This window comes from Salvia hispanica, chromosome 3, assembly GCF_029641045.1.
Source record: "Salvia hispanica isolate PSC_SH4W2 chromosome 3, Shi_PSC_v1, whole genome shotgun sequence".
Lineage (NCBI taxonomy): Eukaryota > Viridiplantae > Streptophyta > Magnoliopsida > Lamiales > Lamiaceae > Salvia > Salvia hispanica.
The window spans coordinates 32,282,646-32,343,593 of record NC_142694.1 but is presented as its reverse complement, the minus strand read 5'-3'; the positions used below and the strand labels follow the sequence as shown (position 1 = coordinate 32,343,593).

The window sequence follows — 60,948 nt, the reverse complement described above, 5'->3', positions numbered from 1 at the left end:
ATAATTATTTTTTCTTTCTATCTTTATCTCTCTCTTACTTTATCAATTGTGTATTAATTCTCGTGTCGTCTCAAATATCCATATTTTTGTGGGATGCAAGGAGTATTATATTTTGACTATATAAAGTAGTAGTAGTAGTACTATTTTTTTCCTTTTAAACCCATGGTAATGGCTTGAAGGTTATACCACCAAACCTTACACGATATCATATTGTGTAGCTTTTATCTTTTTTATACTTCTTAAAAGATTTGGAATTATGTCGAGACCGACACTAAGCTAGCAACTAATTGACTACTTGTTCATGAATTTTCATCCCTTCACTCCTACTAAACATGGCCTAAATTTATTATTCATCAGGACAAATAGATGATGGGGATGGATAGGGTCGGCCAAACCCACTATCAATCCACAAGCACCAAAAAATTCTAGTGATTTCGATTTTTCGAGCCATCGGCCCATCACCTATCGAAGGTCGGATAAATAGATAGTGTTGAAATTATCCGAAACTTCCTTTATCAGCAATCCACTCTTTTTATGCTCAAAAGGAAAAAGAAAATGAAAAAATAAAAAGAAATCCATTTTTTGGTTGATTTTTTTTATTATTTGGAATTAATTGAAAGTAGATTATCATTATAAAAAAATCAGTCAAGCTTTTATGTAAAATCTTCGGTTGCCCATTTCTTGTGGGTATCCATAAGTTAAGTCAACGATAAATTATTAAATCGAAGGAAATTAGAATAATATTACCGTGATTATTCAAAACTAGAAAGGTGGTGAAATATTTGCATAGAGATTTTATTATTTTATTTCTAAATCCAGTCATATCCTAATTATTTATAGTTTTGCTGTGACAGATTTTGAGAAGGGGCACAAGGTCCAATTAAGTGGGCTTTAGTTGTGTGGATAAAATGACCCAATTGCTAGATTAATACTACTAATAATTAGAATAAATAAATAAATAACAAATTTCACCTGACCCCAAGTCCCTACCATCATCTTAGTTCGTCCACCTTTGACATGAATATATTTGAATTTTTATACTAATTAATTAATTTACAAAGATATTTTAGAGAAGAGCATTAACTTTAGATCAAAATAGTTATAATTATACCATTCTTGAAATACCTAATATGAGAAAATAAGGAAAATGCCCAACAACAATTTCCAAGATAAGGAAACCAGGAGGAAAATAATTTCGACAAGAAGATGAATATGGATCCCCTTATATATAAAACAATGAGAAAATATAGCTAATCAAGGATCCAAAAAGTTTGCAAATTATAGATCCATATTTTTTTGCTAATATCCTTCTTCATTGTCATCACAGGATAAACTAGTGTTTGAGCAGCATTTCAAACCGAAAGAAAAACCTAACTGTTTACCGGTTGAAAACGATGCTCGTTCTCATTAGGCGATTCAGGCCATGGCGGAAAATCAATCTCTCTATTCTATTATTGTGATCCCGGTAGAGCAAAAAAAAGTCACACTGCTCCTCTAGTGCTGAGCCTTAGCCTCAGCCTTCTTCTGACTCTTTGCTTTCATCTGTTGAAATGTAAACAAGAGTCAAAATTCAAACTTGATACATCACATCAACTATCTAACATGTGCATTTCAACCTTAGTACTAATACGCAGTATAATATGATTCGGACGAAACCGCATAATCTTTGGTGGTGTATGTAGCATCAACTAGGAATTGCAGGGAGTTTCAAACATGAACGAAATACATCTATCTTTAAGCACTATGATAAATACACACAAGAAAACAATTATTGCAAATGCAGGCTTGCGATGATATAACATCTTGTACCAAATCAAGCAAAGCACAGCACCAGGATATATTAACATTCACTCATGATACTAATGCTCGGCTAACTATTTCTTTCGGTAATTGGTGTAACAGAAGAGATAATAGGCACTGCAGGGAGTTTCAACTGTGAAAAAAAATAGCTCACTCTTTAGGCATAATGATATCACACACAAGAACTATCATTGTGAATGCAGACTTGAAATGCTATAACATTTGGTGCCAAAACAAGCAAAGCACAGCACCGAGATCTTAATATTCGCTCGTGATACTGAAGCTAGTCCAACTATTTGATGATTACAGAAGAGACAACAGGCATTAGCTATTCAGCATCCCTCAAAAACTTATGAAATGTAAGAGATCAAATATATATGCATTAACAACAACAAGAATCACAAACAAATTCTGCAACCAATTCTTTAACAAACCACATTTTGTAACCAAAGAATGAATCTTTCATGACAATTACACTGTAATCACTGCTTCTAGCATAATTATCTCAAACAACTATTAATCACCTAGCAGCTCCAGAAAAGCATTCCTCATTTGAAAGAGAAAACATAAATAATTAAATACAAAAACAAGTAAAAATTGAGCAAAAGCAAAGCAAATTAGATATCCTAACAATTAAATCCAATGAAAATACACATTCGGAGATCAACGGAGCAACCTAGAGCTCAACATATACATACATAAATCAACAAAATCAATGAACATTGATAAAAAGCAAAGCAAATTAGACATCCTGATAATCAAATCCACAGAAGAAAAAAGAAAAAAATACATTCAGAGATCACCCGAGAAACCTAGAGCTCAACATATACATACACAAATCAACAAAATCAATAAACATTGAGAGAAATCAAAGCAAATTGGATATCCTAAAAATTAAAATATTAAATCCACAGAAAAAACGAAAAAACACATTCGTAGATGGCCGGAGCAACATAGAGCTCAACACATACATACACACACAGATCAACAAAATCAATAAGCATTGAGAGAAAGCAAAGAAATTCAGTGAAAGAACAAGGGAAATACCTTGACAAACTTAAGCTTTACGCTGCCATACGCGAGTCCAACCGTGAAAGCGGAAACCCTAGCCACCTGCCATTCATGAAAATTCAGATAACATTCCTAAATCATCACGTCGAAAGCAATAGATCGAAGACAGAATCGGCCGCTAGCCTACCATAGCCAAGGCGCTCTTGCCGGAATAAAGCCCAGGAGGAGGAGGCGGCGCCATTCTAGACGGCGGAGAAAAAATAAACCCCAAATTTAGAAGCTGAATGATTTGAAGTGTACAATAGCTCAACTCAGTCTCTTGTAATATCACACGTGTGGTGAAAACGAGTGAGATTAACCAGCTGTGATACTGACTTAGCTGACCGACCAATGAAAAATATCCTGTGACGGTCATAAGCGTCACCCCTTCGTCATACTTATATTCATCCATCATTAAAATATCTAAAATCAGCAAAACCTAACAATAAAATTCGGATATTGATTCTCCATTTTCTCCTAAAACCCTTCCATGGCCGCCTCCACCGCCTCCACCGCCGTCGCCGCTTGCGCCAACTCCTCTACCTGCCTCAACGCTCGGATTCATCCCTCCACCACCTCGTTCACCCTCCCGATCAAAACCCCCCAAAAACCTCTCCACATTACTCAATCCAAAAACCCTATCTCGGAAATCATCGCCACCGGAAAATCCTCATCGGATTTGGATTCGGATTCAATCATCTCCTTCGACGGCGACGACAAGCCGCGAGAAGAATGCGGCGTCGTCGGAATCTACGGCGACGAAGAGGCGTCGCGCCTCTGCTACCTTGCTCTCCACGCGCTGCAGCACCGTGGCCAGGAGGGCGCCGGCATCGTATCCGTCCACGATAACGTCCTCCACTCCGTCACCGGCGTCGGCCTCGTCTCGGAGGTGTTCAGCGAGTCGAAGCTCGATAAATTGCCCGGGGACATGGCCATCGGCCACGTCCGCTACTCCACCGCCGGCGCCTCTATGCTGAAGAACGTCCAGCCGTTCGTCGCCGGCTACCGATTCGGCTCCGTCGGAGTCGCGCACAACGGGAATTTGGTGAATTACCAAGCGCTTCGTGAAGAGCTAGAGGAAAACGGCTCGATTTTCAACACCAGCTCCGATACGGAGGTCGTTCTTCACCTGATTGCGATATCGAAGGCGCGACCGTTCTTCCTGAGGATTGTCGAAGCTTGCGAGAAGCTGGAAGGAGCGTATTCGATGGTTTTCCTCACAGAGGACAAATTGGTTGCGGTTCGCGATCCGTTCGGTTTCCGCCCGCTGGTGATGGGGCAAAGGAGCAACGGCGCGGTGGTGTTCGCGTCGGAGACTTGCGCGTTGGATCTAATCGAAGCAACATACGAGAGAGAAGTGTATCCCGGCGAAGTCATCGTGGTTGATAAAGACGGCGTTCAATCCGTATGTTTAATGCCTCATTTCGAGCCAAAATCGTGCATTTTCGAGCATATCTACTTCGCATTGCCTAATTCCGTCGTATTCGGCCGATCCGTGTACGAGTCGAGGCGTAAATTCGGCGAAATCCTAGCCACAGAATCGCCGGTGGATTGCGACGTGGTGATCGCGGTGCCAGATTCCGGCGTGGTGGCGGCGTTAGGCTACGCCGCGAAAGCAGGGGTTGCGTTTCAGCAGGGGCTTATCCGGTCGCACTACGTAGGCAGAACATTCATCGAACCGTCGCAGAAAATTAGGGATTTCGGCGTGAAGCTGAAGCTGTCTCCGGTGAGGGCCGTGCTGGAGGGGAAGCGCGTGGTGGTGGTGGACGACTCGATCGTGAGGGGAACGACATCGTCCAAGATCGTGAGGCTGATCAAGGAGGCTGGGGCGAAGGAGGTGCACATGAGGATTTCGAGCCCTCCGATCATAGCTTCGTGCTACTATGGGGTCGACACGCCTAGCCCGGGCGAACTGATCTCGAATCGGATGAGTGTGGAGGAGATCAGGGAGTTCATTGGGTGTGATTCGCTGGCGTTCTTGCCCATTGATAGCTTGAAGGGGATGCTGGGGGGAGACTCGACAAGCTTCTGTTACGCGTGTTTCTCCGGGAAGTATCCGGTGTTGCCAACGGGGAAGGTGAAGAGGGTTGGGGATTTTCTTGATGATGGGTTGAGTGGGAGCATGGAGTCCATTGATGGAGGTTGGCTTAGTGAGAATAGAAACAAGGAGGAAGGGGTCAAGTCCTCTACCTAGGCTGATGAGGAAGTAGTATCGAGGGATCATTATTGATCATCTTTTTGTTGGTTGGCATCGAGGGATCATTATTGATCATCTATTTGGTTCTTTTTGGTTGTAGGTTTTTTTGTGTTGTTGGGAAATATGTCAAATGTGTGGAGGTTAGGCAAGATTTTGGGTTTGAGTGATGATGTTGTAGCTCTCTTTTATCTATCTATGAAGAGTACAAAATTTTGGTGACATTAAAACGCGTTGGAGATGCTATTTTGAGGGTATTGTATGTAGGGGCGGAAAATCGCAACCCATATTCAAAAGCGGGCTACACGAGCTAATCTGTTCGAGTTGGCGGGTTATGTGGGTTGCGGGTTAGTCCACGGGTTGAGCATTTAATATAAAAATATAATTAAAATTTTAGATTATATACTTATATGAAGTATATTTGGTAATATCAATATTAAATACAACATTGATATTAAGAATATATAGTAATTATGTCTTCTTTATCAAATTGAAATGCATGATTTCCATTTAATTGTAGTCAGATTCACGTGTGCTATTAATTAAATTATATGTTTATCTATTTTGTTTCAATTTTCAATTGTTATTATTTTCTTTCTCTTGATCACTTTGATAATACTTTACTATTTGCGACAATATGATTTTTAATAATTTAGAATATTGGATTTGATAGAAAGTAACATACTATAAGATTACTATCGACCCGAATAGCCCGTGGGTTAGCTCGAAACCCGAAGATTTAGGGGCCAAAAATTTATAACCCGAAAAATTCACAGCCCGATAATCCGTACCCAAATAACCCGACAATCCGAGTGGATTGGCCCGAACCCGAGCGGGTTAGTCCAATTGACATCCCTAATTGTAGGTTGACATACATGAAATACATTTTGCAATTTGAAGAAAACAAATTGAATTAGATCTAATAGACTAATTGTGTTTCGTTCTTCCATTTCTAGTCTCTGTAGAGTCTACATAGCCAAAAAAAATTGGTAGGAAATAATTGAAAATTGCCACAAATAAAATAATGATTATCGATTTCCTTTGGATACTTAGCACAAAATAATGGAGTTATGCACTATACAGAGGATATAGTGTGAATGTGAATGTGAAGGTGATTGTTACTAGACCAAAATAAGATAAAGAACAGTCAATTAAAGACAGGAAAATAAATTGAGTTAATAATGACAGAATATTTTTTGTTGATTTACTGAATCAAAATAGCTAAAAGTATTAATAACTATTGAAATTATAATTAGATAAATAGTGGAAAGAATGTCAGAAGTGGGATTTGAACCCACGCCCTCGTAAGAGGACCAGAACTTGAGTCTGGCGCCTTAGACCACTCGGCCATCCTGACTTGTTGTTACGTATTCTGTGTATTAATTAATACTAATATATTCATAACTTAATCAAGCTTTATTAATTAATAGTAATATAGTCAAGGATAAATATAGTAACACAAGAATATTTTCACTTGTTTAAAAAATTAACTTATTGTTCAAGACTGAATGGGCTCAAAATTACGTTGGATCAAAATTCATAAGTCAAGACTTATCATTAATAAGACTAATCCAACATATCATTGTCTTGGTATAGAGTTGAATGATTCTAACAAAAAATTAACAGATACAGTACTCGATAAATGCAGTTAAAATCCGTTTGTATTGAATTAGACCCTCAATTTTCTATTTCAATTTTTTATTTTTCGAAGTATTAATCCACACAAAATAGTCTCTAAAAGCAAATGAAAAAATAACCATTATTAAAGGCATCTCACGAAATATTGAGAGATCAATCCGACAAAAACACATGTTCAAAGGATCTATAAAGAAAACTCAAATAAATTACTCCAAACTATTACAAGAATAGAATGTCACAGCACAATGTCGACACATGTTTCTTATATACGAAGAAGGAATGTAACTCGAGATGGGGAGATATGAAGGTGGCTGGCAAGGAAAATTATCGCAGTCCAGGGCTCGTTTGCTAGGAGCGACAGTTTTCCTAGAGCACGTGATTCTTGAACATAAATTTAAACAGGCAGGAACGAAGATGTATTGTATGCGTAGGTGAAGATGAGGAGAGACGATATTACCTCATGAAAGGCTTCCTCTAAGGCGAGTATTGCTTTGTCTCGTCTTTAGTGGTGTTTTTGTTGTTGTTGCCATTCACTTGTTGTGATTGCTGTGGCTGTTGTTGTTGCAACTGATGCATGTTCGTTTGTGTGGCTTGTTGGTGCCGTAACTGAAACATCTGAGGGTACTGCTGAAACTTCAAGGGGTTGCCACTTAATTCAGTAGTTGCAAACTTCAGACGTTGAACCTCTGCCGTCAATGCCTCATTCAGTGCTGTCAGAAGATGAGAAGACGATTTCGTGTTAAGGTAAAGAGGGATATAGAAGATATAACTTATAGCCACGATCACGGAAAAAAAAGAAGTAACAGCTACAAACATGTATGTGCACAATTAAGTCTGACGTGTACGTTTCCTAAGAGCAAAACCACGAAAAAGAGACTACCAAATTTTACTGCGATTTAGAAATGCATTCAAAACTCGAGTAACATCCATCCGAGCAAGCATAATGATAGACAAATAACTAACTTAGCTTTAGGGTAGCATATAAACTCTTAATACTGCCACATCAAAATCAGTATATATTAGCAGAAAAAGTTGAGAAAAAAGAAGCAAACATCACCAATTTCTCAGATACAGTGACACACTTAAGTAAATCTACACAAAATGAAACATTATCAGTTCGTCAAAATGGAATTCACATCTATAATGTTGGACTATTATGAAACTCGAGCATTATTAATGTATAGCATACCTCAAATTTTGCACAAAATAACATACCCAATTTCAGAACCGATAAAATTTTCAATCACATCTCAGAAGAAAAGGAAATTGTGATTTCATAGGCCATATTTCTCATGAGACATGATAATTGTGATTACTTGATGGAGTACTACAATTTACTATAGTAAGTAACTAAGCACCGCAATATGGGACGAGGAAATGTAATTTGGAGGCCATTGTTGACAGCTTGGGAGAGCAGTATCTTTTGCGTTAGAATGAAACTTATTTTACTTTGTTGTGCAATGGAAAAGGGTGAAGAGTCAATGGAGAGCCATACCATCTCGCAGTTGAGCCTGTTGTTCCATGGACTGCAACCTAAACTTCAGCTCATTGTTTTGGCTACTAAGTCCAGTAGAGTCTCGCTGAATGCAAACAAAAACAAGTGGTAATGATGAAAGCAACCACTCTAAAACAACCAAACACGACAAAATCCAAAATTCAACAGGCGCTTACGTGAAGCATGGTAAGTTGGGCAGACAATGTAGTAGCTTCAGTCTGTAATGTTTGGACCTTGTGTTCCAACTCCACAATATATTTCATCTTCCGCTCTTTTGACCGAGCAGCAGATTGGCGATTAGCTAAGATCCTAGAATAACACAGACGTGCTTAAACAAGGATACAACATTTACAAGTTTATACAGAATACAACAAGCATACAGCTAAGGCAGTCGAGAAGAATTCAATATTACCTTTTTGCACGCTTGGGATCACTTGAGGCTATCTCAGCAAGTTTCTCGTTTGTCATTATCTTCTTAAGTTCAACACCACTAAATTCCCCATTCCCAAATTCCAAGCTGAAACCATTCGTATTGGCATCAAGTGAATTGGTGGGTGAGAGTTGGTTTGTTCCAGGAGACGGAGGCATTTTGGGCGACTCATCAAAACTCATATTTCCCATAAAACTATCCATAGAGATACTTCTATAATGTCGCGTGGTTGGAGCAATATCTTCCCCAGCATTCCTTTTAATCCCTTCCCTCCTCTCAGTCAATGTAGAAACTCTCGGTTTCTGAGCACTGCTCCCACTTTCATTAACGCTACTAGTCGCTTCATTATCACTGCTATCGCCTCCATTTGTCTTTGTCCCACTGGCTCTGCTGTCCAAATCGTCCCGGTTCTCATTCCCCAGCTTGTCATCTGTCTCAGATGAGTTGAAGGCATCAATATTGTCCAAATTCATATATGCAGAGAACAAATCATCTTCGTATTTTCTCTCCCCCGTCCCTTCTCCACTCCCCTCGACTTTCTCCCAACTAGACTCTCTCTTAACCAACTGCACTGGCTGGGTTCCTGACCTATCAAGAGCACCAGGACTCCTCAAAGGCATAAGCGGAGGCGAAGACTGTAAAATGCTCGAAAATCCAAACGGAATATCGCTACTGGACCTTCTATGAGCCTTACGAGGAGGGAGACTCTCTCCAGCTCTACACACACTTCCCCTCGCAAAAGGCGATGGCGGTAACATATGATGCGATCCACCCCCACCCTCCATCTCCTCCATAGCTACATCAGTCGAAATTCGGTCGGAAACAGAATTCGAAGGCGCCTCTCGATAAGGAGAAGGAACTAACGGCGGAAGCGAATCAACTGCAAAAAATGCCGGCTGTGACAAAGATCGCCCATGCGATGGCCCTGGACTAGTGCTAAAATTCTGCTGATTTCCAGCTCGATTGAACGGGATCTGCGAATAGGGCGAAATCGGAGGAATTTGCGGATGAGACGGCGGAATGCCCAACCTTTTCCCACCGTTTTCCCTTTCCCCGCACGAATTAGGCGACTGCTGCTGCCGAATCTGGCCGCGAAATTGAGGCATGTGGAGCTGAGGTATGTTTAATTGATTCAGCGGAAGAGTGTGGTGAAGCGAAGATGATGAAGTTCCGAATGAGGAGTGGAGTCTCTGCGTAGTCTCGCCATTATCTTCCTCGTTTTCGCCCGCCATTTCTTCAAGCTCTAAACTAAATAACTTCACTCAAGCATACGCACGCTTGCTTTGTGGATCGAAGCTCAGATCGCGAAACCTAATCGAATTCAAAATCAACAACGAATCCAGCTCGTCAGAGACGAATCAATTGAATAGAGATACGAATTTAATCGACGAAATCGCGATCAGTGTAGTTAACTTAGTACATTGAAGAACAGAAAAACGATTGCTAAAAAAAAAAGTGGAGGTGAATTACCGGAGATTTGCTCGACGGCGGTGGTTCAGCAAGAGTTTATCCGCTGCATTTTTTGGGTTGAAATTTAACAATGAGTTTTTTATATGTATAATCATTAAATCTTGAATATTGAGAACATACACGTAGCAGTATTTAATTATTAATTTGAAAACACAGGAGCGGCTGTGATCAAATGCTAACTCATTATTTAATTGCTAACTACAACTAATTTAAAGTCATAGGATTTTACAAAACGTGTGGTCTATAATTTACCACGTGTAATTTTCATTTTTATTAATTAAATTAAAAAAAAAAAAAAAAAAACTTCAAATTAGAGTTTTAGATGAAAATGTTAATATAGTGTTCTAAAAATATCAACACAATGCTTTGAGAATGTCAACACAATGCTTTAAGAATGTTAACTCATTGTTTATATTGACATTCTCTACACGTATTATATTGACATATTTTATATAATATGTTAACATTTCTGCTGTACGAAAAAATTAAAAATTTCTAAATTTTTTTTCAAATTTTGACGTCGGAACATATGCATGTATGATATCGTTGGAATCCTTATAAAATTATCTTTAATTTGATATATGTTATGTGAATTTAAAGCTTTGGGATTTCTTTTAAAAGTTAGTTATAACTAATTTTATAGTTAATTGACATTAATATCCCTATTAATATTTTTTGGAATTAATTCTATGGCCTTATTGACGTTTTTTGTTGATCGTATTGACATTTCAGGGTTAATGATCTAGGCCTTTAATTTAAATATCTAATGGCTATTATTTAGTTTTAGTTAACAATATAACACTCCCCGTAAGAGATAATAGTGAAAAAAGTATTAGTAATAAACAAAAATAGTGTTAGTAGAATATGGGTCCATATTGTTAGTTGTAGTACTACTACTTAATTGTGTAAAAGTTTTTATATTTTGAAATTAATAAAATGATAAAATTAGTCTAATTTTTTATAGACGTAGGTAGTGTTTTTTGGGTTTACACTGTTAATGAAGGATAGAGGGAGTAAAACATAACTTCAAATTTTGATAGTCCTCTATACTGATAGATTATCATTGGGATGTTAATGTAGTTTAAAATCATAGACTGACTCAATAATCCGTTATGTTTACAGTTAAGTATATAGATTTTTGGTCTGTAAAATTATAGTTCGATTTATGAAATCTGATGTAATAGCCCGGCAGATTACCTAAGTGCACTATTGTCTATTTTTTCGAGTTATTTAACATGTCATTTTACAGTTAATATTGTCCCTCAAAATAGAAACTATTAAAATAGAAATCTTCTATGTAAAGACGTGGATTTCGCAATCCATTAAAACTAGTCTTACTATTTTTTTCTCTTCATCTCTTTTATTTTAATCATTTTTCTTTCCCTCTCTCTTAATTTAAATTTATTTTTCTTACTCTAGCAATTATGCATTAAAATTCGTGTCGTTTCGAAATTTATATTTTTCAGTGACAGAGATAATATATACTAGGCTTTATTATAAGAGTGAACTACATAAACGGTACCTGATCTTTCACTTTCGTACATAAAATGGTACTTGATCTTTATTTTATATCGTTTTTGGTACCCCATGATAAAAATAACCCTAGGTACTAAATATGTGATTTTTTTGTTATGGAGGATATTTTGGAAATTTCAATCAAATAGAACCAAATATGTGAATTTTTTTTCCCTTTTTTTTCTCTTTAGTTTATTCTTCTTCTTTCTTTTTTCTTCATTTTCTTCTTTCATTATAGTATTTTATCTTCCTTCCTTTCTTCTTTCTTTTTTTCCTTAGTTTATGTTTCCTCTTTTTCTTTTCTCTTCTTTTTCTTCTTTTTTTTAGTGTTTATACATACATCTAATTGCATTCATAATATAAATCAATAACAAAACACCTAATTAAATTAATTATTTAAAGTAATTAAATTAATTGAATATTTTAATTAAATTATTTATGCTCAATTTAGGGTTGAAACACCTAACTAAAAATATTTCACTCTTTATCATTACGAATACAATTCACAATTTTAAATTTTGACTAAAACTATATTGATTAGTTATTAATTTAATATAAAATTATTATTATTATTTATTAATTATTACTAGTTTTTACTATTATAATAGTAATATAATATAATAATTAAATATAATTATGATTAAATATATTTAAATTATATTAAAAATAATTAATTATTAATTTATAAAATTAGAATAATAATATTTATATTGATTAATCATAATGTTACTATAATTAGTGAGGAGAATGAGAGAATGTATTATAATATCACTTTTGGTACTAGTTTTGTTAATGTTCAAAATACCCTTTATGACACAAATGGAAAAATGAATTTGTTTAGAGAGTATTTTGGGATGAAAATTACATCAGGTACCAAAAATGTGATTAATAGGTACCAAAAACGATATAAAATAAAAATTAGGTACCATTTATGTGCGAAAGTGAAAGATCAAGTACCGTTTACGTAATTCACTCTTATTATAATAACATACTACTATAGTAGATAAATGTATTGAAAAAGTCAACTTCAATTGAATAAGATATAATTTGAATTTTAAAATACTTCATGTTTTTAAATTAGAGTTCAATTTAATGGTTGAAACATACGCTCTTGACCCTCAATCCAAATAAGATTGATCTGAAACTTAACGAGTCGATTAATATCCCTAAATTTATCGTTATAAAGTCAACCGCTTGTTAATCGATAAATGGGCCAGTTTAAGAGTATACTGGGCCCGTTAGGAATTAGCCCAATTCCATTTAGTTTAACGAACTTCATCGTTCAAAATACGTCTCTCTCTACAATAAATCTATCACCGGAGCTCCGCCGTGCCTAAATTCCCGAGCCGCCGCTAGTTAAAGTCCTTTTTCACGAAGGACGGCGTCTGCGCCGCCCGAAGGTTCGTTAAATTCTTGTGATGACATTAACGTTCAGGATCCATTCGTTATATATGAGTAATCGATTTTTTTAATTAGGGATGCTGGAATTAGTTTTAGAGCTATGGTTGTGCGTCAATTATTCATGCGCTATTCGATTTATCTCGAATCTAGTTATGATATCCAGAATTCGATCGTTTTTTGTTATAATCGAGCCGTGTTGGAGTGTATGAGTTTTCTGTATGTTGCTTAGGTTTCGTATTGGATTCAATGACGCTGAAGCATTTTGTTGTGAAATGAATTTTAATTAATTACAAACACGCGACAGCTTTTGAATTAAAACCGAGATGAGGCTGTTTCCAATCTAATTTATCCATTTTGGCAATTCTGTTCATCTTCAGCGCCTAATTTTACACTGATAATTAAATGCAGAATGAAAACCTAATTCAGCCTCTCTCCTTTTTGTTCTCTCTTGTTCTCTTATCTCTGCTTATTCTCCATAAATCAGGTACATGTCTTCGAAAATAGAAGGATTTAATTGCAAATTTCATAAACTGAAAAGACAAATTTGCGTATTCTTTGTAATTACCAATGTTTGAAGTATATAATTTTTGGTCCAGAGTGGAGATGGAGCCTGAAGTGGTGGAAGCAGAAATGGTGTTGCCAACTCACATGTGGTTTAAGAAGATTCAGACTTACGATAAGTATCCGAAAGGGCAAGCCAGAGTCAGGTGGAAACAGCTCAAGCAGATTATTCCCGCTGAGAATTACCAGAATTATCCTCCCGAGGAACCTAATTGTGAGATTCTGCATTCCTATGCTAGTTTTGTGTTTGAATCATCTTTATAATTTCTGAATTTTAGTTAAATAAGCCATTAACAGGGCTTCCAGATAATAGATGAAGATTGAAATGAATCCGAGCTTTGCTTGTATATACTATCTTGAAATAGGTTGAGAAGGATGCCGAAATCTGGAAAAGTCTTATTAGTTCTATATTATTGATTCAGTGTTCTCTTGTAGCTTGGCATAAACTGGCTATGTATTTTGGAGAAAGTGTTTTTCACGCTGACGTTGTTTCAGGAACCATTTTAGGGCATACTCTCAGTAGTGTCTGAATTTTGGTTAAATAAGTTGTTAACAAGCGATTCCAGACTATAGATGAAGATTGAAATGAATCCGAACTTTGCATGTATATGCTTTGAAATAGTTCGAGAAGTATGTAGTGTTGTCTTGTAGCTCGGCATAAACCGAACATCTGGATATGCTATTTGGAGAAAGTATGTTCCATGCTGGCATACTCTTCAGTCTTAGTTTGATATATACCTTGCTAGAAACTTGAAACTTTGTTTCAGGAACAATTTTAGCTACAGTATTGTGCTGCATATACATTAGGCAAAGAATTGCAAGAATCACGGCCATACATAGTGCTTTTCTTACTATCTATGGTTAATTATTTTGAGAGGGAATGGAATGGGTAAATGTATACTTGTTTCTGTTATTTGCAGATGTTAACATTGAAACACCACCATCTATGCATCCATGTAGAAGAATCTGTGATATAACTGGATATGAGGTAATATTTATGTTCATATCGACATTTCATGTTAATCTTCGGCTCTAGTTACATTAGTGCACACACACACATGTAATTCTTGATGTACCCTGTTTTGCTTAATAGTACATGATTATTCTAAATATGCTAGGTTTGTGTTATGATGTCTGCTGTTTGATGCATTATGAAGTACTGAGTTCTAGAATGAAACTGCAGGCACCTTACGTTGATCCAAGAACCAAGCTTCGGTATGCCAATGCTCAAGTTTTCAAGGTGATTAGGTCTCTCCCAAACGACTACGTCCAACGCTACTTGGCTCTCAGAAATGCTGCAGTTGTCCTGAGGTAGCGGTGGAGATCTCAAGGAACTTGTGCTTGTATGTATTCAATCATGCTGTGTTTGCATAGATACAATCAGACATGTCTTATATTTCTCAGACTTTGTTAGAATTGAGGAATACTTGTTTGAAAAAAATGATCCTTCATTGGGGAGTCCTTAATGTTACCCTTTTCGTGTATCATTATATATGTTGGAGTCATTCGGTTCTCACTATTGCTCATGACTAGAGGTTATGTTTATTCTTATCCTTTATTCCGTTGCCCTTACTCTAAAAAACTTGAGCCATAACAATATATCTCTGTCAGTCTCCTTAGTGTTAAAATACCATATGACTGATTTAATTCTAGATAAATTCTATTTTCACTGGTCACATGTATATATTTATATCTCAACAATAACTTATGCCATCGTTAATGCTCTTATTTTGCTTTGTACCATTTGATCCTTTTTATGGGTTCAGATAACTGAAAAATGAACTAAAATAAAATTCCTTCAGAGGATGAAAACTTCTTCTCAAACTAAAGATTACAACATTACAAAACCAATTTGCAATCAAATCCATATATTACAAATACAAAGCGCACAACGAAGGCCATCATGAAATGAAACACAACTCCAAACAAACAGCATTGCTACGGAGTTTACTTGATGGTTATGTAGCGATTCGTTCCATGTTTAGCCCAGTAGTCCTTCAGATCAACGGGACTCGACAGATCCTGCCCAGCTGCCCCCAGTCTCGTAAGCAATCTGCTAAAGACGCTCCCACTCATTTTCCGGCCTCCCATTCGCGCATGCCTCTTGTTTGGCATTTGGGGGAGAGGGTACACCGACAGGGAGGTGGTGCAGCACGAAGACTGCCAGCCCCCGTTGCCCCACTTGTAGCACTGCCGGGGAACTCCAGTGCACGAGCACACGGGCACTGGCATGCTCGATTCATCAAACATGATCTGGTTCATGGAACCGAGATCCTGAGCATCCCATTCAGCCTTGGATCCATCAGTCGTGACTTGCCTGTTCAAGTCCTCCCCTATCTTCTTCCCTTTCTTTGGCGATCTAGCTGATCTCATCGGAGAATCCTTGTTAGCTTTCGCTTTCGTCCCTTTCTTTGAAACGGGAGCTTCATATGATGCATCATCGCGTATGCAATCTTCTCTCGTAGGATGATGCGTACGCTTCGATCCACGTGCACTACTCACCAATAGAGCGTTCACTGTGTTCTCGTGGAATTGGAGGGCAGCAATGGCATTGTCGCGTTCTCTCAGGGCCTCGTCGCGCTCCATGACTGCTGTGTCGAGTTGCTTGACAGCAGCGTCTCGTTCATCCAAAGCCGCCTTCTTCTCAGCCATTGCTCTGTCCCGCTCTCTTATGGCATCATCCCGTTCGTTGCAGAGCATCATGAGTCTAGCATTCATTCCGAAAGCAATTGGTTCCTTAATCTGATGCTGGGGCATTGCATTCCACTGCAACCGTATATGCACGAAAAAGAAAGTAAGTTCAACCAATGCATCGTGTTTGAGAAACTATAACAAATATCACCTGTGGAACTTTATGATAATCCATCCGATGCCTTCTGTTCTCTCGTCCGTTTTCATCCATATCTCGCAACTCACCTAATGCTCGAAACGTTACATACTATGTCGTGATCAAGAAACAACAGTGCAGTGTGTGACGAAATCAGAGTATTGCAGCAGATGAATATCAATTCATTGTTTACACAAAAATCAGCTTCACTATTAATTGAGTATTGCAGCAGATGAATTCCAATTCTACTTTTGAAATTCATCACTTAAAGTATCACTAAATCATCTAACTCAAACTTTAACAACTACGAGAAATATGCAGCAATGATTCCAAAAGGTAAGGATTATGATTTCGAAAGAAAATTAACCTCAGAAATTCAGCACAGAAACACCAAATGCCAGTTTAATTTGACAAATCCACTGGTATGTGAGGTCAAAGCACATCACAAACCCTAGAATTGGTGAACTAATTCAACGAAAAATGCATTCAATTACGAAAAAAAACTCACCTCGTAAGCTATGAATATATCCACAAATAAAACAAAAAAATAGGAAAATTAAAAAAAAGGATAAACACTACTTCCAACAGATAGAGCGAAGATTTTGGAAGGAGCTCAGGAAATAATAATCATAGAGAAGCTTTAGAGATACTGTATTTGTACATGCGCGGAGAAAAAGGAACAGTTGGATGCTTACTTATGAGAGAGAAACAGCGATAAATTAAACACCAGGAGAGAGAAGAGAAGCGGCGGATCACATCGTAGAGGTTTCAGTTGACGCAAGGGCGGTGGCGGAGGAGTCGCCGGAGATGAAGGCGGAGCAATTGAAGAAGTGTGAAATAAATTCAACTGAAGAAGCGTAGAGAAAACCCTCTCCCGACACTACCTGCTCTACTTCACCTCTCCACTTCCTTTTTTTCTCTATATATATTTATTTAATTTCTTTCAGAAAAAAATTTAATAAAATATTTTAATATGATTTCTTAGAATTGTCACACTGTGCACAATAATATTTTGTATAGTGTGAAATTGGACTTTTGTCTATCATGTCGTTGTTGGATCTTTATCGTGTGAAATTGGGTTTTACGTAATTTTTAGTTTACTAATTATAGTTTATTTGAGTATTAATGTATATAGAGTTGTGATCAATGTCGAACCAATTTTAAAGACCGAACTAGAGATCAAATCTGGGCCATTAGATCTAGTTTTTTTTGATGAGATGTGCTGCTGTGAAAAAAATTTCGGCTTCATTACAAGCCCATTTTACTTCATTATATAGGTTTATTACTTCATTATGTACTTCAAATGCTTCTACACATACTTCATTCCAACAATTTATTACATTATTCCATGTGTTTATTAAACCATATTAGCGCCATGACGTTGGTGATAGATATTGTAGAGAGAAAGAACGACACGCGACGGCGAAACCACATTTACGTACTGGAATGAAGTAAAAACCTAATGGAATGAAGTAAAAACCTACTAGAATGAAGTAATATATTCTGGAACGAAGTTAAATCTTCGTAACATGTTAGTATGACTTATTTACCTTCAGATGAATTAAAATAGGCTCGTGATGAAGGCGAAAATAATTTATAAATTTATGTATCTTATCCATAAAAAACTAGATCTAAAAGCCCTAATTTGGTAGGGTTCGGTGGTTCGGTCTTTAAGAGTGAATTTGTGGATAATAGGACTCTATTACTTAATATTTAGGCTTTGTATGACTATAGAATAATGTGCAATTGGATTTTTAATTTTTTTTATCATGTCATGACGTTATCGGGCCTTTTTTCATATCATTATCGAGCCACTAATGTACTCATCATGGAAGTTGTGATTGTATTTTGATGAAGAAGGTCATGTTCATCGTGTCCGAGTGTTTCCTGTACGTATCATGTTCAGAGTTGGGTTCATCGGATCATGTCGTTATCACAGCAACACAATAATGCCCGATTTCCTCAACCTACTTTCTCCAAATTTATCAAAACTTTGCGAGAATCGATGATGGTTTTTCATTGATCCCATAGTCATACAACAAGACTTGAACCTCCGACCAACTGGTTGGAAAGAAAACGTCTTCCCAACTAAGTTGTTTGGATCGACGATACACACGAAAACACACAAACTCTTAACCCAAACTGAAATGTTACAAATTTACAACATTACTTAGCATCTCCAATCTAACCCCACATAACAAAGTGCACAACCAAAGGCCATCAAGAAGTGAAATGTAACTCAACCAATTTGAGGCCTTGCTTAATTCATCCGAAACCGAGGAAGAACATTACTTGATGGTAATGTAGCGATTTGTTCCATGTTTAGCCCAGTACTCTTTCAAATCAACGGAAACCGACAAATCCTGCCCGGCTTCCGCCAGTCTCGTGAGCAATCTGCTGAAGACGCTCCCACTCATTTTCCGGCCTCCCATCCGTGCATGCCTCTTGTTCGGCATTTGAGGCAGAGGGTACATCGACAGGGAGGTGGTGCAGCATGAAGACTGCCAGCCCCCATTGCCCCACTTGTAGCACTGCCGGGGAACTCCAGTGCATGAGCAAACGGGCCCTGGCATGCTCGACTCATCAAACATTATCTGGTTCATGGAACCAAGATCCTGAGCATCCCATTCAGTCTTGTAGCCTTCGGTTTTGACTTGCCTATTCAGATCCTCCCCTATCTTCTTCACTTTCTTTGGTGATCTAGCAGATCTCGCCTGAGCATCCTTGTTAGCTTTCGCCCTCGTCCCTTTCTTTGGAACTGGAGATTCGTGTGGAACCTGGGACACTGGAAATGCGTCACGTATGCAATCTTCTTTCATAGGATGATGTGCACGCTTAGATCCACGTGCACTACTGTTCACTAGATCGTTCATTGTGCTCTCATGGAATTGAAGTGCAGCAATGGCATTGTCGCGTTCTCTTAGGGCTTCATCCCTCTCTGCGATTGCTGCATCTAGTTGCTTAATAGCCACGTCTCTTTCATCCAAAGCCGACTTCTTCTCAGTCAGTGCTCTGTCTCGCTCTCGTGTGGCATCATCCCTTTCGTTGCAGAGCATCATGAGTTTGGAATTAAGTTGGAATGCAATTGGCTCCTTAATCTGATACTGGGGCATCGGATTCCACTGCAATTGCAATTGCATCATGTTTGAGAATGGTAAATAACAAATTTCTTGGCTAGTTACTATATTCAAGGAGAAAATCAGCTAATTTATATTACCTGTGGCACTGGCACCTTATGGTAGCCATCCATCCTCTGTCTTGTGTTCTCTCGTCCGCTTTCATCCATCTCGTTCCTCACCTAATGCTAGAAAGACTAAACTGTCTCAAAGGCAAGAACTCACCTGCAGTTGGAAAAAATGGCGTTTAACAAAATCAGAGATCGTATCCACAAGCAACATCTTTGATCTATAGCTAACTCAAAACACGAAACACATAAACCAAACAGAGTATTCCATTTCAACAACAAATTCAAGCTCATACGAAAACACAAAAATCAGCATATAACATCTTCAATTTATAGCTAACTCAAAACTGGAAACGGATACAAACACAACACAAGCTTATGCTTAAGCTTAACCGAGCCTCACAACAGATTAATTCCAATTCAGTGCTTAGCTCCAACAATTCTTAATACAAATGCCTTACCAAAAAATTTGAAATTTATCACTGTAAATCACCTTCATTTGGACTTTAGAGATGGATACTCATTCATCCAAAACTTAAATTCAATCACTGAATGCTGCTTTCGAAATAGAAATTAATCCTCAGATAAACTATGACTGACATAGAAAGAACAAATATTTTCAGCATAGAAACGCCAATGCCACTCTTAATTTGGTGCATTCACGCTGGTAATGTGAGGTCAAAGCATATCCTCGCAGACTAGATTATCACAGGGAGAATCAACACACACAAAACAAACACTAGACCTGATTTAAACGAATTCAACAAATTATCCAAACAAACTCAACAAGATCTCGGATTCTCAGCTCGTCAGCGAAGCGTAACCACAAATTAAACAAAAATTGAAAACAAAACGGATGCCTGCTACAATAGATCAGACGGAAAATCTCAGAAGGAGCTCAGAAAACATTAATTATACATAATTATTTCGAGATCCTATGCATACATGTACATGCGCGGAAAGAGTAGAAGCAGTTGGATTCTTACTTATGAGAGAGAAACAGTGAAAAATTAAACACCGCGAGAGAGAAAAGAAGTGTGGATCACATCTTCCGACGAGGATAGTGGAGTAGGCGGCGGCGGAGTCGCCGGAGAAGAAAGCGGAGCAGTTGAAGAAGTGTGAATTTTTTTCAGCTGAAGAAGAAAACCCCTTTTTCCTTCGCCTTCTCTCTCTACTTCTTTTTATTGCAAAAAATCTAAATAATTGTACTATTCCCAAAATTTACTATTTCAATATAAAAATAATCAAATTTTATTTTATTAATTTTTAAATAAAAGTAAGTAAGTTTTTTTAATCATTTCTTTATTTGAATTTTTCTTCAACTTGTTGTACATTAAAATTTGTATTTTTTTTATAAATTTGTTTTATCAATAGATTATATTCTTTCTGTCCCATGATACTCCTCGCATTTCATTTTAGATCATAGATTAATGAGATTGAGTAACTAGTAGAGTTAAATTAATATTTTAGGGATAATAAAAAAATATTAATAAAAGTATACTCCCTCCGTCCGCTAGGAGTCTCATTCCTTGGCGGCACTGGTTTTAAGAAATGTTAAGAAAAGTGGATGGAAAAAGGTTAGTGGAATAGGAGTCCCGAGGCATATTAGGGTGCCACCACCCCTTAAAATAACACCATACCACTATTCCTAGCCAATCATTTGTACAAGTGGACGAATAATAAGCTGCCACGTGGCAAAAAAAAAATCTGAAAAAGACAGCCAGCAATTTGTTGGTCTTTATACAACAATTTTTCTTGTCCAGCAATATACGACACACTATACAACAATCTATAGATTGTTGTGTAGTGTTTGTAATATTGTTGTATAAGTGGTGCCACGGTGTCACTTTAAGAGGGGTTGTCATTTTAACACAAACCTAGAAGTCCCACTTATATATATTAGTTTTAAATTGAATGTGAGTGGAATGAGTTAGGTGAAGGTAAGACCCTATTATCATTTATGGTAAAAGTGAACCAGGACTCTTATTCGCGGACGGATTAAAATGGAAAAACGTGACTCCTATTCGTGGACGGAGGGAGTATTTAATTAACTCTAATATCTTAATAAAATCTTATAATTCTTACTTAAAATATAAATAATGAAAGTAGTTTGAGGAAGGCTGAAAAAAAGAGTGTTAGCATAAGACGGAGGGAGTATTTTAGTTTAAAAACTTCAAATATGTGTTTGGTAGAATATCTGGACGTAGACGTACAGTAATACGAATGGTAGAATTCTCAAAATATAGAACTAAATTTTGTCAACAAAAATGGCCAAAATTCACCTATGTTAACTCCGTCCCACGAGAATATACACATATATTTTATAATCCGTCGCACAATAATATTCACTTTTTTATTTTAAAAGTCTTTTACTCTAATGAGATGAGATTCATTCTCCACTAACAATACTGTAATTACTTTTTTCTCTCTACTTCTCTTTTACTTTATTAATTTTATATTAAAACTCATGTGAAACTAAAATGGCATATTCTTTGAAACCGAGGAAATATTATCTTATGCCATCATGCCTTGGACTATATGCCTAATTAAATAAAAAAAAGTAGGGATCTCGCTTGAACATAAAAATTAAAACCTTTTTCGCCTTTTTTCGTTTGAAATTAATTTTATTCACCATATCATATCACATAGTTAACACTACGACACAAAAATATAAGTGAATTTGACACATTTATGTACTAAAAATTGGGTAAATAATTAGATGCAGCACTTTATTTTATATGAAGACAATATCAAGCTCATCACACATAAAACATATCCTCATTTAGTCGAAACAGCTACAAAATTCTGAGCTAAAATAAATCCCAAAACAATACACCATTAATGAAAAGCTAAGTTCTTCAAAGTAACCTAAGAATGAGGAGTCTTTCTGCTCAGAACAAGCACAGCTTCTTGAGCCGAGCCAATGGCGAATTCCCGGTTCGATTCTGTATCAATTTCTTCTACCTACCTGCAGAGCAAGAAGGAAGTATAACAGCTTGAATTGAGAAATAAACAAAAAAGATAAGAGCAAAGAGATGCATGATTGATTTTGTCGTTTCGAAATGTCCGATATTACATGTCTGATTTCTTTTTATGGTAATTAAGTCTCACATTCCATTAACTCATCTTACTCACATTTCATCATAAAACTATATAAATGAGACCTACATTTTACTAACTCATTTCAACTACGTTCCTTCGCATATCTTATAACCTGTGCAGATTCCAAATGGGACAAATAATGACATGAGATGAAATTCTATGCATTTTGCTGAAGATGTATGATAAAGAATGAAACAAGTTAGATTTAAGTAACTAATTAGGGCACTTTGCAATGATAAACATAGATTTAACAGCTCCTAGGTCAAGCAGAAATATCTATTCTCTTGATGCACAGAGCAACAATGAAATCGAAAATTTGCTTCTTTATTCTTCAAATGAGGCAAAACAGCGGGATAATGCCATATCCAAAAACATAAAAACGCCCTCTTAATTTAGAAGCTAATATAAAGTAGTCGGGATTAAACAATTATCGCGATGTATGAAAAGCACGAAATGATGTACCTATGTCGCCTGCTGATCTTGCAATGTGTACGCCATGAGAGTTGCTACCTTTGTCTATCCGCTTTCATCCTTACGCGTACTGTGATTGTTGAGAATAACCCAATATCTTTTTCGCCAGTGGAACTAGGGCGACTAATGCTATCTGCAGCTGCTCTGTACTGTTGACCTTCACGCTAAACTGCCCCGAGCCCTTGTTATTGAGATTGAAACGAAAAAACAAATTTGAATGTCGCCCAACAGGGATCTGCGTCTGGGAATTGCACCCAATAGCAACATCTCCATGCCAATCCATGATCGAAAGTCCAAAGGTTGATAAAAAGCGTCCCAACGGATGGTCTTTGTCCCTCAGGGTTGCCTCCAAACTACCACCATACGCAACCTCCCCTCGACCATAAATACCACCCCCAGACACAACAATCTGCCCGCGTTTCCCGATTATCAATTTATCTTCCAACTTCATTCCAGCAGTTACAACATCTCCCAAAACAGTAGCTGAAATACCAGCAATTGCCTTATTTATTCTGTGGTTGCTGAATCTCGTCTCACTTCGTATAGTATAAGCATAGTCCTTCCCAAGAGATTGCATATCGAACCCTAGAGATGTTGCTTTTCCTTTTCCATGCTTCACTGAACTTGCAAATTCCATTTGAAGGTTCGAGTCCTTTTTGTCCTTCGAAATGTGACCAGAGAAAGATATTGGAACCTTCTCCTTGACCACGAATAATCTCTCGACATTTATGCCATCGTATCCAATGTCGTGATCCCAACCATTGGGTTCTAGGACAGCCCTCACAAGCCAGGGATTCGAGGAATCAAGAGAACGATACCTATGAGTCGGATTATCAGAATCAAATGAAGCGGGTAAGGCCAAGTCAGGCATAGGAACGGGTACAGATGCAGCAGCAGAGGTCTCTTCTTCACCATTGTCGCCATAATCAGAAGGCATATTCTTAGCTTCTTCCTGCAATTTCTTCATCATCTTCCGCCGCTTCCTCTCTTCCTTGAGCTGCTGCTTCATGAAAAGTTTCTCTCTATATTCCAATTCATCGTAGTATGCCTTTCTTTGTACCTTACTAAGCTTGTCCAGCTGAGCTTTAGACAACGGTTTGAATGGAGGTAATTCATTGTATTCTGAATCTTCTTCTTCGTCTGAGCATTCATCTGAACCATCATCTATATCGTCATCATCTCCGTCACCAAATTGCTCGGAAGGAAGTTTAACTTCAGGTCTTGATTGGAGAATAGATGAAAGAAGAAACGGTAATGGAGGCGATCTTGTTCGCTGGGCGAAAGGCCTCCCAGGAGGCGTATCTTGTAACTTCAGGAGAGTATTTGCTTCAGCAAGAATTTTTGAAGCGAACGACAGAAGCAACAAGTGCGGCTTCCAGACCTGACCATTAGGCAACACCCTCTGCCCGGCTCGGTTAGTCCTGCAAGCTGAGTGGTTTTCCACCAAAGAAACGGGATTCATTAGCCGCATATCTCCAGCAGCTTGACGTACAGCTTGCTGAACAACATGCGACCTCTGCGTCACAAACATATCATAACTCGTTGCAGTGCCATTGGGCCCTTCAGGCGGAGCAGATGCAGCGTGAGTCAGTACAACAATGGCATTGAACCAGATAGACGGTCCAAATGTTTCGGTGATTGTCCGCAGCAATGGCATATCACCAAAATCTCTGCTTTGCATATCCAACCTATCCAGATACAAAACAATATCAGGGGGTGTTTTCTTGATAAAATTTTTAACCGAACGAAGGATTCTTTCATTTTCACGTTGGTCCGACCAAGACGGCAGAAGTCCAGGTGTATCGATCACACGCACCCTGATTCCTTGCACAGTCCCAACAATATCTTGAACCTTCTTCGTGCCCAACTCAAAAGCATCGGTACCAAAAAATACCTCATCAAATATGGAATTAAGAGTTGCGCTTTTGCCAACTCCTGATTTCCCAAGAACCATGATTGTACATGTAAAATCCAGGGGCTCTTGTCCACCTGCTTCAAGCTGCTCGGCCATTGCACTCGCACGATCAAAGCTAAACGTAGCACCACGTCCCCCACTTCTCCCATGGAGCTGTTCGGCCAAGCCCAATCTATATAAGACCTGAGCCACAACAACATTATGTGGAGTCTGACCAAGTCTACGTGCAAGACGTAGAAATTTGACACGAATCATCTGGAGCTTTTCACGAGTCTCATCATACTCTTCAGTTTCCCCATTCGTGGGATCCTCGACAAGTTGGTTCTGCGTAGCAGAAGCAGCTCCATTTGCCCGGGGCTGCTGCACTACCCGAGAGCTGGGTTCCAATAGTGGTGCAGCACGGCCAAGACCAGCAGGACGAGTGGGAGTTGCAGAGTTACTGTTTGTAGATGAAGTATCAGTTGCGGACCCATGTTTCATATTTTGAGGAGTAGGTTCTGACAGCGGACTATTATGCCCAACTCCAGACGAATGGTTAGCTACAGATTTGGCAGAGAAGGACTTGTCTGCTGCAGGTTTAGGCTCCTGAGCTGCAATTGCTGTATCATCCCGAGTTACAGGTTCCTGTACCTTAGAAGCATCCTCAAAGTTGGCTGGACGAGCAGGTGAAAAGTCGGCTGTGGAAGAATTTCCAGCAGATGATAAGATATCGATACTTGGTCTGACTTCCTGTTGTTTATTTCCAGACAAAGATGCTTCCTGCTGTTCATCTTTATTCCCCAACAAAGATACTTCAGGTTTTTCATCTTCCTTTCCAACCTGTTCAGGTCTTTCGTTAATTTTACCAGACACTTCAGCACTATCATTGGTAAGATTTGGCTGAGAATGACTAGAACCTTTTGCTGATAACTCTGGTGAGCTGGATTGAGGGTTAACTTCTGCTATCTCCTTGACGAGGTTGGAATCATCGACAGCATGCAAGTTAGTTTCAATTCCAGCACTTTCTTTAGCATGATCAGAATCTGAAGTACCCGAAACCGAAGTATGATTTATTTCTTTCTGACCCACATGCTGAGTTTCAATATTATCACCTTGCGTAGATTCAACATCTACCATCTTCGGTTCAATGGTCTCAACGTCTTTGGGATTGGCAGAAGAAATACATAACTTTTCCTCCGCTTCGTCCCCAACCTGATACTCTTGAGCATGCATATTACCCGGAACAGCTTTCTGTTCATTGTCACGAGCATCAGTTTCAATGGACTCAGAGTCTGGCCTAATGCCAGCTTCAATATTATCACCTTGCATAGATTCAACATCTACCATCTTCGGTTCAATGGTCTCAACGTCTTTGCGATTGGCAGAAGAAATACATAACTTTTCCTCTGCCTCGTCCCCAACCTGATACTCTTGAGCATGCATATTACCCGGAACAGCCTTCTGTTCATTGTCTTGAGCATCAGTTTCAATGGACTCAGACTCTGGCCTAATGCCAGCTTCACTTTCTATTACCCCATTTTGATCTTTATTATCCACTGATATCTCACGAATATGATCTTCTGGTACATCAACAGGTTCACTCTTTACCCTTTCATGATCCAAACTGTCTACCAAATCCTCATGGCCTGAGGTACCATTTTCATGATTGCAGAAAGAGGCACCATCTCCTAATTTACCGTCATCTGGAATTTCCGTTATCGTGGCAGGAGAATTCTCAACTTCAGAATTCTCAGCTCTGATTACCTCAGTGGATTCTGAAGTTCCTGGGTCCTCGGGAATCAATTTTTCTGTATTGTCCGCATCAGCATATTTCGTATCTCCAGAAATCAAAGCTTCAAGAAAGCTTTTTTTATTATCTGACTGACCATCATCAAGCTCTTGATTGGACTTCTCCAACTTCTCAGTTTCACCAGTAACGACAGCGGACTCAACAATTTCTTTATACTCACCATCCTCGACATCATGGCCATTACCATTATTCTTAGAAAAAATCGATCCATTCTTTTCACCTGTCACAACTTCCTCTATAACAGTTTCCCCATCATCATGATTTTCCTCACTCGTTAAAATCTCAGGATTGACATTGACACCACTCATAACTGTAAATTTATCTGGATTTCCTTCCAAAGTCCCTATTAATTCAGAATTTTCCACATCAGTATTTAACTCATTTCCTGCACCACTGATCCGGGTTTTGGCAGCAACATCCTCTTCGATTACTCCTTCATCAAGAGAGCAGTTTGATCCATCCAAACTCGAACGAACAATTTCCTTCACACTGTGCTCCAGACCATCGTGGTTTTCACCGTTCCTCTCCTCTAGCTTGGCATCCTCTGCAATGCCAATGCCATTTTCCATTACAGAAAAAACTGACAAAAGCCTGAATAAAAAAACAAATTAGCATTATTTCATCACAATTAGCTCATATGCAATCGTAGCCGAGCCAGTAAACCAAATTCACTCGGATTATCAAAAACCTAATCATCAGGAATGAAACAAAGTTCAAACATAGAAATCGCACCAAAACCCCCAATCCCAGCACACTCTAAATCACAATCAATAAGGAAAAAAATAGAAAAAAGCACCTACTTGCAAATCAATTAATTCATTACTTCTCAAAAAAATGAACGATAAAAATATCTACATAATGAATCTTAACTAGGGTTTAGCACGATTTGATATGAATCAAAACATAATCTAAAAAAAAAAAAATTAACGACATTCAACAACTCACCAGGCGTCTGGATGTGGAGGGAGGAGAGAGCGAGAGAGATTGACAAAGAAGGAGCTAACGAGAGAGAGTGAGAGAGAGCAATCGGATTTAGGATGAAGAGAAGAATGAAGAAAAGAGATTTTTCCTGTTGGAGTCGACAAGATTTATAAAATATACTCCGTGAAGAGACTTTGAAGAGTAGTTAGGTGAGAATTTCAGGATAAGAGAATATCACATTTACGGGTCTCGTTCAGCTAAATGGATTCGGGCCGTGTCGGGTCAGCACTTGGCCGGTCCTTTTTATGTTTTATGGATAAATTGTCGATTTTATTTTATGAGTGAACTGTATAAAAAGTTCCTAATTTTTGTACTTGTAACACCAGAGATCGAAAATAAAAAAAATAACACCAAAGGAGCCTAACGTTAAATATAATCACGAATCATGTTTTTTTAGTCATTTTGACGAAAATGCTCAAATAGCTTGAAGGGCATTTTTGGCAATTCCTAAATTCGTTGACATATGAATTATGTCACATTTCTACATTTCTGTCAGCAGCTTCCTAAGTGATTTCCTAATAAATTATGGTACGTGATTAAAGTTTTGTCAATATTTGTACCAAAAAAATTCAAATGTCTCTCTATTTCTAGTTAGTGGTAACAATATAGTACCTATATGGCTATATCATGTCGGAAATTCATTGAGAAATAAAAATATGGAAAAGTAAAGTTATTTATGCAATAAAATCCGAATAAAAAATATTTCACCTTCAATTAAATGATACAATAGTTATTTTATTGAAAACATTGACATTTAAAATAATATTTCATTATATATCATCAAACTAATTTGTTACTCTAAGCTTAACTTTAAGTTGATTTTTATGATTGATATTTTATTGATGTAATTTTAATTTAGCTCAAACTGAAATTTTTAACGTCATATGAACATTCAATCTTTAGATATAAATTTGCATAGTTTCTTGCCATTCATGATAAAATTGAAACATGAGTAATATTTTGAAAAAAATTCAAGCATGTGATATTAGCTATTTAATCCTTCAAGATTTTTTTTTATTAACAATAGTACTTGAAATAAGACAACGTAAACTTATAAATTAATACTGCAAAATTAGGATATTTTCATAATAAATAAAATTGATCCATAAATCAATGTAAATAAAATAAATTACGGGAAATAAAAACACGAAAAAATACCAGAGAATGAGTTTTATAAATAGGTTCATATTTATATTAATTAATGTTCATATTAATGCAGATAATGATAAATATGTATATTATAAAAAAATAGAAAGTGTAAATAATAACAAAATTTTAATTACGTATGAAGTACAAAAATTTATTAGAAAATTACATAAGAAGTTGCTGACAGAAATGTGGCAGAAATCACATGTTAGCAATATAATGGAGTGACAAAAATGCCCTTTTAGGGCCCGAGGGTATTTTGATCCGAAAAAACATGCCCTTTTAGACTCCTCCGGTGCTATTTTTTTTTGTTAGAGGTCATTGGTGTTACAAGTGCAAAAGTTAAAGACCTTTCATGCTGTTTACTCTTTACTAGTGCAAAAGTAAAGACCTTTCATGCTGTTTACTCTTATTTCATCCATGGACTATAGAAAATCTTACACTTTCTAGTATGGTTAGATATTCAATTGATTTGGTTATAGATTATAATCCAACTGAATTAGTCGGGATCGGCCATTGCCTCTCAGTCAATTCACTTAATAAAAAGTCTGATGGCATATATATGAAATTGAATTGATAAGAGTTGGTTAATGACATAATTGATTGATTATCACTAGTGGTTTAAGAAAATGAAAAAGATTATCATTAGTCGCTTAAGCAAGTTAACTGAAGTAACACTAATTAGTCGTCCTACAAATTGCTGCCCCGGTTAACCTCATTCGATTTCGGTTATATATAAGTTTGAATTAGTATCTACTTCGCTCTATATTTATTAGGTGAATGTTCAATTTGTTATATCGGCGGATTATGAAAATCTCTCACTTTTTTGTAGGACTGATTATATAGCCAGTTCAACTAAAACCAATTAGCTAACTGATACTAATAGCAACTTTATTGGTAACTAAAATTGAACCAATTAAATAGTTGATTAATCAAATAAATAACTATATATAACGGATGGTTTAAGCTGATTAACTGAAAAATAATTAAATTTAAAAGACTAGTTGCACTACATGGTTATTATCCCAACCACTTTATATGAATAATCGAATACTCACTTGTTAATTCTCAAATTAAAATTAAAAGGTCAAACATAATTCTATCTTAGAAAATCATGAGATTCACCACCTTTGTAGCTGTCTTTCTTTCTAGGGAGGTGTAGTGCACATGCACGGAGAGGGTTGTGCAAGTTATTGAAAAATAGATAGGAAAAATGCATGAAAAAAAGTGTTAGTAATCATATGGTTCATACTATAAATAATGTGTAAAATTAAAATTGGTTGAAAATTTTTCATATTTAAACTTTATCTAATTTTAGGGACGGTCCAAAATGATAAAACTAATCTATTTTTTTAGACTGAGGGCGTAGTAATATATTTCCAACAAATGGATCTTGCTTTAACGTAAAAATTAACACCTTTTACGCCTTTTTTCGTTTGACACTAATTTTATTCACCATATCATACATATCCCATAGCTACTACACAAAATTATAAGTGAATTTGACACATTTATGTACTAAAAATTGGTTAAATAATTAGATGCAGCACCTGATTTATAAGAAGACAATATCAAACTCAACACACATAAAACATATCCTCATTTAGTCGAAACAGCTACAAAATTCTGAACTAGAACAAATCCCAAAACAATACACCATTAATGAAAAGCTAAGTTCTTCAAAGTAACCTAAGAATGTGGAGTCTTTCTGCTCAGATAAAGCACAGCTTCTTGAGCCAGGCCAAAGGCGACTTCCCGGTTCGATTCTGTATCGATTTCTTCTACCTACCTGCAGAGCAAGAAGGAAGTATCAACTATCACCAGCTTCAATTGAGAAACTAACAAAAAAAGAGAAGATCAGAAGAACAAAGAAATGCATGAGATGGGCATGATTGATTTTGCCACCACTAAATATCCGATTTTGTTGTTTCAGAATGACCGGTATTGCATGTCTGATGTCTCATTTCACTTTTACTATATGTGGTAATTAAGTCTAACGTTCCATTAACACATTTCACTCACATTTATCACAAAACTAATATAAAAGTGGGACCTTCATTTTACTAACTTGTTTCACCCACATTCCTTCACATTTCTTAAGACTCGTGCCAATACCAAATGGGACAAATTATGCCATAGAGATGAGATTCGATGCATTGCTGAAGATGTATGAGAAAGAATGAAACAAGTTGGATTCTAACAAGTTAGAGCACTTTGCAATGGATGAACATAGATTCACAGCTCCTTTGGTTAAGCAGAAAAATTTATTCTATTGATGCACGAAGCAACGATGAAACATCGAAAATTTGCTTCATTTTTTCTCAAATGAGGCAACACAGCAGGATCATGTCATACACAAAATCATAATAACACCCTCTTAATTTAGAAGCTAATATAAAGTAGTCTAATTTAATCAATTATCGCAATGCATGTCAAGAACCGAACAACCAGACCTGCATAGCTATGAAGAGCACGAGATGTTGTACCTATGTCGCCTGCTGATCTTGCAATGTGGAAGCCATGAGAGTTGCTATCTTCGTCTAACCGCTTTCATCCTTACGCGTACTGTGATTGTTGAGAATAGCCCAATATCTTTTTCGCCAATGGGACTAGGGCGACTAATACTATCTGCAGCTGCTCCGTACTGTTGACCTTGAAGCTAAACTGTCCTGAGCCCTTGTTATTGATATTGAAACGACAAAACAAATTTGAATGCCGGCCAATAGGGATCTGTGTCTGGGAATTGCACCCGATAGCAACATCTCCATGCCAATCCATGACCGAAAGTCCAAAGGTTGATAAAAATCGTCCCAATGGATGATCTTTGTCCCTCAGGGTTGCCTCCAAACTACCACCATAGGCGACCTCCCCTCGACCATAAATACCACCCCCAGACACAACAATCTGCCCGCGCTTCCCGATTATCAATTTATCTTCCAACTTCAGTCCACCAGTTACAACATCACCCAAAACCGTAGCGGAGATACCAGCAGTTGCCTTATTTATTCTGTGGTTGCTGAACCTCGTCTCACTTCGTAGAGTATAAGCATAGTCCTTCCCAAGAGATTGCATATCGAACCCTAGAGATGTAGCTTTTCCTTTTCCATGCTTCACTGAGCATGCAAATTCCATTTGAAGGTTCGCGTCCTTTTTATCCTTTGAAATGTGACCAGAGAAAGATATTGGGACCTTCTCCTTGACCACGAATAATCTCTCGACATTTATGCCATCGTATCCGATGTCGTGATCCCAACCATTGGGTTCTAGGACAGCCCTCACAAGCCAGGGGTTCGAGGAATCAAGAGAACGATACCTATGAGTCGGATTATCAGAATCAAATGAAGCGGGTAAGGCCAAGTCAGGCATAGGAACGGGTACAGATGCAGCAGCAGAGGTCTCTTCTTCGCCATTGTCGCCATAATCAGAAGGCATATTCTTAGCTTCTTCCTGCAATTTCTTCATCATCTTCCGCCGCTTCCTCTCTTCCTTGAGCTGCTGCTTCATGAAAAGTTTCTCTCGATATTCCAATTCATCATAGTATGCCTTTCTTTGCACCTTACTAAGCTTGTCCAGCTGAGCTTTAGACAACGGTTTGAATGGAGGCAATTCATCGTATTCCGAATTTTCTTCTTCGTCTGAGCATTCATCTAAACCATCATCTATATCGTCATCATCTCCATCACCAAATTGCTCGGATGGAAGTTTAACTTCAGGTCTTGATTGGAGAATAGATGAAAGAAGAAACGGTAATGGAGGCGATCTTGTTCGTGGGGCGAAAGGCCTCCCAGGAGGCGTATCTTGTAACTTCAGGAGCGTATTTGCTTCAGCAAGGATTTTTGAAGCGAATGACAGAAGCAACAAGTGTGGCTTCCAGACCTGACCATTAGGCAACACCCTCTGCCCGGCTCGGTTAGTCCTGCAAGCTGAGTGGTTCTCCACCAAAGAAACGGGATTCATTAGCCGCATATCTCCAGCAGCTTGACGTACAGCTTGCTGAACAACATGCGACCTCTGTGTCACAAACATATCATAACTTGTTGCAGTGCCGTTGGGCCCTTCAGGCGGAGCAGATGCAGCGTGAGTCAGTACGACAATGGCATTGAACCAGATAGACGGTCCAAATGTTTCAGTGATTGTCCGCAGCAATGGCATATCACCAAAATCTCTGCTTTGCATGTCCAATCTATCCAGATACAAAACAATATCAGGGGGTGTATTCTTGATAAACTTTTTGACCGAACGAAGGATTCTTTCATTTTCACGTTGGTCTGACCAAGAAGGCAGAAGTCCAGGTGTATCGATCACACGCACCCTGATTCCTTGCACAGTCCCGACAATATCCTGAACCTTCTTCGTGCCTAACTCAAAAGCATCGGTCCCAAAAAATACCTCGTCAAATATGGAATTAATAGTTGCGCTTTTGCCAACTCCTGATTTCCCAAGAACCATGATTGTGCATGTAAAATCCAGGGGTTCTTGTCCGGCTGCTTCAAGCTGCTCGGCCATTGCACTCGCACGATCAAAGCTAAACGTAGCACCACGTCCCCCACTTCTCCCATGGAGCTGTTCGGCCAAACCCAATCTATACAAGACCTGAGCCACAACAACATTATGTGGAGTCTGACCAAGTCTACGTGCAAGACGTAGAAATTTGACACGAATCATCTGGAGCTTTTCACGAGTCTCATCATACTCTTCAGTTTCCCCATTCGTGGGATCCTCAACAAGTTGGTTCTGCGTAGCAGAAGCAGCTCCATTTGCCCGGGGCTGCTGTACTACCCGAGAGCTGGGTTCTAATAGTGGTGCAGCACGGCCAAGGCCAGCAGGACGAGCAGGAGTTGCAGAGTTACTGTTTGTAGATGAAGTATCAGTTGCGGACCTATGGTTCTTATTTTGAGGAGTAGGTTCTGACAGATTATTATGCCCAACTCCAGAAGAATGGGTAGCTACAGATTTGGCCGAGAAGGATTTTTCTGCTGCAGGTTTAGGCTCCTGAGTTACAGGTTCCTGTACCTTAGAAGCATCTTCCAAGCTGGCTGGACGAGCAGGTGATAAGTTATCGATACTTGGTCTGACTTCCTGTTGTTTATTTCCAGACAAAGATGCTTCCTGCTGTTCATCTTTATTCCCCAACAAAGATACTTCAGGTTTTTCATCTTCCTTTCCGATCTGTTCAGGTCTTTCGTTAATTTTTGCAGACACTTCAGCACTATCATTGGTAAGATTTGGCTGAGAATGACTAGAACCTTGTGCTGATAACTCAGGTGAGCTGGATTGAGGGATAACTTCTGCTATCTCCTTGACGATGTTGGAATCATCGACAGCATACAAGTTAGTTTCAACTCCAACACTTTCTTTAGCATGATCAGAATCTGAAGTATCTGAAATCGAAGTAGAATTTCTGTCATTTTGATCCACATGCTGAGTTTCAATATTATCACCTTGCATAGATTCAACGTCTACCATCTTCGATACAATGGTCTCAACATCTTTGGGATTGGCAGAAGAAATACATAACTTTTCCTCCGCCTCGTCCCCAACCTGGTACTCTCGAGCATGCATATTACCCGGAACAGCCTTCTGTTCATTGTCACGAGCGTAAGTTTCAACGGACTCAGACTCTGGCCTAATACCAGCTTCACTTTCTGTTACCCCATTTTGATCTTTATTATCCACTGATATCTCACGAATATGAACTTCTGGTACATCAACAGGTTCACTCTTTACGCTTTCATGATCCAAACTGCCTACCAAATCCTCATGGCCTGAGGTACCATTTTCATGATTGAAGGAAATAGTACCATCTCCTAATTTACCGTCATCTGGAATTTCCGTTAACGTGGCAGGAGAATTCTCAACTTCAGACTTCTCAGGATGGCTCTCAGTTCTGATTACCTCAGTGGACTCTGAAGTTCCTGGGTCCTCGGGAATCAATTTTTCTGTATTGTCCGCATCAGCATCTTTCGTATCTCCAGAAATCAAAGCTTCAAGAAAGCTTTTTTTCTTATCTGACTGGCCATCATCAAGCTCTTGAATGGACTTCTCCAACTTCTCAGCTTCACCAGTAATGACAGACGATTCAACAATTTCTTTATAATCACCATCCTCTACATCATGGCCATTACCATTATTCTCAGAAAAAATCGGTCCATTCCTTTCACCAGTCACAACCTCCTCTCTAGCAGTTTCCTCACCATCATGATTTTCCTTACTCGTTAAAATATCAGGATTGACAGTGACACCACTCATAACCATAAATTTATCTGGATTTCCTTCCAAAGTCCCTATTAATTCAGAATTTTCCACATCAGTATTTAACTCATCTCCTGCACCACTGATCCGGGTTTTGGCCACAACATCCTCTTCCATTACTCCATCATGAGAGCAGTTCGATCCATCCAAACTCGAACGAACAATTTCCTTCACACTGTGCTCCAGACCATCGTAGTTTTCACCGTTCCTCTCCTCTAGCCTGGCATCCTCTGCAACGCCAATGCCATTTTCCATCACAGAAAAAACCCACAAAAGCCTGAATAAAAAGATTAACTATTTTAGCATTATTTCATCACACTGAGCTCATATGCAATCTGTAGCCCAACCAGTAAACCAAATTCACTCGGATTATCAAAAACCTAATCATCGGGAATGAAACAAAGTTCAAACATAGAAATCGCATCAAAACCCCCAATCCCAGCACTCTCTAAATCACAACCAATAAGAAGAAAAAAAATAGAAAAAAAGCACCTATTTGCAAATCAATTAATTCATTACTGCACGAAAAAATTAGCGATAAACATATATACATAATGAATCTTAACTAGGGTTTAGCACGATTTGATATCAATCAAAACATAATCTAGATTACAGAATAAATTAACCACATTCAACAACTCACCAGGCGTCTGGATGTGGAGGGAGGAGAGAGGGAGAGAGATTGACACAGAAAGAGCTAACGAGATAGAGAGAGTGAGAGAGAGAGAGCAATCGGATTTGGGATAAAGAAGAAGAAGAAAGGAGATTTTTCCTGTCGGAGTCGACAAGATTTTATAAAGTAGTGCGGAGACGTTGAAGAGTTAGGTGATAATTTGAGGATAAGAGAATATGACATTAACGGGTTGTACGGCTAAATGGGTCGGGTTGGGTTGGTTCGAGCCGGTATCAACGCGTTTCTACGATTCATGGGTAACTTAGTTGCACTACAAAGTTATGACCCCAATTAATGGGTTGTGCGGCTAAACAGGTCGGATCGGGTTGGTTCGGGTCAGTACCTGCGTTGTTTCTGTGATTCATGGTTAACTAGTTGCATTACAAAGTTACGATCCCAATTAATCTTATTTGATTCGGTATAAATAAGTTAAGTTTGATGCATACTTCAACATATATGAATATTCGATTATGTTCTATCAACTGAGTATAAAAATCTCATGTTTTTTAATAGACTTGATTATTCAACTAGTTCAGATACAATAATATAGAACCAACTAGTTAACCGATACTAATATCAACTCTAATTTGTAAAAATTGAGCTAATTAAATTATCAATTAATCAAATAAATAACTATTTAGGCCATCTCCAACCTTTTACACCAAACTCGAATTCATTTTTGAGTATGGATCACACCAAAAAGTACTTTTACTCCAATCATTTACTCCAAACTCAAACCCAAAAGAATATTCCATATTTATATACTTTTTACACCTTTTCAATTATACCTACATATTTATTTTAAATTACATATTAGTCCCACAATATTTTTAATTATGTAAATTAAATAAGTATACAAAATTTTCTTATTAATATATTTATATATTAAATGTACTTTATATATTCAAGATGAACCAGATGACTATGCAACTAGAGCATATTCTTCGTACTTCGACAATATTGGAGGATCCGGTTCTGATTTACCAAATTATTAGATTACGTTTTTCATTTTATTATAATAATTTGTTGTTCGTGTTTTATTTTATTTTAATGCATTGTGTTTAACTTGCTTTCTTAATAAAGACTTGCTCTATAGTTGTGCGACATCCATCCATAGCTCTTTAGTAAAAATGAATCTCAGCTAAACAACTTCTAAACTATTGACACATAATTGAAACTTTTAAACTATTAATACGGTAAGCAATAATAACAAGATTTTTTTAGCAATATTCATTCATATATTTATAAATTTATTAGTTATTATTTGCTAAAAAAACATATTTTATTATAATATGGTCAGCTTGCTGATTCTTTTTTAATTTTCTTATGGAAAAATATTTGCAAAATCAAATAGAGAGTGTGTGTGTGATCAGATTTTCTAGACACTAGTACGACACACGCCAACATATCTCTACTCAACATCCATAGCTCTACTCAATATTTGCAAGGAGTGTCGGCTGATTCAAACTATCAAGAACTACAATACACAAATTATGGCCGGCTGATTCATGAACCTCCAAATAATATAAAGGACTATTATGCAATATTTAAAACTTTTTTTGCAGTAGATACTCAATTTTGGTGTTCACTTCAAATTTGGTGTTGTTTGATTAAAAAACCCAAAAATGGGTATGGGTATGGAGTATGGTTGGAGCACATTTTTACACCAAAAATGGGATTTGGTGTATGGTTGGAGGTGGTCTTATAACTAATGTTTAAGCTGATTAACTGAAAAATAATTAAAATTAAAATGGCTAGTTGCACTACAGGGTTATTATCCCAAGTCCGAACCGACTTTATATGATTCGATTATTGGTTAAACGATAATCGACCAACCGAATATTCACTTGTTAGTTCTCAAATAAAATAAAATAATTTTAAAAAAAAATATTATTAATTGTACTTAGGAAATCATGAGATACACCTCCTTAGTAGCTGACTTTCTTTCTAGGGAAGCGTAGTGCACATGCATCGAAAGGGCTGTGCAATTTACTATAGTATAAAAGTTTAATTTCTAGGTTCGGATTATAATATATTTCCAATGATATGGATTAATGAAAATTTTATGATTGTTATCTGAGTTGAGCTGTAAATAATTTTTCAAACACAACTCATAATATTGTTAGACATCATTATGTGTAATCGATTATATTTCGAACACAACTCATAAACATTATATGTACAAAATTGAAATACCATATACTATTATTTTTTCTTTTTACTTGCCGTAACATGTAATGTACTTATGTATATGTCTCCTTGTGACAAGGGCAATCAATTAATTACTTGTCTGCCATGTTACACAGATTATGATGGATAAATTCATTATGAATAGCAACCACAAATACATTTTTGGGATTTTCCCTTTGTTGGAAATGGGTTAAACATAGAATCATATTTTGAATAGATAACGAAAACAAAATTAAAGTAGTAGTGTAGTATAGTAGTTGCTTCTATCATACATTGTGTGTAGACCAAAAGGCAAACATGTGGATAATTTCACTTTCTCACATCACTACATTTTCCACATTTGCCTTTTGTCACTCTCTCAGAATTTGGCTCTTTTTACATGGTTTCATACTATCATAGAGAATGGACGTGTCAGTGCATATTAAATTACTTTTATAAAAATATCTAAAACTATGTGGTTACTAATTTTTCCACATGAAATTCATCTCATTCAGATAATTCAAATTCTAGTTTCTATATCCTCATCGATTTAGAAAATACACGTGCAATAATTCACCATCAACTTTTGAAAAAATTAGATGGATATATTCGTACCATGTTAGTAATAAATAATACTTAGGTGGACTTAATGGGCTAAGCAATAAAGAATTTGGGCCTGGATAAATTGCATATACGCCAAGGTCCAGGAACAGATATTGGGCCTGTTTTAATCAAAATTCAATGTTTTATTTATCAGAAGATAATTCTTTAAGATTTAATAGTGCATTACATATGTTATCTGGATACTATTTGTAGTCATCGCTGTCATTTAGTCTACGTTATTTTGGTTTTTAGTACTCCCTTCGTCTCATAAACGTCATCACCCGATTTTAAGAGATATTATATTATTTTTGTGTTTAAATTAAAAGGAAAAAATATATTTTTATATACTCCGTGGGAGTTATGATAATAAATACTACCCCTGTTCACAAAATAGACTAGTTTTGTCATTTTGGCCGTCCACCAAAATTAGACCAATTTCTAAATATGAAAAGTTTTAAAATTTTAAATACGGAGTAGTACTAATAATATTGATCGGACCTCACAATCCACTAATATTACTTTTCTCTTATTTCTCTTCGCTCTTATTTTATCAATTGAACTTTAAAATCGGTGTTATACACAACTATGTCTATTTTAAGTGTACCGAGGTAGTATATAAAATCATTAATATATTTGATATTGAAGGCGATAGTGAGTGATATTGAAAGCAACGAAAAGAATGACTATCATTTATTTGCGAGGCCTTGGTTAGATCTTGGAAGATATTTTGTAATTTGTGTGTTTATAGAAAAGTAGTACTACTATTCTTTAAGAAAAATTGCCATATGTTGTTATCATGGTAAAACTTACTTACTAGTTTAATCAAATTATGATATATTTTGTAATTTCCAAAATTGGATGGAAAATATCATGAAGGTAGAATTTGACCACCTCACAGTGGAATTTTTTGTTGAAAAGCCAAAAAATCTTATATGAACGTCACCACGGATAAAGTATATGATGTCACATATTCATAAAGAAACCAGTTTCATTTGATTGAAAAATATCAAAATAGACGTAATAGAATGTAGATGACTGAATTTTTTCACGTGATACAAAACATGAATTTTTCTACATTACATGAAATTGAAAATCAAAACTTTTAGTAATATGTCACATTTTAGTGGAGTATATACCGATACCAAAAACAACATATCAAACACATAAATTTACAATTGAGACTAAAATTCCCAATTAGCCATCACTCTATATCTCTCTAGGCTTATTGAACAATAACATATGAATCTTTCTCACATTTCCTGCTAGCATAAATCTTGGCATACACTGATTTAGTTCTCATAGACAGCAGCACATCAAGGCCGAACCCCACGACACACGCGACCGCCATAACCACGAACACGAGCCGGTAGCAATGGGCGCCCACGCACGTGTTTCCGCCCCCGGCCGTGCTCGTCGCCTCGGCATCGTAGAGGAGGCCCGCGAGCAGGCCAGAGAAGAGGAACGAGCCCAGCGGGAGGTTGAGGATGAGGACGTTGTACATGAGGCCAAAGTACTTGAGGCCGAAGAGCTCCGACGCGGCCGGGACCGAGACGGCGAGGCGCACGCCGCTGCAGATGCCGACCAAGATAGAGCCCACGTAGAGCGATCCCGGCATGGCCACGGCCAGCACAACGTAGCCCATCGCCATTAGAATCTGTGAAGCCGCATTCCAAACCGGCCTGGGTGTTCCAGCCCTCCTACATTTGTAATATTTTCATCAGTTCTGATCAGTGGCGGATCCAGGATCTAGAAACGGAGGGGGCAGAATATATAGTATTAGCTTGATTTAGTGCGGACATTTATCGTTGTTCGGGGCAACGCCAGAGGCAAACGTGGGGGCGGATATGGTAATTTTACCTCCCGTAAGGGGAAAATAGCGGCACGGAGAGGGCGACCGCCCCCTCCTGTCCCCTAGATCCGCCACTGGTTCTGATTCATTACACTATAATGTATCATGATCAAATAAAATTGTACTCCCTTCCGTGATATAATGTCTCATTCTGTCGTCCGCCAAATAATCATTAGAATAACGTTCTATTATAAAACTAATATATATAACTCATTTTACTAACTTTATCTATAAAATCGGCAACGCGACATATATGACGACGGACAAAAAAATTACTACTCCATGATTTGAGATGGTGATTGAAATAACTTATCGTCTTATCCCACTTGCTGTGACTATTCGATGCATTCTTATCAGAAGGCGATAGCATAAGAAAGCTTCGGCCCCTTTAACACAGTGGACCACAAATTTATAGGTATAAAATCAAGGGGGAGGGCTTTTTAGGAAAGAAAAAGAAGATCAAGGTGGATCTTCATTGAAATATGTATCGTGAAATAGTGAAAATAATGTATATTCCTATTATATACTAGTATTTCAATAGATATAAAACTGCCACTAGGACCTAATTTTCCCTTATAGTCGGCTCGAAAAACACCTACCCCATAAGTACAACCTTCTTGCGAAAAAATACAATTATAACCCCTCATTAAACTATAGAACTCTTAACTATCTGCGCGTGTTCGTTTACTTTAGGCTGCAAACCATTTCTATCTAATGAATGCGCCACATCAAAAATTATATTAGTAATGTTATAGATCCGCCACTAATTGCCCACAAAAGATTTAGGGTTTAGGGTTAAAAATAAACTTAATGAAGCATAAAATTTATTCCTTCACGCGTTTAAAAACACAAAAGATGGAGGAAAAAGCCACGAAAACGCCAAATTCACAAAAGGTAAACCAAATATTATTGTAACTTGTAAGTATGTGCTAATATGCCTCATTATAAAGTAGATTCAACCTTTTCATTTAATTTAACAAAAATAATGGATATTGCGCATGGACCCATATATATGGTCAAATATTGAGTAGATCGTATTAAAAATATCAATGGCACGGTTCCTAAATCTAGTCCATAGTTATTTATAGCGTATATTCACGCGTTAAAATAAATATAGGGAAAAAAATACTAAAAATGAAACTTAAATAAATACTACTGTATTCAAACATACTTGATGAAGTATTCGGAAGCCGACCCGGATAGGATCCGACCGAAAAATCCCCATATGCTTGTGAGCGAAACGAATATGGATGCTTCCGCGTACCCGAGAGCCCGACCCATTTGCCCGAGATTATTTACAACCGAGAGACCCGGTCCCACCCCGCACAAAAACGACCCGAACAAGATCCAGAAATCCGCGGTTTTCATCGCCTCGCTAATCGTGTGCTCTTCCCCCACCACCGGCCGCCTCTTCTCCGCCGCCGCAACAACCGCTTCCACCTCCGGCGCCTCCACGAGAAGTGGCTCCGTCGCGCTCTGCTCCACGTCGGCGGATTCGCGATTAGAAGAGACGATATTCTTCGTGAGGAGGTAAATCGGGATGAGGAGAGGCAACGCTAGGAGGATCAGGAGAATCGCGGCGAAGAATTGCGAGAAGAGGCGGCCGTGGGCGCCGGTGATGTCGAATGCGAGGAGGTAGATCGCGATTACGACGGCGATTGCGTTGATTACGCCGAAGAATTTCGTCTCCTCGCCTTCCTCTGATGCCGTCTGCGACGGCGGGATCTCGCGGAGGAAGAGCATGGCGGAGAGGCAGACGATGAGGGGGACGACGGTGAGCATCAACAGAAACTTCGCCGGATCGTTGGCGAAGAGCGCGGAGCAGATGTCGGTGAAGATGGCGGTGCTCAGGCCGACGTAGCCTTTTAAGATTCCCGAAACAGGGCCGCGATTCTTCCGGAAATTGCGAAAGCATGTCACCAAAACCGCGGTGTTCATCCACGTCGTGCTGTTTCCGCCCATACAGATGAAGATACACATCTGCAGGGGAATCAATTCGCGTTTAAAAATTGGGGATTTCGGTCGAATCGTGGAAATTAGGGTTTAACACGTAATGAGTAAGGAATTACCGCCCAATAAGGTAGAGGCTGGATTCGGCCGCTGACGACGAGCCATTGCACGCCACAGCCGACGAATCCTTCGACGGAGCCGATGAGGAGGATGACGGCCGTGGGGAGGCGGTCGGAGGCGAGGCCGGCGATGATGCCGAAGGCTTTGCCGGCGTCTTTGGCGAATGAGAGGGTGTTGAGCTGGAGCTGAGTGAGTCCCATGAGTGTTTTGAGGGCGTCGGAATAGTTGGAGAAGGTGTAATTGTTGCCGGCAATTGCTTGCACCCACACGGCGGTGACGAGGCCGAGCCATTTTCCGGCGGGGGACGCCGGCGACAGCTTTACACCCATTCAGAAATGCGTAAATTGAGTACTAGTAGCTTTACTGTTCAGTGTTTGCTAAATGTCATAATTGGGGAGAAAACATGGAAATTATGGTGGTTCGGTGTTCCATACAGAATTCTGCATGGCCCTCCATACTTACGCCGGCCCGCACCGTTGCCTTTTACTTTTACATGTTATAATTATTTCTCCCAACTTGATATGGAATATTCTTTACGCTCTGCGAATAAGAGACCCGGTTCACTTTTACCATAAATGGTAATATGGTCCGACCTTCCACTTACTCATTCCACTCACATTTTATTTAAAACTAATACTCCTTCTGTTCACGGTTAGGAATCCCGGTCACTTTTTTGCATCCATTTTATAAAAATGATAAAAAATAGTTAAAGTGGAGAAATGGTAAAGTAAAATAGAGAATAATGTTGAGAAAACACTCTTGTCAACATTATTCTATCTTACTTTACCATTTCTCCACTTTAGCTATTTTTTTTTATTTTTATAAAATGGGTGCGCAAAAGTGACCAGGACTCCTAATCGCGGACAGAGAGAGTATATACAAGTGGGACCTCTATTCCACTGACTTCTTTCCCACTAACCTTTTTTAACATTTCTAAAAATTTATGTCACCAAGAAATGGGACTCCTTATAGCGGACGGAGGGAGTAGCATTTATGCGAGGCGAATCTCCTACTCCACAATTCGTGCTGCACTCCTACTCCACACTCATAATAAAATAAAATAATCTACCGTCACTTATTAAAATAGCCCAACAGTGCGGGCCGACGTCTTCTTCTTCCCACCGTGTATCACTAACCTTTTTGCTACCATCGCTAGTCTTGGTGACACCACCACCGTCTTCCGCGGATGCTGGCTCTGACACGACCGTTCCACCCGTCGCCATCGTCTCTCTTCTCTCTAGATTCGCTGCCGCCTTGCAAGGAAGGCAGGTCCAGGTCGGTGTTACGCCTTTGCAATCGAGCTGTTGTTTGCCTCAGTCTAGCCACGGTCGTTGCTCGCCTCAGTGCTGCAGTGAGCGGCAGAGAATCCCGAGCAGCCAACCCGGTGAAAACTCATCTCTATTTGGAGTTCTCAATTCTCTCGACTCCAATTCTGATTCTCAAGCTTTCTTAATTCATCTGCTCATGTGTCGCGATTTCTCCATCGGCGACAGGCGTTGGAGAAATTGAAGCAATGATGAGTTTCATCCAATTTGCAGAGAGTGAGGGAGTGTGAGAGTGACGATGGTGGCGGTGCAGAATTCAATCATCGAGGATGGGGGGTAGCGGGTTGAATTTTGAAAATGAAGTGCGGGCAAGTTTGTCATCGTGCATGTCTTTGTCGTGTCAGGGGAAACCCAATTCAGAAACACCAAACAACGACATTTGTATATGAATAGGTGGGTCCTACCACATTTATTTCTATCCGATTTCATTTCGTACAAAACCAATTGTGTGTAACCGAACGAGCCCTTTATATTTCCCAAAATTTGTCTAGATGTTTTGAAGCGGAAACGAACACATAAAAAACTCTTCGTTGGAAAAATGAATTGGATAGGATTTGGCTAGCGACAGACAATACATATTCAATGTATATTAACAAATCTCCACATTAACTTAATTCTCCTTGCAGATGCATCATTACAATGCCAGACGAACAAACTTCTCATTAACTAATCGGTTAACTGGTACTAGTAGCTGTTCTGAGAAACTAAATTTATTAAAGAGTCAGTTAATCAACTAATTAATCGATCATCATTAGTCGCTAAAGCTAGTTAACTGAAATAAAACTAGCTAGTTGCACTATAAAGTTCATACCCCAACTAACCTTATTTAATTTGGATGTAAATAGGTTCCAATTGCCACCTATTTCGCCCTGTGTTTGTAGGGTGAATGTTTGATTTTGTTCTATCGCCTAATTATGAAAATCTCGCACTTTTAGTAGGCTTGGTTATTCGGTCAGTTCAGCTACAATCGAGTAGAACCAACTAGTTAACCGATATTAATGTCTAACTTTAATTGGTAACTGAAATTAAACTAACTAAATAATCATTAATTAAATAATCGATTGGTAAATAACCAATTGTGTAAGTTGATTTGCCAAAAAATAATCGAAATAAAGCTTACCAGTTGTGCTACTGGTGTATTATCCCAGCCGACTTTATACGATTCAATTATTGCTAAACTAACCCAATCCTCACTAGCTAATTACCAAAATAAAATAATTAAAAGAAAATTAAACATTAATTGTATCGAGAAAAGTTAGAATCATCACCTCCTTTGTAGCTGACTTTCTAGGGAGGAGCGCACATGCAATGAGAGACAATTTAGGTACTTCACCCGTTTCCTAAAAATTCGTCCCGGTTTGACCAAATACGAATTTTAAGAAATATAATAGAAAGTGAGTTGAAAAAGTTAGTGGATTATGAGTCATACTTTTATATATTAGTTTTATAATAAAATATGAGTAGCAATGAGTTAGTGGAATATGAGGTCCACAACCAAAAATGGTAAAAGTGAAATGGGACAAATTTTGGGGGATGGACAGAAATGAAAAAATGGGACAAATTTTTGTGGACGGAGTTAGTAGTATTTAAAATTTTGAAAATGATATGAATGCTATCTGAATTGAGTTGAGCTGTAAACAATTTTAAGATCATAGTAATATCAAATACAACTCAGAATATTCTTAGACATCATTATAGATTTTGTTGCTAGTGTAGTACTCCGGAGTACTTTTTTACTTGCCGTAACATGTAATGTGTATGTACCAATACCAAAAATTTTAGTAATATATCACATTTTAGTAGTATATACTAATACCAAAACTAACACACAAATTTACAATAGAGACTAAACTTCCAACTAGCCATCTCTCTCAATCTCTATAGAGTTATTGAACAATAATAGATGAAGCTCTCTTACATTTTCTGCTAGCATAAATCTTGGCATACACTGATTTAGTTCTCATAGACAGCAGCACATCAAGGCCGAACCCCACGACACACACGGCCGCCATAACCACAAACACGAGCCGGTAGCAATGGGCGCCTATGCACGTGTTGCCGCCCCCGGCCGTGCTCGTCGCCTGGGCATCGTAGAGGATACCTGCGAGCAGGCCGGAGAAGAGGAACGAGCCCAGCGGGAGGTTGAGGATGAGGATGTTGTAGATGAGGCCGAAGTACTTGAGGCCGAATAGCTCCGACGCAGTCGGGACCGTGACAGCGAGGCGCACGCCGTAGCAGATCCCAACCACGACCGAGCCCACGTAGAGTGACCCCGGCATGGCCATGGCCAGCACAACGTAGCCAACTGCCATTAGAATCTGTGAAGCCGCATTCCAAACTGGCCTGGGTGTTCCAGCCCTCCTGCGGAGGTAATATTTTCATCAGTTTTGATTCCTCACACTATAATGTATAAACAAAGCTTGTTCGCGATATAATGTCTCATCGTTCTCATTTTGCCATCCGCCAAAACAAAACAGCCACGTTCTATTATAAAACTAATAGTACTATGGAACTTACATTCCACTAACTTTAATTCAAATATTGTTTGAACCCGAACCCGGTCATTTAAGATAAATTACCCCACTTTATGACTATTCGATGACTTGATGAGTCTTATACGGGAAAGAGATAGAATAGTAAGAGAGCTTTCCCCCCCTTTAATATATTGGACCACAAGTCCACAATACATATAAAAATCAAGGTCGAAGAGAAAAGGAAGATCAAGGTGGATGGTATTACTTGCATTTTTTAAATGACATAATTGTTATAGTTTGATCCGTCCACCAAAATTAGTTTCTAAGTATTTATTTACTATATGTTTCTATTTAAGAGCATCCGCAATGGTGCTTAGGCCAGCAATAGGCTAGCCATTCTCTCCCCTGCCACGTCAGCAACACTAAAAAATCCACCTGCCACATCAGATTTAGGCCAGCCATAGGCCAGCCGTAATAAAAATAATTCAAAATATACTACATTTACGGAATTAAAATCACAATTAAATTACCGAATTAAATTTACGAGACATATACGGGAAAATTCATTAATTTTATTTTTAAAAAAAAGTACATTAACTAAAAATAAAAAAAATTGCATAATAAAAAAAAATCTGGGCTTCCACACACGAGCCACCGCCCCACTCTACTCCTCACTAATTTATTAAAAAAATACATAAAAAAATGTTAGTATGCCTCGAATCCGTTATAGTTTGCCGCTAGCCGAACGTTGTCCATCGCTAGATGTTGCTCTTGCACAGAAATTTAGAGATAGAGAAAATCGCGTTTATATAGTTTTTCAAAAATAAAAAAAAGAATAAAAAAAAGAATTAAAAAAATTTTAAAAAATAGCGCTGGCCGATCGGGCCGCCACAATGGCGGCTAGCCGATCGGCCAGCGACGAGCGATCAGCCAGCCCACGCCGATCCGCTCGCCGATTTCGTCCTCGCCGATTGCAATGGTTCGGCTAGCCGATCAGCTAGCGCGACGAATTGGCTAGCCGGTCGCTAGCCGACCATTGCGGATGCTCTAATGTGATGGATTGCATTTTCACTGACAAAATTTCAAACACTTTTTTCTGGACAGAGGTACTATCATTTATTTCAAGATTTAATAAATAAGCAAGTTCTCCCCCAAAAATGAAAAAATAAACTTAATAATGAAGCATAGAATTTATTCCTTCACGCGTTGAAAACACAAAAGATGGAGGAAAAAGCCACAAATATTATTTTACTATGTCACATTATAAAGTGATTCAACCTTTTCATTTAATTTAAGATAATTGGTGAATAATAGATATTGCGCATATATACGGTCCAATATCGAGTAGATCGTATCAAAATATCAACGTCACGATCCTAAATCTAGTGATCTAGTCCAAGGTTATTTATAGTGCATATATTATTTTAATATTTTCACGCGTTAAAATAAATATAAGAGGGAAAAGAAAGCTGACGTAATATAACAGAATTACTAAAACTTACTTGATGAAGTATTCGGAAACCGACCCGGATAGGATCCGACCGAAAAATCCCCATATGCTTGTGAGGGAAACGAATATGGATACATCCGAATACCCGAGAGCCCGACCCATTTGCCCGAGATTATTTAAAACCGAGAGACCCGTTCCAACTCCGCACAAAAACGACCCGAATAAGATCCAGAAATCCGCGGTTTTCATCGCCTCGCTAATCGTGTGCTCTTCCCCCACCACCGGCCTCCTCTTCTCCGCCGCCGTAACCGATTCTGCCTCCTTCTCCACCTCCGGCGCCGCCTCGAGCAGAGGCTCCGTCGCGATCCGCTCCACGTCGGCGGATTCGCGACGAGAAGAGGCGAAATTCTTCGTGAGGAGGTAAATCGGGATGAGGAGAGGCGACGCGAGGAGGATCAGGAGAATCGCGGCAAAGAATTGCGAGAACAGGCGTCCGTGAGCGCCGGTGACGTCGAATGCGAGGAGGTAGATCGCGATTACGACGGCGATTGCGTTGATTACGCCGAAGAATTTCGTTTCCTCCTCTTCCTCGGTTGCCGTCTTCGACGGCGGGATCTCGCGGAGGAAGAGCATGGCGGAGAGGCAGACGACGAGGGGAACGACGGTGAGCATCATCAGAAACTTCGCCGGATCGTCGGCGAAGAGCGCGGAGCAGACGTCGGTGAAGATGGCGGTGCTCAGACCGACGTAGCCTTTTAAGATCCCCGAAACAGGGCCGCGATTCTTCCGGAAATTGCGAATGCATGTCACCAAAATCGCGGTGTTCATCCACGTCGTGCTGTTTCCCCCCATACAGAGGAAGACACACATCTGCATCGGAATCAATTCGCGGTCAAAAATTGGGGATTTCGCTCGAATCGTTGAAATTAGGGTTTAATACGCGTAATGAGTGAGGAATTACCGCCCAATAAGGAAGAGGCTGGATTCGGCCGCTGACGACGAGCCATTGAACGCCGTAGCCGACGAAGCCTTCGACGGAGCCGATGAGGAGGATGACGGCGGTGGGGAGGCGGTCGGAGGCGAGGCCGGCGAAGATGCCGAAGGCTTTGCCGACGTCTTTGGCGACGGAGAGGCCGTTGAGCTGGAGCTGAGTGAGTCCCATGAGTGTTTTGAGGGCGTCGGAGTAGTTGGAGAAGGTGTAATTGTTGCCGGAAATGGCTTGCACCCACACGGCGGTGACGAAGCCGAGCCATTTTCCGGCGGGGGACGCCGGCGAGAGCTTTACACCCATGGCGAAATGCGTGAAATTTTTTTTTTGGAAATGAAGAGAAAAAAAAAAAGAGAGCTTGAATTTGAATGTGGTGTGAGATAAGCCTTTATTTAAAGGGATTTTTCAGTTTTCGACTTTTTCTATTTTTTTATTTATAAATACAAATTGGAGTTGTACTAATCCCGTACGTGGTGGGTCAGGATACGCGTATATATAAATAATTTATTTATTTATTTATTTCATTTTTATATTTATATTTTATATTTATATTTATTTCAACAATAATAAATTACTAATATAAATTAGTTATGATTAAAAATTAAATTATTTATGAGAATAATAAAAAACAATATAGTATTATAAACTAAACGTCGATAATACAAAATTAAAATTTACGTAATTATAAAAATGGAGGATCGTGTATAATGTATATTACTGGATTTTGAAAATATTACCAAAATTTCTGTATCAATCAAGTTAATAATAAGAGCATCCGCAGCGGTGCTCGTCCGTGCGTCCGTCCGTGCGTGCCGCTGGACAGAGCTCGTTCGTCCGTGCCAGCGGCACGGCGCTGCTCTTAGCTAAAAGCACGTCCGTGCCGCTGAGCAGCCATACGTGGCGTCTTCTTATTGGCCAACGGCATTAACGTTGGAAAATTCGATTTTTATTTTTTATTTTTTAAAAAATTCATAAATAATTCAAAATAATACCAAAAAATAAAAAAAAATATTTTTGGATTCCCAAAAAAATAGAGCCGTTTATAGACGTTTCTTTTTTATTTTTGTGAATTTTTTTAATCCCAAAATCATCTATAAATACACACATTAATCATCCATTTTTAACATCAAATTATCTCTCATTCATACTTTTTCATACTTTTTAATTTTATGGATTTTAATTACGTAATTTTTAATTTTTAGGATTTTAGTTATGTATTTTTTAATTTTTAGGATTTGAATTATGTAATTTTTAATTATTTTATAATTTGTAATAGTACTCCGGATATTTTTAATGTTTTTATATAAATTGAATAATAGAATGGTGGGACCCTTGAACTTGTCCTTAGCTAAGAGCACGGATGTGGGTGTTGTGCTCTTAGCTAAGGACAAGCAGTAAAAGTATGTCCGGGCCCACTTCCGTGCTCTTAGCTAAAAGCACGGATGGGGATGCTCTAAGGTTCTTTTCATAATTACTAATTAAGAGTAATTACCAAAACTACTTTTAGTCAATTCAGAGATAAAAAGGGATAGTAAAAAAAAGGAAGATTAAAAATAAGAAAACCAAGAAAATTCGATTATTATGATAAAATAAAACGATAATCTGAAGTCTGAACAACATTTTAATTTTTCAGTGTAAGAGCATCTCCAATGCCGGCTAGCCGATCCGCGTCGCTAGCCGGTCGGCTAGCCGAACCATTGGAGTAGGCGAGCGGCAAATCGGCAAAATTTTCGGCGTGGGCTGGCCGGTGGCGTGGCGCTGGCCGCCATTGTGGCGGCCCGATCGGCCAGCGCCGATTTTCAATTTTTTTTAAAAACCTATATAAACGCGATTTTAGTTTCATTTTCATTTGCACCACTTGTTTTAACGAGTTTTCTCTCTCTCTAACTTTCTGTACAAGAGCATCATCGAGCGATGAGTAACGCGGGTGGTAGCAGTGGTGGTAGTGGTGGGGATGCTGAGGAGTACGAACGGAGGATGAACGAGGCTATGAATGCCTACATGAACCGCGAGATGGAGCGGTACATGCGTAGGGTGGAACAGCAGGCGATACCTCGCCCTCCACGGGTTATCCACCGCCGAGCAGTGATTGATCGGGATCACGTAGCTGCACATCAGCGGCTGTATGACGACTACTTTTCGGAGAACCCGCGGTTTCCCGCAAACATGTTCCGGCGGCATTTTAGAATGCGCAGGGAGTTGTTTATGCGTATCGTTGACGCTTTGGAGCGTCGATATCTGTGTTTCCGCTTCAGGCACGATGCGGTTGGCAGACCCGGCCACACCCCTATTCAAAAGTGCACGGCGGCAATCAGGCAGTTGGCCTACGGAGGCGCGACAGACATGTGGGATGAGTACCTCCACATCGGTGAGTCGACAGCCCTGGAATGTCTGAAGTATTTCTGTGAGGGCGTGATCAACATATTCGGAGAGCAGTACCTTCGAAGCCCTACTCCCGAAGATTGTCAGAATTTGATGCAGATGCACGGGGAGAAGCATGGGTTCCCCGGGATGTTAGGCAGCATAGATTGTATGCATTGGGAGTGGAAGAACTGTCCGACTGCCTGAAAGGGGGCCTACACGACCGGCTACAAGTCAATGAATCCCACGATGATCCTCGAGGCCGTAGCTGATTACCGGCTGTGGATCTGGCATGCGTATTTTGGGATAGCCGGGTCGAACAACGACCTCAACATGCTGAACTCGTCGCCCCTCTTCAACGAGAAGTGTCAGGGCGTCGGTCCAACCGTCTCATTTGTGGCCAACGGCAACCGGCATGATATAGGCTACTACTTGGCGGATGGGATATACCCTAGGTGGCATGTCTTTGTGAAGACGATCAGGCACGCAAGTGATGAAAGGAAGGCCTACTTTGCGGAACGACAGGAGTCGGCGCGCAAGGACGTGGAGCGCGCATTTGGTGTGCTCCAGTCTCGATGGGCGGCAATTAAGGGTCCAACGCGTTTGTGGGATGTCAGATGCGTTTCCCAAATAATGTACGCCTGCATTATCCTACACAACATGATCGTCGAAGACGAAGGCGTACAACTGACTTGTTGGGCCAATGACGATGAAGTCGGGCCAAGCCACGGAACGGCCACCCCTAGCGTACGACGTGGGATACCTCTCGATGAAGCCGGCCGCCTCAAGGAATTTGCCGACATGCGCCAAGTGGATGCTCATATTCAACTCCAAAAGGATATAATTGAAGAGTTGTGGGCACGGAGGACTGCACGACGATAGTTTTTTTTCTTTATTATGTATTTTTTTTTATCTATGTACCTTTTTTAATGCAATTAATGAATTTTCCCGTATATGTCTCGTAAATTTAATTCCGTAATTTAATCGTAATTTTAATTCAGTAAATGTAGTATTTTTTGAATAATTTTTTTGCGGCTTGCCTAAATCTGATGTGGCAGGTGGATTTTTAGTGCTATTAACGTGGCAGGGAAAGAGAGTGGTTGGCCTAAGTATTTGATTTTTTTCGATATTCACGGTGAGATTTTTAATGTGGCTCTAATTAATACTACTCTATATTATGGGGGGAAATGGTGAAATAATTTATTTCTAGATGTATATTTATAGCCTTTTGTTTTAGTTCTAGGATGGAATTTATATTTCGAAGCATACATTATTTTCCTAGACGTTATATAGCTTTATAGTATTTCCCAAAAATTGTGTAGACATTTTGAAGTGGAAACGATTAAATAAATCAATCAATTTTTATTTAAGGGTGTGTTTGGTTCAGTTTATGAGCTTTTATTAAATATCCACATAAACCTTTTTGCAGTGATTACAAATAAGTAATACGACTTTATCCTTCATTTGGTAGAATTTGGTTGACTTTCTTTTCTCACTTAATCCTTCGTTTGGTAGAAATAGACATTGCGCAGACAAAATAGAAAAAATATTGCGAAGACTTTTATGTCCCTAATTTTTTAAGGAAATTACTCATACACCCTCGTCGTCCCTGCTACATTTGCAGAGTGGCGCGGATTCCTCTCCACTTTCGCGCCATCTTCTCCACCTTACCACCATGTAAGCACCTTCTCCTTGCATTCCTTCCACCACAAATCCACTTTGAAGAGTATCGTCCAAGTGAAGCTACTTCGATCTTCACCTTCCAAAGACGTGGCGACCCCTTTAAAGTTCTTCACGATCAGCTTGTGCAAATCCTCACCGGACCAAATGGGGAAAATGCAGACATTCATGACTAAGCAGACACCAGCGCCAACTGCGATCAACACCAGTCTCGAAACAGTAGTCTGAAGAAACTCCGATGAATCAGAAACCAGCACGATGCAGAACGCCAACATGAACACCCTGAATCCATATTCATACTGCTTCACGGCCAGGTGCAGCTTCAGATAACTAGACAAACATAATCAGCTTAAATTTGCTCAAATTTGGCAGATGTCTGGTGCAAAAATACAAACCCCCAATCTTCACATTACTCTAATCAATTACCAAAGAAAACAAAAACAAAGAAACCCAAATCCAAACAAAAGCCAAGTGATCAAAATTGAGAATTTCACTTGAACTCAATGACAACTACAACAATCGAACACAAACAAACCTAAATCAAAACAAAATCACAACACCCAACACAAGTGATAAAAAATTGTTGAGTTTTATCTATGATGAACTCGAAAACAACTACTACTCCGTACAACAGTGAGAATGGCTACTCTATCAATCACCATAGAAATAGAAGACAAAGAAACCTAAATCCAAAACAAAATCACAACACCAATCCCAACTGATCAAACTGAGTTGTACCCTTTTTCCCAACAAAGATGACTGTACTTTTTTTTTCTCTAAATACGAAGATGACTGACTACTTAATTCTCTCTCCTACTTTATTCATCTCTATTAACACACAAAACATAAAATCTGGTGATCAAATTAACATATCAATTAGGAAATAGATTCAACACAAATGAAAACAAAATGAAGAAACCTGAAATAATCGACACTACACCACTGTGTGAAACCCAAAAATTGAAAATTGAAGGTTTCATACAAGCTTCAGTGTGGCGGCTTACCTTACCTGTGGAGGTCAGAAACCTGAATCTCACCGCGACTGAGCGTATTGTGAATGTTAGGTATTGTGCTGTTTAGACGAGGATTGCAAATAGAAGGGCAATTTGGGCATAAATCTGGAGAACACGAATCGGCGAATTGGAGAATATGTTATACCACAACCTTACCCCGATAGTGATATGCCGGATTCGCCGATTTTATTACGCAATTCACTGAGATCCGAAACTGTTGTACCGGGTTCGCTGATAAAATCGGTTGCTACCAAATGCTGGAGAAGGTGAGATATTGACCACTCTTTGGGCCTTTTTTGGAGTAATATGAGTTTATACGAGCTACCAAACGAACCCTAAGTATAGAATTTTTGTTTTGTCTTCTTCAATATATATATTTATTGTATCATCACTCTTATTGTTTTATACGGAGTATTACAATTGAGTCGTATGAAATCTGAACCAAACAAACGAAATAATTTAATTAAGGTCGTAAAGTGCATAAAAATATCTGCAGACTTTGAAATATAACACAACAAAATTAATGGCACTGAATTTTCTTCATTCGCTCTCACTTTTATTTATTGTCAAAATGCAACTAGCAAATAATAATGGCGGACCCATTTAGGAGAAAAATACAAAAACATTAAATAAATTTCCTTTAGCCGTTGATCGAGTGTATATAATTTATGAATTCTGTCGTAAATAATTACATTTTTATGGGTGTAGGTGTAGATAACAATAATGCATTAGTATATAAAACGATCTTTTGTTATAAATAGATGAAATATTATAAGGAAATTTTTTGTTACTATCGAACCGTATAGACGTATAGTAATTAGAATAACACACCAAAGTGTGAAATTATTACATTCATAATTAATTTAATTGCACTAGAATTTTATGAAAATTTTAATGCCTATGAGATTTGAACCTATAAAAAATTGGATTATCCACAAAGAGAATCTACCATAAGTTTTTCGTGATCTAATAATTGAATATATGTCTACAACGCAAAAGTATGTGTTCTCATCTGAATCTCTCCCTGTATGGAGGCATATATGAATTAAGAAAAATGTTTTGGAGACATAATGTATAAGACATAATGAGATTAAAGTAGTAATTTTATTTTATATTTAATTTTAAATTAAATTTAATATTTGTATATGTACTTTGTTGGCCTTGCGTTTATATATGGAAGTAGTATTAGTTAAGATCTTGATAAGGTTAATTTGATTATTTGTAAAATATAGAGTTCTTAACTAAATTTACTGTATCAAGAAAAATTAAATTATATTTCAAAATATAAATAACTTTAAATTATTAGTTTTTTACATCATTGTTAATGCTATTATTGACCATAATTAATATTTACTTTTCTTTATTAAATATTGAAATTTTACTATATCATGTAGCAACAAATTTGGAGTATGCAATTTTGATTTTAAAATTATTTGAGATGCAGTTTTGATTTTCATACTAATTGAGTACGTAATTTTGATTTTAAAAATTTTAAAATTTTAATATTAATTTTTTACATTTCATTTTTACTATTATTTCTGGAATTACAACTCAACAAAAAAAAAAATCACATGTTGTTAACTAATACTCCTATATTTAAAATCTTCTCATTTTCTTATGTTATAATTACTAACTACAAAAGGATATAATTAATGGAGCTTACAATTCTTAATTTTCTTAATTCTTAATATAATTAGTTGATGTACGATATATTAAATAATCTAAAATGAGAAAAGTTGATTCATCCAATTATTTTCGTATTAAAAAATATAATAATTTTTTATTTTTCAAACATTATAAAGTTAATTTTCTAAGCATAATTTTATAGAGTCGAAGTCTAACTAGTACTTGTCAATCAAAATATAAAAAGAATATTACATGTGATAAAAGTTAAGAAAATTAATACAAAAATACAAAAGATAACGCAAATAAATGATTCATCATAATAACTACTACTATTATTTAATCATACAATTCAAATTTGAATAAGAAATTTAACAAAAAAAAAAATTAATCGGCTATGAAAGTATAATATAAAAATAGAAAATAACTCATAATTAAATTATCAACTAATTAGATAAAAATTTATTTGAAAAAATAATAATATATGAAATTATCAAATTATTTTATTATTAAATAATAATTTAGTATGCATTATAGTAACTAATTTATAATCTGAATTCATGATTTTAAAATAAATATTATAGTATAAAATTAATATGAAAAAATTGATATGTAAACATGTAAAAAGTTTCGAGCATGATTGTAGCTTATCTCTAATCAAATCAATAAATATGCATTTAGATAAAGATATTTAATTTGATTTAATATTCCTTAATTAGATTTGTATCCATTTAATATGATATTGGGTAAAGTAGTCATTATAAAATTTATATCTATGTCAAAATGCCATAAGGGTATTATGTCTTGGAGACATTATGTCTCTAAATCACTACTCATGAATTAAATAGTGTTTATGCATTTTGCGATTTTGGTTTTGCGGTTCACATTTAATTTTGAGGATAATAGCCATTTAAATTACAAAGTTAAATCTAATTTTGGTTTGTCTCATGAATATTGAAATTTATAAATTTTCAACTCAATTACTTGTATGTTAAAAACAACAATATTTTAATAAAATAAGAAGAGAGATGAGAAAATTAAAAAAAGAAAAGAAAAGAAAAAATATAGTAGTACTTATTTTGATGAAACACATCGGTTTAATATCGTTAAAAGATGACATTTTGTGCATGGATGAGACAAATGAGAAAAATTGAAACTTCGTGATTTAATATTTCAATTTCAAAGTTCATAGGCCAAATTTTATGATTTGAATGACTATTAACCCTTAATTTTAATACGGCCACTGCAGAAAAAAGTTGGGGTTTGGGGAGCATCAAACTGCTCGCTAAACTCAAACGTCAGTGTTCGTTACTTTGCGATCAATGTTAGAGTATTATTATCACGTCGTAACATGTACCGCAAGATATGTATTTGTATTTTGTATGAACACAATTTTGGATCATAGCACGCGGTAGGGAAAACAAAGAGTGCACAATTTAACAAAACCCCAGGAATAAGTAATTGATATTCATCACCTAGTAAAATTTTGCTTCATTTGAAGGCTATTGAGATAGAACATGATTAAATCATACGTGGAGACATGCAAGCGTGATAATATATATCTATGTACATAATTTGCACGCAATTGAATTGAAGTTGTGATACTATGATGCAATGAACCATGCAAATAAGATAATTGTTGTAACAGAAGTTACAATCACTACTATATTTTACGCAATTTATAATTTATGTGTGTTAGTATATATGATGGAGTATATGGCAATGATGATGATGTGATCATCTAGTTACGATTTAGGTACTCTCTTTAATTAAATAGATTTTATTTATTTGTCTTAATATCGAATTCTACTGAATAATTTTTTCCTCGAATTTTATAAAAGAACACCAAAAATAAAACATACTTGTGTGGTTCAAATTGGATCCATTGATAAAATGTTTCCCCTTTAATCAATACTACACAGACTATGGTTCAAATCACCTATTCTACAATTATGAGTGAACTACGTGTGTGTGAGTCACTTTAGGATGAAATAATGGAGCATGTATACATCCTTGAGATCAAATGTTTTAGATTTGAACTGATTAAACTGAACTGATATATTTATGTGTCAGTGTTTATAAACTTAAATTAATAAAGATAGTTATTGTTTCAATTTTTCGTTTAAAGATGAATTTAATAAGCTTTTATCGATTCTATAATTGACAGTGAGATCGATCGATCCCCGACTCGATATGGTTTCGTCATTAGACAATTGTCTTTTTTCAAAGAAATAAAAGAATCATTTCGGATTTTCAAAGAAATAAAAGAATTATTTCGGACAAGATAACATGATTATGAATTTGTGAGGGAGATAAGGCACTAGTCTTATCTACTATACTACTGTATACTCTCTCCGTCTCATTTTAGTAGACCCAGTTATTTTGTGCACTCGTTTTGTAAAACTGATAATAAATAGTTAAAGTGAAAAAATGGGTAAGAGAGAATAATGTAGTGAAGACTTTTTACTACATTATTCTCTCTCTTATTTTATTTTACCATTTTTTCACTTTAACTCGACACGTGTTTTAAAAAATGTAGGTTACTTAAAACTAATTTTATACTATAATTTTATACCAGTGTGGAATGAATTAGTGAAATACGATATTAATTTATTATTTACAGAAAAAATAAACAGAAACTTTTACTCACAAATGCATCCAAATAGAAAAATGAGATTTGTAATCGCAGACGGATGGAGCGGTATATTTCAATGATATTTGATTGCGACAATCAGAATTGGTGATGAGATTTAAATGATTTGGAAAAAGAGAAAAAGATTTGTGATAAGAAAAAGACATGTACGGTTAAACTGAAATATAAATGGGCCCACTAAATTAATTTCGGACTTTTCAAATATGGGCCTGAACTGTTTGAATATTCGGTGTCGGCCCATTTAAAACCGATCCAATCTATGCTTAGAAATCTTTTTCCGATTATTTCTATCAATTGATCTGTCGATTCCATCAGTATTTATTTCTCTGACACCTGAAATTCATCGGTTTGTGTTAAACTAGTGAAATCTGCAGTACTTGTTGTGGAAAATACGGATGATTTGGGTGATTAATGGAAGGAGGAAGTATTGAGAGATGAGGCGGGATATCTCAGTGTTGATTCAGCCTAAAATTTTGCTGCTTTTTGCTGTGGCTTTGGTTCTCATCTTCCTCTTCCTTTCATTTTCGCCACAGGTATGATTATGAATGCATCTGTAGTTGTTGTTTTGTTTGGAACTTATTGCTTTATGATCGAGCTGGATCAGAAATTATCTGCCTTTTCGATCTAATTGCTTGATGATGTTGGTGGATTGATGTGTTTTTTGTTGAAGAAATTGTTGCTTTGTGTGTTTTTTGAGCTGAATTTGAATAAATGCGACTGAAGAATTGATTATAGTGTTGGACACGATGATTTCTCCACAAATGATTGGATAGATTGGGTGATTTATTATGCGGATTGAAAGAAAAGGAATCATAGATTCATAATGCTGGTAGTTCGAACTATATGAATGTAAGCAGTAGGTTTGGAAATTTGAGTGTTTGCTTTTCGTAGCCAGGACTCAATTAGTCAGTTATATACTAAGCCTCTCGAAAATTTAACGAGACGCCAGCAGCCGAAAGCTCCTGTTAAAAATTTGAAATGTGAGATTTGTACCGAGAAACACGAAATCTTAGGCATCAGTAACCATTTGTAGTAGCAAAGTAGTGTTACAATCATCAAATTCTTGTGTGGTAACTTAACTAGACTAAAACTCGTGCACTGAGAACGTGTATCCTGTTAATGTATTTCATGGTTTCTTTGCATCATCGGTCATTGTTTAAGCAGTATTGACTTTGTTTTCGAGGTCTGTATGATGGATGTTCTCTGAAAAAATGGATTTTGTATGAAACTTTGACTACTGTGCACCATCATGTTTCATATGTTTCTGTTATTTTGATGCTCTGGTGCGAACTTGATTGTTTCGTTAATTGGTAGAATGCTCTAGAGTACGTAAATACTAAATAGTCATCTCAACATTCGCAGCAGTCAACACGATTGGTAGAGTATCAGTTCTGTTTATCATCTTACTATCATTACCTGTCACCTAAAGTTTGAAATCAAGTAGAAGGTCAAGAGTTGTTGATATTATTTTCATGATTCTTCTTTATATCTCCAGGAGGTTGCAGGACCAGAGGAGGTATATGAAATCACTCATAGAGTATTTTTGGATGTTGATGTAGACAAGCAACGTGTAGGTATGGTCCCTCGTAAGATTTGGTATTTTTGTTTGCAAAGTGCAAACCATCCTTTTAATGCTCCTCTTGAATTTGCTGTACCATTTTCCCAAGTTGGGTTGTACCATGATGTGTCTAATATGCTGTTAGTTTGAGAGGGTTATTCGAAGTACTATTTATGCGATTTATGCATGTGCAAGTGTAAAAAACAATTGTGGTTAAGACCCATTTTCTGCGGCAGCCCCCTTTGAATATTAAAATGTTCATACATGAGAGTTAGCATTGCATCCTGCAAAATTTTGACGAAAAGGAAGAAACTTTATTCTGAATGTGTTATTGTTTCGCAAACACATAGTAGTAGTAATTTTATTTCCTTTATGCCTTCCATCTGGAGTTAATCCTTTTTCCCTTAAATACCTACAGGGCGGATAACTATTGGATTATATGGTCAAGTTGTGCCAAAGACTGTGGGTAATGCATCTGTCTTCTACTTGAACTTCTTTATGCAATTGATACTTTGTTTTTATGCTATAACTACCTTATACTTCCTCCGTCCCATAATAGATGTCACACTTTCCTTTTTTGTTTGTCCCACAAAAGATGTCACATTTCTTTTATTTGAAAAAGCTCTCTCTCACATTAATATAAATATATTATTTTTTCTTTTCACCTAACACACAAAACAACTTCTCCTAAAATTCCGTGTCATTTCTTAAATGTGTCATCTATTATGGGACGGAGGGAGTAGTTTTTGGGTAACATTAATATATAATTGCATCAATTTTTTCATTGCAGAGAATTTCAGGGCTTTGTGTACAGGTATCTTCAATACCTAAAACATAATTCAAGTTTTACGTGGTGTGTGTGTCATGTTCTGCCTTATTCACTGTCCTACTTTTTTCTGGAACCAGGGGAGATGGGTAAAGCCCCCAATGGGAAAGTTCTACACTACAAGGGAACTCCATTTCATCGTATTATACCCGGATTCATGATTCAAGGCGGAGACATTGTTTCTGGAGACGGGAAAGGAAACCAATCTATATACGGTGGTACCTTCCGTGATGAGAATTTCAAGCTGAAGCACTCGCATCCAGGTTTGTTATCTTGTAGCGTTCTGACTTCAGTTGACCTTCTCTTTTGGTTAGTTGTGGGGTTCTGCATAAACCTCGCCAACAAGAATATGCACACAGATACCTAAAATCTTAACATGATATATGCAGGCGTGGTGTCCATGGTGAATTCT

At 37.6% G+C, this 60,948-nt stretch overlaps 9 protein-coding genes, 2 long non-coding RNA genes, 1 other non-coding gene and 2 pseudogenes across 15 annotated transcripts in view; 4 read left to right on the top strand and 10 right to left on the bottom strand.

The window, feature by feature from the left end:
- Window positions 1–1,207: 1,207 nt before the first annotated feature.
- Window positions 1,208–3,143, bottom strand: LOC125211561 (uncharacterized). The gene is made up of 3 exons (XM_089069070.1): window positions 2,999–3,143; window positions 2,848–2,913; window positions 1,208–1,542 (listed from the first exon to the last, which is right to left on the bottom strand). The coding sequence occupies exons 1-3, from the start codon at window positions 3,050–3,052 to the stop codon at window positions 1,495–1,497; spliced, it is 168 nt and encodes a 55-aa protein (XP_088925196.1). The 5' UTR covers window positions 3,053–3,143; the 3' UTR covers window positions 1,208–1,494.
- A 139-nt stretch (window positions 3,144–3,282) lies between these two features.
- Window positions 3,283–5,274, top strand: LOC125211559 (amidophosphoribosyltransferase, chloroplastic pseudogene; annotated as a pseudogene).
- A 1,043-nt stretch (window positions 5,275–6,317) lies between these two features.
- Window positions 6,318–6,401, bottom strand: TRNAL-CAA (transfer RNA leucine (anticodon CAA)). The gene has a single exon. It is a non-coding gene; the product is annotated as a tRNA-Leu (tRNA).
- A 378-nt stretch (window positions 6,402–6,779) lies between these two features.
- On the bottom strand, window positions 6,780–10,171 carry LOC125215820 (bZIP transcription factor 29-like). 2 transcript variants are annotated; one of them, XM_048117388.2, is made up of 6 exons: window positions 10,078–10,171; window positions 8,590–9,918; window positions 8,354–8,486; window positions 8,178–8,262; window positions 7,140–7,392; window positions 6,780–7,048 (listed from the first exon to the last, which is right to left on the bottom strand). In XM_048117388.2, the coding sequence occupies exons 2-5, from the start codon at window positions 9,837–9,839 to the stop codon at window positions 7,157–7,159; spliced, it is 1,704 nt and encodes a 567-aa protein (XP_047973345.1). In that variant the 5' UTR covers window positions 9,840–9,918; window positions 10,078–10,171; the 3' UTR covers window positions 6,780–7,048; window positions 7,140–7,156. The 2 variants fall into 2 exon arrangements, with proteins under 2 accessions (XP_047973345.1, XP_047973344.1); XM_048117387.2 differs by having other exon boundaries at window positions 6,780–7,392.
- A 2,666-nt stretch (window positions 10,172–12,837) lies between these two features.
- On the top strand, window positions 12,838–15,070 carry LOC125212059 (chromatin-remodeling complex subunit). The gene is made up of 4 exons (XM_048112096.1): window positions 12,838–12,992; window positions 13,590–13,768; window positions 14,475–14,542; window positions 14,738–15,070. The coding sequence occupies exons 2-4, from the start codon at window positions 13,597–13,599 to the stop codon at window positions 14,867–14,869; spliced, it is 372 nt and encodes a 123-aa protein (XP_047968053.1). The 5' UTR covers window positions 12,838–12,992; window positions 13,590–13,596; the 3' UTR covers window positions 14,870–15,070.
- Window positions 15,071–15,332: 262 nt separating this feature from the next.
- LOC125216362 (protein BASIC PENTACYSTEINE4-like) lies at window positions 15,333–17,286 on the bottom strand. The gene is made up of 3 exons (XM_048118051.2): window positions 17,077–17,286; window positions 16,397–16,470; window positions 15,333–16,320 (listed from the first exon to the last, which is right to left on the bottom strand). The coding sequence occupies exons 2-3, from the start codon at window positions 16,454–16,456 to the stop codon at window positions 15,502–15,504; spliced, it is 879 nt and encodes a 292-aa protein (XP_047974008.1). The 5' UTR covers window positions 16,457–16,470; window positions 17,077–17,286; the 3' UTR covers window positions 15,333–15,501.
- Window positions 17,287–18,373: 1,087 nt separating this feature from the next.
- Window positions 18,374–20,754, bottom strand: LOC125216219 (protein BASIC PENTACYSTEINE4-like). 2 transcript variants are annotated; one of them, XM_048117877.2, is made up of 3 exons: window positions 20,552–20,754; window positions 19,599–19,722; window positions 18,374–19,503 (listed from the first exon to the last, which is right to left on the bottom strand). In XM_048117877.2, exons 2-3 carry the CDS (start codon window positions 19,665–19,667, stop codon window positions 18,670–18,672), a joined length of 903 nt encoding a protein of 300 aa, XP_047973834.1. In that variant the 5' UTR covers window positions 19,668–19,722; window positions 20,552–20,754; the 3' UTR covers window positions 18,374–18,669. The 2 variants fall into 2 exon arrangements, with proteins under 2 accessions (XP_047973834.1, XP_088925531.1); XM_089069405.1 differs by lacking the exon at window positions 20,552–20,754 and having other exon boundaries at window positions 18,374–19,555; window positions 19,608–19,722.
- A 1,519-nt stretch (window positions 20,755–22,273) lies between these two features.
- Window positions 22,274–27,968, bottom strand: LOC148930583 (translocase of chloroplast 120, chloroplastic pseudogene; annotated as a pseudogene). The gene is made up of 3 exons (XR_016136738.1): window positions 27,788–27,968; window positions 23,130–27,433; window positions 22,274–22,533 (listed from the first exon to the last, which is right to left on the bottom strand). The product of XR_016136738.1 is annotated as a translocase of chloroplast 120, chloroplastic pseudogene (transcript).
- Window positions 27,969–30,523: 2,555 nt separating this feature from the next.
- On the bottom strand, window positions 30,524–36,038 carry LOC125217037 (translocase of chloroplast 120, chloroplastic-like). The gene is made up of 3 exons (XM_089068684.1): window positions 35,865–36,038; window positions 31,456–35,498; window positions 30,524–30,758 (listed from the first exon to the last, which is right to left on the bottom strand). Exon 2 carries the CDS (start codon window positions 35,474–35,476, stop codon window positions 31,526–31,528), a length of 3,951 nt encoding a protein of 1,316 aa, XP_088924810.1. The 5' UTR covers window positions 35,477–35,498; window positions 35,865–36,038; the 3' UTR covers window positions 30,524–30,758; window positions 31,456–31,525.
- A 3,678-nt stretch (window positions 36,039–39,716) lies between these two features.
- LOC125213159 (protein NUCLEAR FUSION DEFECTIVE 4-like) lies at window positions 39,717–43,320 on the bottom strand. Its single transcript, XM_048113540.2, has 3 exons — window positions 42,585–43,320; window positions 41,687–42,495; window positions 39,717–40,363 (listed from the first exon to the last, which is right to left on the bottom strand). Exons 1-3 carry the CDS (start codon window positions 42,912–42,914, stop codon window positions 39,889–39,891), a joined length of 1,614 nt encoding a protein of 537 aa, XP_047969497.1. The 5' UTR covers window positions 42,915–43,320; the 3' UTR covers window positions 39,717–39,888.
- Window positions 43,321–43,384: 64 nt separating this feature from the next.
- Window positions 43,385–44,328, top strand: LOC148930582 (uncharacterized). Its single transcript, XR_016137198.1, has 2 exons — window positions 43,385–43,969; window positions 44,079–44,328. It is a non-coding gene; the product is annotated as an uncharacterized LOC148930582 (long non-coding RNA).
- A 1,341-nt stretch (window positions 44,329–45,669) lies between these two features.
- On the bottom strand, window positions 45,670–49,186 carry LOC125213158 (protein NUCLEAR FUSION DEFECTIVE 4-like). Its single transcript, XM_048113539.2, has 3 exons — window positions 48,796–49,186; window positions 47,887–48,704; window positions 45,670–46,271 (listed from the first exon to the last, which is right to left on the bottom strand). Exons 1-3 carry the CDS (start codon window positions 49,123–49,125, stop codon window positions 45,797–45,799), a joined length of 1,623 nt encoding a protein of 540 aa, XP_047969496.1. The 5' UTR covers window positions 49,126–49,186; the 3' UTR covers window positions 45,670–45,796.
- A 3,521-nt stretch (window positions 49,187–52,707) lies between these two features.
- LOC125216841 (uncharacterized) lies at window positions 52,708–54,273 on the bottom strand. Its single transcript, XR_007175465.2, has 2 exons — window positions 53,868–54,273; window positions 52,708–53,193 (listed from the first exon to the last, which is right to left on the bottom strand). It is a non-coding gene; the product is annotated as an uncharacterized LOC125216841 (long non-coding RNA).
- A 4,140-nt stretch (window positions 54,274–58,413) lies between these two features.
- The window catches only part of LOC125210920 (peptidyl-prolyl cis-trans isomerase CYP21-1-like), a 3,361-nt gene continuing 826 nt past the window's right edge, over window positions 58,414–60,948 (top strand). Inside the window, exons 1-6 of the mRNA XM_048110553.2 lie at window positions 58,414–58,685; window positions 59,648–59,726; window positions 60,129–60,176; window positions 60,501–60,524; window positions 60,617–60,799; window positions 60,926–60,948. The exon at window positions 60,926–60,948 is cut by the window's right edge and continues 53 nt beyond it. Of these exons, the coding sequence (XP_047966510.1) occupies window positions 58,587–58,685; window positions 59,648–59,726; window positions 60,129–60,176; window positions 60,501–60,524; window positions 60,617–60,799; window positions 60,926–60,948 (456 nt within the window). The 5' untranslated portion in view covers window positions 58,414–58,586. The remainder of the gene's footprint in view (window positions 58,686–59,647; window positions 59,727–60,128; window positions 60,177–60,500; window positions 60,525–60,616; window positions 60,800–60,925) is intronic.

Coding starts and splice junctions, on each gene's coding strand:
- LOC125212059 (XM_048112096.1), top strand. CDS start 13,597: ATGGAGCCTGAAGTGGTGGAAGCAGAAATGGTGTTGCCAACTCACATG. Junction 13,769..14,474: donor TCCTCCCGAGGAACCTAATT/GTGAGATTCTGC, acceptor TGTTATTTGCAG/ATGTTAACATTGAAACACCA. Junction 14,543..14,737: donor GTGATATAACTGGATATGAG/GTAATATTTATG, acceptor ATGAAACTGCAG/GCACCTTACGTTGATCCAAG.
- LOC125211561 (XM_089069070.1), bottom strand. CDS start 3,052: ATGGCGCCGCCTCCTCCTCCTGGGCTTTATTCCGGCAAGAGCGCCTTG. Junction 2,914..2,998: donor GCAAGAGCGCCTTGGCTATG/GTAGGCTAGCGG, acceptor CATGAATGGCAG/GTGGCTAGGGTTTCCGCTTT. Junction 1,543..2,847: donor TAAAGCTTAAGTTTGTCAAG/GTATTTCCCTTG, acceptor ACATTTCAACAG/ATGAAAGCAAAGAGTCAGAA.
- LOC125213159 (XM_048113540.2), bottom strand. CDS start 42,914: ATGGGTGTAAAGCTGTCGCCGGCGTCCCCCGCCGGAAAATGGCTCGGC. Junction 42,496..42,584: donor AGCCTCTACCTTATTGGGCG/GTAATTCCTTAC, acceptor ATTCCCCTGCAG/ATGTGTATCTTCATCTGTAT. Junction 40,364..41,686: donor GCTTCCGAATACTTCATCAA/GTATGTTTGAAT, acceptor TTACAAATGTAG/GAGGGCTGGAACACCCAGGC.
- LOC125216362 (XM_048118051.2), bottom strand. CDS start 16,456: ATGGATGAAAACGGACGAGAGAACAGAAGGCATCGGATGGATTATCAT. Junction 16,321..16,396: donor ATTATCATAAAGTTCCACAG/GTGATATTTGTT, acceptor ATACGGTTGCAG/TGGAATGCAATGCCCCAGCA.
- LOC125213158 (XM_048113539.2), bottom strand. CDS start 49,125: ATGGGTGTAAAGCTCTCGCCGGCGTCCCCCGCCGGAAAATGGCTCGGC. Junction 48,705..48,795: donor AGCCTCTTCCTTATTGGGCG/GTAATTCCTCAC, acceptor ATTCCGATGCAG/ATGTGTGTCTTCCTCTGTAT. Junction 46,272..47,886: donor GTTTCCGAATACTTCATCAA/GTAAGTTTTAGT, acceptor TTACCTCCGCAG/GAGGGCTGGAACACCCAGGC.
- LOC125217037 (XM_089068684.1), bottom strand. CDS start 35,476: ATGGAAAATGGCATTGGCGTTGCAGAGGATGCCAGGCTAGAGGAGAGG.
- LOC125216219 (XM_089069405.1), bottom strand. CDS start 19,663: ATGAAAGCGGACGAGAGAACACAAGACAGAGGATGGATGGCTACCATA. Junction 19,556..19,607: donor ATGGCTACCATAAGGTGCCA/GTGCCACAGGTA, acceptor TATAGTAACTAG/CCAAGAAATTTGTTATTTAC.
- LOC125215820 (XM_048117387.2), bottom strand. CDS start 9,839: ATGGCGGGCGAAAACGAGGAAGATAATGGCGAGACTACGCAGAGACTC. Junction 8,487..8,589: donor GATCCCAAGCGTGCAAAAAG/GTAATATTGAAT, acceptor GTGTTATTCTAG/GATCTTAGCTAATCGCCAAT. Junction 8,263..8,353: donor CCCAACTTACCATGCTTCAC/GTAAGCGCCTGT, acceptor GTTTGCATTCAG/CGAGACTCTACTGGACTTAG.